This window comes from Megalobrama amblycephala, linkage group LG14 (assembly GCF_018812025.1).
Source record: "Megalobrama amblycephala isolate DHTTF-2021 linkage group LG14, ASM1881202v1, whole genome shotgun sequence".
In the NCBI taxonomy this organism is placed as follows: Eukaryota; Metazoa; Chordata; class Actinopteri; order Cypriniformes; family Xenocyprididae; genus Megalobrama; species Megalobrama amblycephala.
In genome coordinates, this window is record NC_063057.1 from 42,124,187 (window position 1) to 42,186,647 (window position 62,461).

The 62,461-nt window shown below is 39.9% G+C and overlaps 2 protein-coding genes, 1 long non-coding RNA gene and 1 pseudogene across 18 annotated transcripts; all 4 read right to left on the minus strand.

Annotated features, from left to right (window-relative positions):
• Nucleotides 1–8,292: 8,292 nt before the first annotated feature.
• LOC125245325 (gastrula zinc finger protein XlCGF57.1-like) lies at nucleotides 8,293–29,490 on the minus strand. Its single transcript, XM_048155852.1, has 2 exons — nucleotides 29,435–29,490; nucleotides 8,293–10,472 (listed from the first exon to the last, which is right to left on the minus strand). Exons 1-2 carry the CDS (start codon nucleotides 29,487–29,489, stop codon nucleotides 9,166–9,168), a joined length of 1,362 nt encoding a protein of 453 aa, XP_048011809.1. The 5' UTR covers nucleotide 29,490; the 3' UTR covers nucleotides 8,293–9,165.
• A 775-nt stretch (nucleotides 29,491–30,265) lies between these two features.
• Nucleotides 30,266–36,883, minus strand: LOC125245332. 16 transcript variants are annotated; one of them, XM_048155875.1, is made up of 14 exons: nucleotides 36,599–36,845; nucleotides 36,147–36,260; nucleotides 35,430–35,619; nucleotides 35,123–35,280; nucleotides 34,941–35,042; nucleotides 34,453–34,685; nucleotides 34,193–34,371; nucleotides 34,010–34,100; nucleotides 33,721–33,866; nucleotides 33,510–33,593; nucleotides 33,340–33,431; nucleotides 33,199–33,263; nucleotides 32,185–32,260; nucleotides 30,296–30,332 (listed from the first exon to the last, which is right to left on the minus strand). In XM_048155875.1, the coding sequence occupies exons 1-8, from the start codon at nucleotides 36,606–36,608 to the stop codon at nucleotides 34,022–34,024; spliced, it is 1,065 nt and encodes a 354-aa protein (XP_048011832.1). In that variant the 5' UTR covers nucleotides 36,609–36,845; the 3' UTR covers nucleotides 30,296–30,332; nucleotides 32,185–32,260; nucleotides 33,199–33,263; nucleotides 33,340–33,431; nucleotides 33,510–33,593; nucleotides 33,721–33,866; nucleotides 34,010–34,021. The 16 variants fall into 16 exon arrangements, with proteins under 16 accessions (XP_048011826.1, XP_048011832.1, XP_048011825.1 ...); XM_048155869.1 differs by having other exon boundaries at nucleotides 30,266–30,312; nucleotides 33,199–33,431; XM_048155868.1 differs by having other exon boundaries at nucleotides 33,199–33,431.
• A 4,745-nt stretch (nucleotides 36,884–41,628) lies between these two features.
• Nucleotides 41,629–43,111, minus strand: LOC125245352 (annotated as a pseudogene).
• An 86-nt stretch (nucleotides 43,112–43,197) lies between these two features.
• On the minus strand, nucleotides 43,198–60,590 carry LOC125245356. The gene is made up of 3 exons (XR_007179496.1): nucleotides 60,450–60,590; nucleotides 58,197–58,317; nucleotides 43,198–43,334 (listed from the first exon to the last, which is right to left on the minus strand). It is a non-coding gene; the product is annotated as an uncharacterized LOC125245356 (long non-coding RNA).
• Nucleotides 60,591–62,461: the final 1,871 nt, after the last annotated feature.

Consider the following 62,461-nt stretch of genomic DNA (forward strand, 5'->3'; position numbering starts at 1 on the left):
TTGTTGCTCAAAAGTATGTCACTTTTACGGCGTTTTTTTGCAGGTTTGCAGGTTCCAGTTGCGTTCATTCGGCGATTACAGTCGGTGTTCAAATTCCATGTGTAAGTATGTAAATCTGCTTCAGTCGCAATCGCTGTGTGTTAAGCACAGTCTTAGAATGTTTTAGCTAGTCGTTAAATGTGTGCCCGGCTTTACCGGTGTTCAGCCGCAACACCGTTTATATCACTTGCCCACCGTGACCCACACTATTCTTTGAAACTCAAATTAACAATATCACACGGACTGCATACTTCCCCTTGTGTAATATTAATCGTCTGCGTCCCTTTTTCTCAACCAATAATACAGCAGTTCTTATTCCCGCACTAGTCACTTCACATGTAGACTACTGTAATGCTCTTCTCACTGGTGTTCCCTCTAATTGGCTACATAAGCTTCAGTTGGTTCAGAATTCTACAGCTCGTGCTCTTTCTAGAACAACTTCTACTGAGCACATTTCTCCAGTTCTTCAGCAATTGCACTGGCGTCCAGTAAAGTACTGAGTTGAATTCAACATCTTGCTACTTACTTACAAGGCACTTCATAATCTTGCACCCCAATACCTTACTCAACTTCTTCATGTTTACAGTCCTTCACATGCTCTCAGTGTTACATGTTCACTGTTATGTTCCATTAGTTTAACCTAGTTTTCCCCATTCTGTTTTATTAGTCATTGCTTTCACCTGTGTCTAGTTAATTACCCTGTTAAGTTCCCTTTGTTTGTCACGTATATATACCCTGTGTTTTCCTCCACTCCTTGTCCGTTCTCGTTCATGTTGATGTGCTTCGTGTCATTCTGCCTGTTTTGTCATTAAATACTCTACTACGTATTCTCTGTCGTCCTTGTTCCTTGCTACACACACACACATACTGTAACACTCAGATCTTCATCTTCAGTTTCTCTTGTGGTACCTCAGATTCGACTGACTACCATTGGTGCCAGATCTTTTAGCTATGCTGCCCCCCGCCTATGGAACTCATTTCCCCTTGATGTTCGCAATAGCGATTGCCTGCTGACTTTTAAAACGCATCTTAAGACATATCTTTTTATACAGGCTTTTTTATAATATGTTTTATTGAGTCTTTGCAGCACTTTATATATGGAGTGTTCGTGTTGTGTTTTGTCTTGTGTAGTGATCTGTATTTTTTCTTAATCTTTGCTTGCTTGTGAGGTGACCTTGGGTGTTATGAAAGGCACCTTTAAATAAAATGTATTATTATTATTATCATCTCTCCCATGTACCTAGATGGAGAGTTATAGAGACAGCTTTACTGTAATCTATTTCATTGTGTTCAAGATGATCTGTATAAGGTGGTAAATATTGAGGGTAATGAGGATTACTTTTTAAAGTTTTAGAAAATATCTTGCTGCATAGGATAAATGTGTTTATTAACTCTGCAGATGGCCAAACATGGCACTAGGGCTGGGCGATATGGCAAAAAAAAAAATCTCGATTTTTCAGAACGATTGACCGAGCCACGATTTCGATTTTTTTCCGGTTTAACTAGTCACCTTAAAAACTTAACTACAATATGATTTAAGTAACATTCTCTTTATTAACAATCTGGTTAAATAAAAGTTCAGTTCCAAGTGCTCCACACATGAAGTGATCAACATGGTGTAAATGTAAAACAATTTGTTAAATATTTTTGCAGAAATATGCCTGAAATAAGAAGACAAATGTTGTACAAACTTATCTTAAACACATCCTACTCAGAAATAATATAAGAAAATGCTTAATATTTATTAAGTAAAAATAGCAATAAATAACACCAGTAATAGGCTATTATTAACAGCAAATGCTTTGTAAAAACAGAAAACATCAGCTTTTCAATCTGTCACCAACCATCATGCAAACACGAAATAGATATTTCGTGTTTGCATGATGAATGTTGCTTCTGAATGTGGCTAGAACATGAATGTGGCTTCTCCTTTGTATGAACTTGCAGGTGCTTCTTTTTCCCTCTTTTCTTCCCTCCATTGTGCAACCGTTGGAGGGTGTGGCTTCAGCCAGGAGGCTGTGATTACCTTATTTGCTATTAAAAGAAGGACTCTCAGCAAACATGTTTGGCTATTCTCAGCTGGCAGTACCCCTAGCACAAAGTATGATGGTTCAAGAGGTAGATCTATACAGAGACATTTTTTTTATTTCTTTTTGTACATTTTGCCAGTATTCTGATATCTTTGGGCAGTCCCAAAATATATGCTTGTGGTCTCCCACCAAGCCACAACCCCTCCAACAACAGTCTGAGGTGTTGCTCCATTTTGATGTTATGAATGGAGTCCTAAAATATCTAGTTGGGTTGTGGGTGTTGACATTTATAGGTTTAGTCAAATCCTGTGACATTGCACATAAAATGGGATTAACAAATAGAATTATCTGATGACAGGCTCAATATATTTTATTTTACTATGGAGAAAGTTATATTAATGGTATTGCCAGTTTTAATTGTTAAATGTGGGACAATAAAGAGGCAGTTTGCTGTGTGCTTTTGGGCTGGGCTCTGAAAAACAAAGAGGGAGGGGCAATCTAAGAGACTATAATTATATAGCTATGATGCATATTTGGTGAGTGTTCCCTCAGAGCATTTTTAAACACCTGGATCATTTACAAAAAAGGCAATGTAAGACAAAGACAATTATATTGCTTTCTGTACCAGCGATCCTGTGTCCATTCCAAGCCTGTACGACACGGCTTACACCTATTTGACTTGTCCGGCAGGTCAAGTTGGAGACGCAATATTTCACAATGTCATCATTCATGTCCAGAATTTCTTGGTCAACCATCTGCACTAGGACTTCTTTGAGAGGGTAGTTAACCCTGTTGTTAATTTCTGGCCACATACGTTCAACAGTATGGTTCTGTGGATGACAAAGGTTTGATATAAAGGCTTTCAAAGTTTGCACAAAAACAAGGTAGACATATGGTGTTTATATGACGACAAACTGCGGGAATGATCAGAGTATAATACTGAGGTTGATGGTGTTTGAAGATATGGTCTCCTCTCTTGATTGTGCTGGTGACCAGAGAGCATCTCTTGCATGAACAAGGTAAGGTAGAACTCCTTTCCGTGGTCCACCCTCACCTGATCCCACATGCCATTGCCCAGAACAGCTGATCTATAGAGATGTCACAGGGTCATTATTTATGCTTGATTAGGCTAAAACTAAGCTAATGCGTTTGCAATTTCTATTTAACTATAAAAGCAATAGAAACCAGTGATTGAGAACTTGGGATTTGTTACAAAAAGAAAAAATGTCTGATGTTAACACAATAAATATATTCTGCAGTTGAGGCTCTATTCTACTGTCCTGTACACTTGTTCATATATAGTCAGGTTGTTTTTTACAGGCATGGTAGCATGGCCAACAACCTTCTTGCTGAAGCCATCCACTGCCAGGACATGAGTGACTCCAAACATGACCAGTTTTTCATTTTGGTCCATGTGCAATTTGTGGCCAGTGTATTCAGCTTCATATGGGACCGGGTTAAAGTTACGCGCTCCCTAAAGATGAGAAAGTATGTGTGAAAAAGGCTGTTAATATATTGAGCACCCCCAATTTGTCATAAGGTGCATGTTCTAGTCGAGCCGAGCAGTGGTGCGCTGTTTGCATGTTCATAAACTAGTTGGCTAATGATTACCATCTACAATTAATCAGCAGTTTATAATTAGAAAAAACCATTTACTATAGAGAATGAGGAGTTGCGTTACAATCTACAATCATTCATATAGCTACTTTTCGGAAGAAATTTTGTCTGTTTGTATGTGCTTCTTTATTAGTCAATTTTTCTTTGATGTTTAAGGATGTCTTATTTGGATTTTATAACTCAGACAAAAACTTGACAAAAAACTTGGCTAGAAAAATAAATAGATTGATAAGAAAATACTTGTCTTTTAGATTTTTGTCAGTCAAACCTCTTTTTATCATTTTTTTGCAAAGACTTGAAATGTTATTTGGGTACTATCTCTTCTTCTAACAATGCCAAAGCTTTAAAGTCTGTTACATTGTGCACAAAGTATAATATTTATGCTATTTTTATAATGAAAACCAAAAGGGTCTCTTTTAAATTATATGTTACCCCTTGCTCAATTTTATTATTTATTTATATTTGTGTCTGTTTATTTTAATTGCTTTTAATTTACTTGCTATTTTTCTGGTGTTTATAATTATATAATTATTTAATTGTGACTATGTATTTGCTGTTATATTTGTTCATAAAAAAAAAAGGTATGACAAACCCGACGTCTCGCTTCACTATACGGCTGCTGGACAGTGCGAAGGACTCTACCGACGCGGCACTCTCCTGCTCTTAATCCATTCGCAGACAAATAACCAGACATCATCCTGTGGCCGTACGTTGGTCCAGTCTGTCAAATTAAAAAAAGATTAACGTTATGGGCCTTATAACTCCTAGTGAGTTTGTTTGGGGTGTCCTACGCCAGTGAATCTCAACCTTTTTTGAGTAATGAATAAAAGAATAAAGAATAAAATTGGCTCATTGGTATCATTAATGTCTTTGTGATGACCAAATGCAATTAAGTATAATTTACTACTACATTAGTTTACTTGTCCTATATTTAGTCATATAGTCAGTTATATTATACTTATATTATCTTCTTTTATGTGAATATGTCAAATGTCAAAATATACAAAAAGTCTTATTCATATATTTTATAAGGACCCCCTGGCATTCTGTCAAGGACCACTAGGGGTCAATGGACCCCTGGTTGAGAAACACTGTCCTACGCAACCAAAATTAAAAACTTACCTGGTTAATTGCTTGAGTCACAACCATCTCCAAATCACTGTTCGAACGTCTCCACCTTTTGTGAGGTTTTGCTCACAAAATCTTCTGACACTCTGACAATCTTCTGAGCATCCTCGTTGGACACCCATACGACTCATGTTTGCAGCGATATCTGCATGAGTCATTATTAAACATTAACATTATGTCATCTCTGTACTCTTCTAAAGCACCCATGACCAATTGTAATCGTAACACTCAATGCTCTTCTGATTATTGGCGCCTAAAGTTTCTATGCCCACCGCTTGCAAAATTACAAATACCACTATGGCCATTGGCCACGCCAAGACCTGCCCTACGAAGCAGCTCGATTGGTTGGGTTAGGCATTTCTGTTTACCTCGAGTGGTTAAGGCATCTCATTATAATGGATAAGGGAGCGTATCAGGCGGAGTGAGGTACTGCATTGTGACCGCAGAGCCATCACAGCATGAATTCAATTCCGTTTTTTACAAAAGCTATGACTGTCGTCACGGAGGGTTTGTTCATTTATATACAGTCCGATTAAAACTAGCTTGAATAATGTTTCGAAGGGATAGGATCATGGATAAAGACGTTTTGACGTCAGCAAACAGCATATAACTCACAAATGAAGACCTAAACATACCTTAAATACAAAAGCTACATTTATTTGCACTGAAAAAACACAGCTGTACAACCAATATTAAAGCAGAGTTATGCATGTTAGAACAGACATTAGATAAAAACATGGCAATAAAAACAAACAAGACTCTTCAAACCACATGTAGTCTTAGCTGAATTTACTACATCAAAGATTCCATCAGAACAGTGTGAACATGTTATCAGAACATAAAACATTTATGTAAGGTAGCATTAGGGAAAAAGCCATCAAATAAAATAAAATATATATAAAAATAACGAGTGCCAGGTGAACAGTAAATGCAATATGAAAGCATCCTTGGAAGCTTTGACGTGATGCACATAACGTTAGCTCTGACTAGTGGTGTGGAGGAAACTGTTATTTTAGTCAAATCTTGAAAATGAAATTTAAAAGGTAAGATAATATAAAATGATCAGTCAATTGATAATACTGAAGTCGACTAATTCGACCAATCGTGGCAGGCCTAATATAGACTATTGAAAAATGTCTATACACACTCTTCCAGCCTATAGGATGTAGTCAGTATGCTTATCTGCACATAGTATGGTTTATTAAGGTGTGTTTACAGAATTTGCAAGGGGTTCATATACTTTTTCTTGCAACTGTATATATTTTAAAGTAGCACTCTATGGAAGCCATGGAATGAAAGAATTAAAAAGGTGTGTACATTTACTATTTTGTTACCTCTATTTATAAATCATGTGCAATTAGGACACAGTTAATAATTATTAAATAGTTAATAATTACCTTTTTTTAATTCTATTACTCCATATAGTGATACTTTAAAACTGTAATTTTCTTTAAAACTGTAATATCACAACAGTAACTCTGCCTGCTCGTCACCGAGGGTGCCCGCCTGCACTGTCCTCCACCCCTGCTAAGTCTGCAAAGCAGCAGCCTGCACCCGGCAGACAGCAGGGTACCAGTCGCTGCGCCCAGCCCGCAGCTGAGCCAGGTGGACCTGAGATGGGCGACCTGAAGGAGAGGAATACAGCCCATAACCTCACAAAAAGAGCTGTTAACAGGCAAGAATGTACTGGTCCGTTTGGACAGCACTACAACTGTTGCGTAAATCAACCACCAGGGCAGTCTACGCTCCCGTCGCATGTTGCAACTTTCCCGCCATCTCCTCTTTTGGAGTCAGAATAATCTGAAGTCGCTTTGTGCCATTCACATCCCAGGTGTGCTCAACCATGCAGCCAACAAGGTCTCAGAGCAGCCTCCACTTCCAGTAGAATGGAGATTCCATCCCCAGGTGGTCCAGCTGATTTGGCAGTGGTTCGGACCGCTCAGATCTGTTTGCCTCCCTGGACACAGCCCATTGTCAGTTGTTTTACTCCCTGACCAAGGGCACTCTCGGCACGGATCCACGGGCACACAGCTGGCCCCAGGGTCTATGCAAGTTTGCGTTTCCTCCAGCGAGCCTTCAGCTTCTGTGCAAGGTCAGGGAGGACGAGGAGTCAGTTGAGTTAAAAGAGCTGTCCCTTAAGACAGTACTCCTGGTTGCACTGACCTCCATCAAGAGGGTAGGGGACCTGCATGCACTTTCGGTCGACGAATCGTGCCTGGAATTCGGGCCGGGTGACACTTACGTTGTCCTGAGACCTCGGCCTGGATATGTGCCCAAGGTTCCTACCACTCCCTTCAGGAATCAGGTAGTGAACTGTACATCGAGAACTGTACATCCTGTCGCCACAGTTCCTGTGCCTTTGCTGAAGTGTGGCTAGCATGCTTGTCTCCTCAGCAAAAAACAAAGTCGCAAAGTGACGCAAAGCTTGCATGCCAATGTTCATTGGCTCATTTAGTTACACTCAAAGGTGATAGGGCTCTCTAGCGATATCCCAGTTCGTCGGCTCACTTCTGACGTACGTCTCTGTTCCCTCCTTCAGGGAACGAAGGTTACATACGTAACCAAGACGGTCTCTGATATGGGAAACTTTTCTCACACTGAAGCCATGGAAACTTCTCTTTGGTGTTATTACATGGTTCTTGTAGTTTTCCTGTCTGTGAAACTCTTTCCCAGTGGTGTATTATTTTGTATTTGAGTAAATGTCCAGTAGTTACTGTACTCAAGTACCTTTTTGGAAATAATGATGTAAGCAATTTTAACTCTGTACTTGACTATATTTCTGAACAAGTAAATGTACTCTCAACTCCTGTACATTTTTGATGAGTAATGCATTTAACCTTTTTGCATGGCACCTAACTTTTTCTGCAGCAATTTGTTTCTGCTATAAAGAAGGCATTGAAGGTACTTTATCTTGCCTGTACTCAACCAAACTTGTACTTTACATGAATGTGAGTGCATTAGCAGTTAGTTGTGAATCGGAGGTGTTTGATTCAGGAGATGAGGTCATGACTGCACCGGTGATGAGCAGAGTTGTCAGGTTTTCACAACAAAAACCCACTGTAAAACACATTCGTACTACCATTGGTCCGTGACGATAACGTAATAGGAGGTGTGTGCTGAGGCTCTGCCTTCACTCGCGTGGAACGCTTCTATGACTCATGTGTTTGAGTTTGTTGAGGTAAGATCTCCGTGTGTGAAAACATGAACACACTGGATAGCCGTAATAGTACAAAATGAAGTTGTGCTTCTGGTGAATTGAGGCACTGACACTGTTTTTCATGTTTGACACTGTAAAGCTGCTTGATTTTAAGCAATCTATTGAATAAAGTGCTATATACAGTGGTGTGAAAAGGTGCTTGCCCCCTTCCTGATTTTTTTATTTTTTTGCATGTTTGTCACACTTTAATGTTTCAGATCATCAAACAAATTTAAATATGAATCAAAAATAACACAAATAAACACAACATGTTAATAAACATTTATAAATGAAGGTTTTTATTATGAAGAGAAAACAAAATCCAAACCCACATGGCCCTGTGTGTCTCGTTCAGCTGTGTGTATTTAAACGACTGTCTCATAGCTTCTTTGCTTGGTGTTTAGTTGTTCTGAAGCCAACTGCCTGAGTAAGTGTTCTCTATCTCTGAGACTTTTTTATTTTTCTCTTGCCTGTGGATTTTTCCTTCTGTTATTTTTTTGTAGACTTCCTCATCTTTGGATTATTTCTTGTGGGATGCCCATTTGGACAGTTTTTGTTTTTTTGAGAACTTCTTTTGCTGTTTTTGCTTCAGCTGTGGATTTTTTGTTACTTGAACTTTTATTAAAAACTTATTCTGCATCTCAACTTCTCCAAAGTGCGTCTTACTGTTGCATTCATCATTCTCTATTGGCTCAAGGATTGGGAGTCTGACTCTCACACTGGAGACCTGAGTCTTAGTCCCTGCTCTGACAGAAACCAACATATCCAGAGCAAGTTGACTGTAACTACTTAACATTATTTTATTTATCCGCTGTATTGACAAGACCTTTATGAAGGATATTGGTTTACTTGTGGCTTTTTTGGGCACTTGTGCTTAACTGAGACTTTTTGTAGACTGTTGATTTATTACAATGTTGAGGTATTCAGTTTTATTTTGATTTTAGAAAATAAACATGATTTCTCATCAATCAAATCAATTGATTATTTTTACTGGCATTTCTCTCAGGTATCGAAGACTAGTGCATCTCTGAGCCTACATTTAGCATGAGTAAAATACTAAAGTAATGTTAAAATCAGATGCTCCAAGATGTTTTTACTCAAGTTGTATTAGATTTTTTGCTGTCAGGTATTTCTGCTTTTACCCAAGTATGGTTTTCATGTATTTTTTACATCCTTGCTCTTTCCACAGCGACGATTTCGAGAACTTCTCGCCTTCTCTTGAGTGTGAACTTTCATGTGGGCTGAAAGTTGACCTTTAAATCTGAAACTCTTTCCACAATGAACACATGTAAAAGACTTCTCTCCAGTGTGAATATTCATGTGTTCCTTAAGGTTTTGTTCTTGTTTGAAGCCATTCCCACACAGACTGCAGGTGTAAGGCTTTTCTCCAGTGTGAACTCTCATGTGGACTTTAAGGTTTCCTTTATGTGTAAAACTCTGTCCACATTGATGGCAGGTGAAAGGTTTCTCTCCAGTGTGAATTCTCATGTGGTCTTTAAGGTTTCCTTTTCCACTGATACTCTTTCCACACTGTTCACAGGTGAATGGACTCTCTCCAGTGTGATTTCTCATGTGAGCTATAAGGTTTCCTTTTACAGTGAAACTCTGTCCACACTCTTGACAGGTGAAAGGTTTCTCTCCAGTGTGAATTCTCATGTGGGCTATAAGGCTTGCTTTTTGACTGAAACTCTTTCCACATTGTTTGCAGGTGTGAGGCTTTTCTCCAGTGTGAGATCTCATGTGGACTTTAAGGCTTCCTTTAAGTGTAAAACTCTGTCCACATTGCTGGCAGGTGAAAGGTTTCTCTCCAGTGTGAACTCTCATGTGGATTTCAAGGTTTCCTTTTACAGTGAAACTCTGTCCACACTCTTGACAGGTGAAAGGTTTCTCTCCAGTGTGAATTCTCATGTGGGCTATAAGGCTTGCTTTTTGACTGAAACTCTTTCCACATTGTTTGCAGGTGTAAGGCTTTTCTCCAGTGTGAATTCTCATGTGGACTTTAAGGCTTTCTTCACGTGTGAAACTCTTTCCACACTGTTCACAGGCAAATGGACTCTCTCCAGTGTGATTTCTCATGTGGGCTGTAAGGCTTGCTTTTTGACTGAAACTCTTTCCACATTGTTTGCAGGTGTAAGGCTTTTCTCCAGTGTGAGATCTCATGTGGATTGCAAGGTTTCCTTTAAGTGTGAAACTCTTTCCACACTGTTGACAGGTGTAAGGCTTTTCTCCAGTGTGAATTCTCGTGTGGACTTGAAGGTTTCTATGTTGGTCAAAACTCTTTCCACACTGTTGGCAGGTGAAATATCTTTTAGTTCCTGTCTTTTGATCTTTTTTTTGTGAGGAACACTTTTTAGCCTGTATCAATCTTTCTCCAGTCATGAAATCATGATGTTTATCATTATGTTCTTTCTCTTCTTCCCTTTCATTAAGTTCATGGCTAGCCTCTTTCAGTGCCATCAGGTCTAGGGCAAAAATAGACACAAAACAATTTAGACATTTAAAGCATCAAAACCAAAAACATGTATGCTCTATACCAGGGGTGTCCAAACTTTTTTAAAAGGGGGTCAGATTAGATAATAGGGACTTTAAGCAACAGCTGTCAATGGAACGGCAACGGCGACCTGAAGTAAACTGTCAACTGCTGTAGCTAAAGAACACAAAAATCGCTAAGCAACAAAAAAGAGGACGGCATGGATCATTTAATCATTTAACATAGTAAACAATACATTACATTAGGGCTGCACGATTTATCACACGCGATATGGCAAAGGCTATGATTATTTAATGCGTGGCTTGTCAGAGCTGTACGGCTCTGTGATCAGTAGTAAATGCTTCTCCATCTGAAAGCTAGAGGGCGTTCTTGCACAGAAAATAATGCCCTGCAGCAGAAGAAGATAACGCATCATATCGCTGTAGCTGAATAAACAGAAGATTGAAATGCTTTGATTAATTAAACATGACTGATAAACACACGACTGCCTTAAGGTGCGTTCACACCAGATGCGAATGAAGCGATAAGCGAGAGTGATTTACATGTTAAGTCTATGCAAAGACGCAAATTGACATCCTGCGGCGCGATTCGTGCGAATGACGCGGTGCGAATTGAGTGATTTGGGCGTTTGACGCGAATCGCGCAAGTTAAAAAATCTGAACTTTGGCGAATTTCCGCGCGCGTTAACCAATCAGGAGCTTGCTCTAGTAGTGACGTGACGTAGTGAGCTGAGGCAGAAATCCAAAACAACAATGGAGGACAAAATCATCCTCACTGTACATCTTAATACTTTTATAGAAACAGAAATAAAAAGGATCTTGCTTGAAAGAAAGTGAGTGAGGAGGTCGGACAATCTGACAAGTTGTAAAAAATGGTCTTTACTCAATTTGAGCTATATATAAATACATATTGAGACTACAAGCTAGCTAAAGCCGACCAAATGAGCTTATTCGCTGTAATTTACAACTATTTACCCGCTGACAAGTTGTGTTTATTCAGAGGAAGTGTGCAGAAAGAAGTAGGAGAGTCTGGGACTCATAAAAGGAGCAGGAGAGCCCCTCTCATGACGTGAATTCGCGTCTGTCACGGAGTGAATTTCACACGCGAATGAAGCGAGTAAACTCAAAATGTTCACGCGTCCAATTACTCGCGAATAGCGCGATTTATTCACGCAAGTCGCGTCTGGTGTGAACGCAGCATTATTCTGTTTAAGAAGCCACATCATCTCACAGAAGGACACTCAACTTCTTTATGAAGTGAGTTTGGAGTAAAAACATGTTATTAAATGTTGTCTTTTGTTGGACAAGATGTTAATAAATGGTTCTCGTGTTTGAAAAGAAGTTTGACGCGTGTTGCTTTTTCAAATGTACATTATAAGCGACTCAAACTCGCAGTGCTTTCAGATGGATTAGCATTTGGAGCCATACTTCATTGACAAGCTGCACAAAAAAAAAAATAATCGCAGCCTTTGCGATTTCATAATCGCACTAATAATCGCTTTTAAGCGATAACCGCGTTCAAGTTCAATGTTATTTTTCATATCGTGCGATATATCATGCAGCCCTACATTACATGTAAATAAAAGCAAGAGAATGGTTGCTTTTGGCATTAAATGACATACAGTTACAACTAAAATACCACATAACCATAGAACATAACATTTACTTATCTAGTCTGTCACGTATTATCGACTATGGCAAATCGGCTACTCTCCCACAGTAGAACGTCAAGAAGTAGCAGTTAAATTTGTGCATGCGCAACAGAACACCAAAATGCCGTTGCTGTTGTATCAGCAGCTGCTGCTTAAAGTCCCTACTGTGGACACATCTGGGGTTCCTTATATATATATATATATATATATATTGCATCTTTTGTTTCTTAAAAAACATTACAGATTTGACAAAAGATTGAGCTGACAGCAGAGTGGTTTTAGGTAGGACAGAGATTTAAGTTTATTACACAAAGAATATCTGTAAAACTTTTATCAACCTCATTAAAAGTACTCTAATTAGATCACCGCAGGTATAACCACACATGGCACCTCACTACATGGTAAAAGGTTAAAATATTGTTATAGTTTGGCATAATAACTATGTTTTATTTCCTCTTTCCATATTGTGAATAATAAATGTGTAACACGTTAATTTGCTTGTTACACAATGGAGCCTCACTTATTGTAATAATTATTTGACGTAGCCTACTTTAACACTCAGAATTATTCCTTAGCATCCTCACGTAGCCTACTAAACTGCATTTTCAAATTGTTTGCATGCTGGAGGTAGCCTACACTATTATGTCGTGTGCAGAGTGATATTAAGCTAGCTGGTGAGAGAAAATGGCACTATCAAAGAGTCTAAAGTGGAAAGTTGTCAGGGAAAATAGGGCATACAAAGAAGAATGGAAAGACAACTATGCATTCATCCTGCCTAGCTTTGTGAATGCAAAGCCGGTGTGCCTTATCTGCAACGAAGTTGTCGCTGTTTTCTAAGAATATAACACCAACACGCATCTTCCTCTTTTTGATGCGCCAAATGTTTTCTATGGGTGAAAGATCTGGACTGCAGGCTGGCCATTTCAGTACCCGGATCCTTCTTCTACGAAGCCATGATGTTGTAATTGATGCAGTATGTGGTCTGGCATTGTCATGTTGGAAAATGCAAGGTCTTCTCTGAAAGAGACGATGTCTGGATGGGAGCATATGTTGTTCTAGAACTTGGATATTCCTTTCAGCATTGATGGTGCCTTTCCAGATGTGTAAGCTGCCCATGCCACACGCACTCATGCAACCACATACCATCAGAGATGCAGGCTTCTGAACTGAGCGCTGATAACAACTTAGGTTGTCCTTGTCCTCTTTAGTCCAGATGACATGGCGTCCCAGCCATGCAGTGACGTAGACTTGTGCCGATATTCGGTAATGCGATATATCATGATAATGAATATGCATTGTATAGTTATCGTGGGCATTACAAAATAACGTAAATAATAATTTATTACCAATTATTAAAATTTTTATAATGCATAAAAGAATACTTTCCCCATCAACCGTATAAAATGCACAACACTCACTCTCTGACAGCAGAGGGCGCTGATGGAACAGCAGAGTGCAACGGTTACCTCGGAAACCCCATAAACAAAGCAACTGCTGGTGAAGTTTTTAAAATGCCTCAAACATATATTTTAATCTGGACTACAACAAGCCCTAATGATTAAAAATGTTCTGATTATTTGTTATTGTTCAGTAAAATTGAAAGTTAATGTTAGTTAATGTTAATTTCTTAGTTACTGTTTAATAACATTACTAAAATCAAAATAACTTATTTAATGGACCTGGGGCCCGTTTCAGAAAGGAGGTTAAGTGGAAACTCTTGAGTATGTTAACCCTGAAATGAGGGAAACTCTGGGTTTTCTGTTTCAGAATGGGAGGTATGTCAAACCCAAGAAAGCAGGGTAAGTCAAGCCCGTTTCTGAAAGAGAGGTAACGTATACTCAGAGTAATTTACCATGTGTAACGGTGGCGACACCCAGATGTACACTTTAAACCTCAAAAAGTTGTTTTTTTGTTTTCTTTTTTTTTCGGGCGCCAGACAGTAAAGACTCAAATTTAACCCTCTGGAGTCTGAGGCTGATTTGGGGCCTAGAGAAGTTTTGACATGCCCTGACATTTGTGCTTTTTTCAGTTGTTCATAAACATATTAATGACACAAGTGTCATTACACTGTATTCAGCACAAACTAGGCTACCATAATATGTGAGGAACATGTGTGTACATGTTTGTGTTTTTGAAGGAATAATGTTTATGCGTGGTTACTGAAAAAACAAAAAACTTAAGTCACTGATATAAGGCCAATAAAAGTATATTAAATCTGTGTTCACAAGACTTTTGGGTATTGAAGGTTGTAGACTAGAGTTTTTGCTTCAAAATTATGTAAAAATTATGCTGACTACTCTTTCATTTATAACAATATACTGATTTAGTTTTTGTAAGACACTTTTTGCCAAGAAACACGGTATGCGAGGAGGCGTGAATCTCCATGAATAATGGCTCATTCTCACCTGTGAAGACAAAAGAATTGAATAGTAATGACCTGAAAAGACTTGCACATTAATGAGGCATTTCAGTCAGGTAGGCTGTGAAAAAAAACTTCTGTGATGTCTCAAGCTCATCATGGTATATGAAACATACAGAAAAATTTTATTACAATATAAAATAATGGTTTTATATTATACTTTAAAATATAATGTATTTCTGTGATGCAAAGAGTCTGAATATAGGCTTTTAGTTTAAAAGCATGCACATTTGGAGAAATATAGGATTCTCATATGTTTATGTCAATTTTCTATACAGAGGAGTTATTTTTTATTTAATATTCATTGTTATCTCTATGAGCGCTGGTGTTTGCAATTCATACTGCAGCCGGAGGGCGCTCTGTGCATTTTAGTCCACAAATTCACCTAAGAAGAAGACGATATTCCATGAATGGTGTTTACCAATTCATACTACAGCCGGAGGGCGCTAAAGAAACAAAAACTCACTTAAAACTTATCAATAGAAGAAAACAAACAGGAATTTACTGAATGTCTTCCAGAGATCGCTAACCATGGCTTTTTCATCCAGATAAACAATTTTCAAGGCAATAAATACACGATTGAGATGATGAATGCATGTGTTGTCTCTGAATTTGCCTGTGAATAGCGCTGGCTCCGTGGGTGTGGCCGCATTAGTGGGTAATGAGCTGAATCACGGACTTCTGACATGGCTCTCTTTTCATACAGATTACATAAACACAGAATGTTTGTTTTCTTGTTGACTTGCACGATTTAAAACCTGACATTTCAACGTTTTGTTAGACATAAGTATGAATTTTTTGTGATTAGTATTCACTAAGTTACACTTCATTTTCTGAGAACTATCAGATTGGACTTCGTTCAGAGGGAGATGAGAGATCACGCATCATGTTAGTTTTCTTTATTTTACAAAAAGCACAACATTTTGTTTTTACTCTGAGTATATACAAATAAAAGGAGATATTCTATAGTTTCAATTGATGTATTACTTATGTTTCTATGACAAAAAATGACGGAGTATTTTAAGTCTGTTTTGCTGCAATGTGAAAAAAAACCTGCAAAACGCGCCGGCGCGTTTTTAGACCTCAGAGTGTTAAATATTTCCCGGATAGCTCTAAAGCCACCAGTTACAATAACAAACTCAAATTTTTCAGGTAATTTCGTTTAATTATAAACAAACAAAAAAAATAAAATAAAAAATAATGATAGTAATAATAATCACAACAACACATTAACACAGTGACATGTTCACAAGGAGCAACAATGTTCGCATCTCTCCGGTAGAGAGAAACAGCTTGAATGCAACGTCAATTCAGCTTTGAACAGTTGGTGACTGTCCGGGTAAATGACCCAAGCAAACAGAGTTTTTTTCTCTTTCAGTCACTCACAAATCGTACATTATGACAGTACAATGGTACAATGAAAGTTCCACAACACGTCACCAAATAGATGCGGTTCCGTCCACATCCGCGTGCTCAAAACTGCATTTTTTCCACATGTAAAGAAAAAAAAATTACATCATTAACCAAAACGTAATGAGCATTTACAAAAAACAAATATAACTGCAAAATAAACTGATGCAAAAAGAGGGGAAAAGGGGAAAAAAAACAAAAAAACACATTGAATGTAAAAAGGGATGCATAGTAATGGGCGCGCATCTGCTTGCACGCGTTTGTTTGAAAGTGTGTGTGTAGTGTGTGTGTGTGTGGTGTATGTGTGTGTGGTGTAGAGAGCAAGCGGGGTGTCACTGACCAGGTTTGAGCAGATTTCAGGTTCACATGATGAGTGCAAAGAGAACAACGAGGCGTCTAGTCGGAAATCCATCCATATTAGCTGCACCAACACGCATAAACTGGAGCGGAATTGCATGACACTTGTACGTACAAGCGATCATTTTCTTCTCTCAAACTCACTAGGGCATGTCCAAAAACAGCAGGCCGGAACCATCACATACGTCACTCGTCGCCTCCCACATCATCGCAGTCACCTTCCATGCCGGATATCAGGCCAGGAACAACGCCGCCTAGGTGCGCTCATTTCCCCTTTTTATCTGCTGAGCTCCTCATTATGACGCTTGTTAAATGAAAACACCCGCTGCTCTGCTACACTTTCTCCCCCCCTGGAAAAAACAACCCCATGGTTGTTTAAATGGAGGTGCTAAAAACCTTGGAACTCTTCCTCTTCATCTGTGGACTCTTGGAAGATTTCAAGGAGTCTCTGTTTTCCCTGAGTGTCTAACTCTTCAGCAGTAGGGAAACATGGTTTTAGGTTGCATACATGAACGGTCCGGACATCCTTTCCTGTAGCTTCCAGCGATACACGGTAATTCAGGGGGCCAAACTGCATAATCACACGGTAGGGTCCCTTCCATTTTGGAGCTAGTTTGGCACTGAAACTGTGAACTGTGGGAAATTCCTCACCCATACACGGTCTTTTTCTTTGAAGGTAAGATCACGTCTATTTTTGTTTTAACTCCTGAGTTGTCGTAACTGAGCTTTCTTACAGCACTCTTTCGCTCTTGATTGTAGTTGATTCAGGTGTTTCACCAGATCGTATGACGGTTCGGTGGGACAGAGGTTTGAGCCTTGCAGCAGCTTATCCATTGGTCCATACAATTTTCTACCTAGGTGGAGTTCGGCGGGAGACATTCCAATAGATTCTTGGACAGCTGAGTTAATGGCAAACCTCAATTCCGGTAAGTGTTGGTCCCATTTTTTATGGTTGTCATCAACGTATGCGGAGACCATTTGCTTGAGGGTTCGATTCACACGTTCTGTCATGTTTGTTTGAGGATGATAAGCCGTAGTCATCTTTTGAGTCACACTCCATTTCGCACACATTTCTTTGAAGACAGCTGACACAAACTGAGATCCACGATCTGACAAGAGGAAATCAGGAACCCCCCATCGGGTTAGAACTTCTTTTCGGAGGAGATCTGCAATGGTTTGTGCTGTAGCATTCCGCATAGGAAACATCTCAACCCACCGTGAGTAGTAATCTACAAAGACAAGAAGATATTCGTGCTGGTGAGTACTACGAGGTAAGGGTCCCATAATGTCGACACCGATCATGTGATTTGGTTGTGTGGTGGTAACTTGCTGAATTTTCCCTGCAGGTTTCCTGTTATCACTTTTTAGGGTCTGACATTTTACACATTTCTTGATGTACTGTTTTACGTCTGTCCACATTCCAGGCCAATAAGCAACATTGTGTAACCTCTTGTATGTTTTGTAGATTCCCATGTGACCACTTAACGGATGCGAGTGATAGTACTGAAGAGCAAGAGGAACCAAGCTACGAGGAATGTAATATAATTTGTCCTCTACCACTTCATATTTATCCTTCAAAGCAGAGTCAGTTTCTGCCATTGACTGGAAAATGTTTGTGATCTCAGGGTCCTGGTGCTGTTCTTCCCAAAGGACATCGAGAGAGACAGGCAGTTCCAGATCATCTTTGCAGGTAGAAAACAGGCAGCATTCTGGCTTGACATGCATCCGAGACAGAGCATCTGGTGCAACGTTTAGTTTGCCTTTTCGATACTCTACCACGAAGTCAAATTTTTGTAGGCGAAGAGCCCAGCGAATCAGACGGCTAGTTGTCTTGGTGGAATTCATCACCCACTGCAGTGCGGAATGATCAGTCACAATGGTGAACAGTTTTGGTTCTAGATAATGTTGCCACCTCTCTAAAGCCCAGACCATTGCGAGACATTCTTTTTCAGTGGTGAAGTAGTGAGTTTCGGCTTTGGTTAAGGCCCGACTAGCATAAGCAATTACCTCTTCCTGACTTGGTTCTTTCCGCTGGGTTAGCACCGCTCCTAGTCCAGTGTCACTGGCGTCTGTGTATACCACGAACGGGCATTTGAGATCAGGATGACCTAGGATAGGTGGCGAAGTCAGACAGGCTTTTAACTGTTCGAAGACTTGCTGGCACGGGAGTGTCCACTCAAATTTACGCCCTTTTTTCTTTAAGGCATTGATAGGGTCAGCAATCTGGGAAAAATGGGGTACGAAGCGGTGATACCACCCGGCTAGCCCAAGAAACCGTTGAACTTCTTTTAGATTCTTAGGCACAGGGTAAGTTCTAATAGCTTCAACTTTGCTGGGATCTGACGAGATACCTTTGATACTAACCACATGTCCAAGAAAGGTTAATTCTTGGAGACAAAAACTGCTTTTTTTCAGATTAATTGTCAAACCTGCAGACTGTAGTCGGGACAGGACCGTTTGGAGGTCATGGAAATGCTGCGTCAGGGAGGGTGAGTATATAATGATGTCGTCAATGTAAACGAAACATATCTTCCCTCTTAACTCGCATAGGACAGTCTCCATTAACCTTTGGAACGTTGCTGGAGCGTTTTTTAATCCAAAAGGCATAACATTAAACTCGAATAGCCGAGAGTAAGTGATGAAGGCAGTTGTCGACTTGCTTGCTGGGTCCATCATTACCTGCCAGTAGCCGCTATTTAAATCTATGGTAGAAAAGATGGCTGCACCTGAGAGGGACTCCAGGATTTCAGTGATGTTTGGTAACGGATATGCATCTCTCTCTGTAATGGCATTCACTTTTCGATAGTCTACACAAAATCTCATACTTCCATCCTTTTTGGGGACCAGTACAACAGGTGAGACCCAGGCAGAGTGTGAAGGTTCGACAATGCCCTTTTCTATCATCTCCTCTAACTGTTCTCTCACAATGGCCTGTTTTTCAGGTGATACCCGATATGCCCGTTGTTTAATAGGTACAGGGTGAGTAGTATACAGACGATGCTGAAGAACAGTAGTTCTTCCAAGCTGGTGGGTACAAACATCTGAATTTGAGGATAGAAGATGCAATAGTTGCTTTTTCCCTTCTAATGGTAAGTGCGCCTTTGCTACCGCAGCATTTATCAGAGTTTGATCATCCATGGTATCGGGTGGTACAGAGATGAATTGGGTTGGAGGAATAGAGCTAAGTAAGGCAAATGTCTAATTTGAACTTTTGTAACGCTGTCTTCTTTTCAGGTGCTGGGTTTTCCCAACAGGAACACTGGCTTGTCCAGGTTGGAAAGGATATGCTTCATCGGGGGCCGACTTAAAGAAGTATTTCTGATCAGCTACATCAATTTGTAGTCCGCTGGAGAAGATGAAATCCAGGCCCAAGACTATAGAATAGGCCAAGGCTTTAGAGATGAGAATGACGACACGCATAGGGAAAACTTTGTTGTGAAGGGTAAGCTGTACATTTATCCAGCCTACAGGGACTTCTGCTTCACCATTGGCCAGATACAGGGGACCAAGGGTCCATGGATAGAGGCTGTCATATGGTTTAAGCTCCTTCCATAAGCTCTCATGGAGAAGAGTGTAACTTGCTCCCGTATCTATGATGGCCTTTCCTGTCCAGGATTCAATGTTAATGGGTACGACTAACTGTTGTGGCAGGAAGACACACGGATTAGAAGCAGTGGGAGTGAACGTTTCAAACTTGGTGGGTGTCTGTGAAGGGACAGTAATAGAGATGGCATTATTAGAAGGTGGACCCCCTGACTTTTGAGGTTGAGTAAAACGCTTGTTTCCAGTGGGTGCATGTTGACTGAAAGGGTGCGTAGACTGAAGGTTGGAGTAGAGCGGACAGTTTCCAGGCAGGTGTAGTCCCTTGCATCTCCAACACTGGACTGGAGGTTTTTCAGCAGGTCGATTAGAGGTAGGTTTTTGTGAGGTAGGTTTTTGTGAGGTAGAGGGGGTTAAACGTCCTTCATAATATAACTGTTGCGCATGATCTTTTTCCAGCTGAAGGTCCAATTTCACCAACTCATACACGGTGCTTACTCGACTACGGAGTTGACTTGCGAGGTAAGGTTTGATATTCTTAAGAATCATTTTCACCAACTCACTCTCTGCCAGAGTGGATTTCCAACGTTTACATAAGGCTCTATAAGTGAAAGCAAAATCTCTGATTGATTCCTTTTCTCCCTGTGTTTTGGTTCGAACTCGCTCTGCTAGCTCATCTTCATAGTCTTCGGAAAGGAAAGCTGAAAGAAAAGCAGCTTCGAATTCACTCCAGGAGGTAATAGAAGTTCGAGCAACCTCCCACCAATCACGAGCAGTGCCATAAAGAACAGTACGGAAGGTGGCCAAAATATCAATGTCATCTAAGGGGTGCAACGCCAAGAAATCCTGACAGCGTGTTAAATATAACAGTGGATTAGAATCATCAGATGATCTTCCAAAGGTTGGAAAAGTTAGCCTTAAATGATCACTCTTCACAGCAGGTAGCTGATGCACTAAAGATGGAGTCGCTGAGGGTGAAAAGGAAGATGGAGCGGTAGGTGGAGGTAATGGCACACCAGTTAGCTGATCGACCCCTTCTTTTTTGAATGATTTGAAATAATTACCCATTTCCAATTGCAGATCTTTGAAGTGGTTGCTCAAAGCAGTTAGTTGAGTGCTACAATCTTTAATCCCTTTGGACAGCTCTTGACAGTCTTTTTGTGTGCTGTCCTGTACCGCTTTAATGTCCTTCTGCAACTCAAATTGAGCTTGTTCAATCATGAAACGAACTTCTGAAATTAAAGTACTCTCACTTTTCTGGAGTTCTCCCGTCACCATTGTCTTCATGGCTTTAATCAGTTGATCTGTGCTTTCTTCTTCATCACATTTGTGTGATGTTATCCTGTTCAGCAAATACTGATGATTAGACTCCATTTTTGCAGACAGGGTTACCAACTGAGCATCATGCAAGGAAGTAGTTTTTGTAACTTCTTGGGTGAGTTCTTTCACAGCTTTATCCTGCCGTTTCAAACAACCAAACAAATAATCCCAGTTCCCTTGTACATGAGAAGTAAGCTGATAAATTTCCCTTCCAGGTGTGGGAAGATATCCAGGGAGTCCACGCTGTGACACTAAGGAAGGCGATGTGACTTCAGAAGATGTACAAAGTTGCATTGGATCCGGGCGGAGCTGAGCAGTGACACCTGGAGACATGGTAGCAAAGTGCACCTGAGACCTTGGTTGGGGACTACTGAACTGTGTGGGTGTAGATTGGAAGTTGGGAACATGAGTTGGAAGTCTGGGTTGTGGAGGCGGCCAGACCGGAGTTGCTATGTCTGGGGGGTCAATGACCACAGAAGCTGATGGGGAAAATGGGGTAGTGGCCATTTTAAAGTGTGTAAAATCAGTAATGTATGCAAAAATAAAAAAAAATAAAAAATCAATGAATAATGTCTAATATGTACGGGCCAATTCCTTGACAACAGGGGCACCAAAACAACAAAAAGTAAATTACAATATTTTTTTAAAGATGGCAGAAGGTATACAACAGCAGTTACATTCAGCACAAAGACTGACCCAATAAATGCTTATTTTATCACCAGTTTTCTTTTTTTTTCACAACCACTTCAGCAAAAAAAAAAAAAAAAAAACCAATAGCATGAAAGACAATACCCAATTCCAAATAGAAATGCAAGTAGAAACAAAAAGAAAAAAAAAGAAAATCAGAAATGTTGGATTTCTCTGAGTTTGATCAAGTAAAGTCTCTTTGAATTATTATTTTTTATTTTTTATTTTTTTTAGATTGGAGGTCCCTGTTCGGGCGCCACCTCTGTAACGGTGGCGACACCCAGATGTACACTTTAAACCTCAAAAAGTTGTTTTTTTTTTTCTTTTTTTTTTCGGGCGCCAGACAGTAAAGACTGTCAAATTTAAATATTTCCCGGATAGCTCTAAAGCCACCAGTTACAATAACAAACTCAAATTTTCCAGGTAATTTCGTTTAATTATAAACAAACAAACAAAAAAAAAAAAATAATAATAATGATAGTAATAATAATCACAACAACACATTAACACGGTGACATGTTCACAAGGAGCAACAATGTTCGCATCTCTCCGGTAGAGAGAAACAGCTTGAATGCAACGTCAATTCAGCTTTGAACAGTTGGTGACTGTCCGGGTAAATGACCCAAGCAAACAGAGTTTTTTTCTCTTTCAGTCACTCACAAATCGTACATTATGACAGTACAATGGTACAATGAAAGTTCCACAACACGTCACCAAATAGATGCGGTTCCGTCCACATCCGTGTGCTCAAAACTGCATTTTTTCCACATGTAAAGAAAAAAAAAATTACATCATTAACCAAAACGTAATGAGCATTTACAAAAAACAAATATAACTTCAAAATAAACTGATGCAAAAAGAGGGGAAAAGGGGAAAAAAACAAAAAACACATTGAATGTAAAAAGGGATGCATAGTTAATGGGCGCGCATCTGCTTGCACGCCTTTGTTTGAAAGTGTGTGTGTAGTGTGTGTGTGTGTGGTGTATGTGTGTGTGGTGTAGAGAGCAAGCGGGGTGTCACTGACCAGGTTTGAGCAGATTTCAGGTTCACATGATGAGTGCAAAGAGAACGACGAGGCGTCTAGTCGGAAATCCATCCATATCAGCTGCACCAACACGCATAAACTGGAGCGGAATTGCATGACACTTGTACGTACAAGCGATCATTTTCTTCTCTCAAACTCACTAGAGCATGTCCAAAAACAGCAGGCCGGAACCATCACATACGTCACTCGTCGCCTCCCACATCATCGCAGTCACCTTCCATGCCGGATATCAGGCCAGGAACAACGCCGCCTAGGTGCGCTCATTTCCCCTTTTTATCTGCCGAGCTCCTTATTAACACGCCCTCATTATGACGCTTGTTAAATGAAAACACCCGCTGCTCTGCTACACATGGTAACTTACTCTGTGAACCTAACCTGGTCAGGAGGAGGAAACCCAGAGTTTCGTTCGGTCTCCTCCCCCTTTTTAAAGTGCAAGTGATATTTAAATAGTTAACTCATTCATTCACATTGCAAAAATGCTTTTCGTACTGAGTACAAATACCTAAAAATATCTAAAAATTCTTAAATCAAGATGGATTTTTTTTTTTTATAAGAAAATAATATAAGATATTTAGTCTTGTTTCCTGGGGGATCTAAATTAAGTGCATTTTACTTAAGTAAAATTATCAATATCTGCCAGTGTGGTAATAAAAATAAACTTACTGCAAACGGAAAGTGTCGGCGTGTCTACCCAGGTGAAAAAAGTGCAGTAAAATACACTTTATTTTAGTACTCTTCCATAATGTACTTAAAGTGCTCTATTTCCATGCACTTATTTTTTAATATACTAAAAGCTCATCTTTAGTACTTCTTAAGATCTTCTTAAGAACATCTAAGTGTACTCAACTGTGCTATTCTGAGACACCATGAATTTGAACTAAAATGTGCTTTTAATATACTATCTCTGTATTTAAAAAAAATCTATTTAGTTACCACTTGTAGTACACTTGAACCCATCTTTCATACACCTTTAAATGTACTCATCAGACATAGGAAATACACTTATGAAGTACATAAAATATAAGAATAATATATGATAAATATATACAAAACGTATTCATAATGTTGTAGGCAATAAATTATAAATACATTTTGTATATATTCGTTATATATTAGTCTTATATTTGAAATACATCATAAGTCTATTTTAGAAGTTTTTGAAAGATGGGTTCAAGTGTACTACAAGTGGTAACTAAATACATTTTAGCTCAATTTCATTGTGTCTCAGAATAGCACAGTTGAGTACACTTAGATGTTCTTAAGATGATCTTAAGAAGTACTAAAGAAGAGCTTTTAGTATATTAAAAAATAAGTGCATGGAAATAGAGCACTTTAAGTATAGAAATGTACTGTGTACTAAAATAAAGTGTATTCTCCTGCACTTTTTTCACTTGGGGGAAAATGTACTTATAACTAGTATATTAGTAATATATTTGTAAGAAAATCAATGTCATTTAAATTTAGGATTCCTATATAAAAGTCTACTAAGATTGAACTAATTTTAAAGCAATGAAAGCATATTTTTAACAAATACACTAATAAAACACAAAAACTGCAGTGAAGTATTTAGTATACTTTTCCAAGTGCAGTGAATTACTACTGAAGTACAAATATACATTGAATTAGTGTATTTAGTGTATAACTTTGACACTTTTATTTAGCACCAATATAAATAATGTACTACAAATGTACTTGCTTGTATTGAAATATTTTTTTAATGCACTCAAGTATACTTTTTTTTCACCTGGGTATTACTAAGTGCAAATTTACAGTAGCTCCTCCCACCAGTGTCACACCAGGTTAAAGTTAACACATGTTGTAGTGGCTGCAGTGGTGTAGGCAATAGTGTGTTGTGTGCAGAGAATTAACTTGTAATGTGATCGACTAGGTTCGAATCCGCCTTTTGCCGAGCTCGCTATTCTTCCTTTTCCCATCACATCAGAAAGGCATTTATTTTTAATAAAAATGAAGAAAATTTTCTAAAAGTGGAAGTAAAATGCCTAACGAGTGTTTAATAATGATACAATCATTTACACTCTTATTATTGCATCCTGTATTTTTTTTTTCTTCTTCTTCTTCTTTTTGCATGTGGGATACCATGAACATTAATATTATTTCAATAACTTACAGTTCTTCCAGTTTTCACCTTTGATATTATAACAGTGATAAGAATTAAACTTGCATTGACTCAGAAGTATGCGGATGTCATGTGCTGTTGCCATGGTGAATCGTAATATCGTAGCTCCATTGATGATGGCTTTTCATAGTCGTGGTGCACGCGCTTAACTCAGAGTCAAACTACTCAGAGTCAATTGAACTATCTCAATTCAGCTGTTCTGAAACAGAAAACTCAGAGTTTCCCATCTCAGAGTAAGTCAACTCAGAGTTCAAGTTTAAACTCAGAGTTGGTTGAACCTCCTTATTGAAACAGGCCTCTGAGATAAAACTAACAATGATCAGTTGTGTTTCTTAACTAACATTAAAGGTGCCCTCGAATGAATTTATCTTGGCATTGTTAAATAACAAGAGTTCAGTACATGGAAATGACATACAGTGAGTCTCAAACTCCATTGCTTCCTCCTTTTTATATAAATCTCATTTGTTTAAAAGACCTCCGAAGAACAGGCGACTCTTGGTTGAACCTCCTTAACATAATAAAACACAATGATCGTTGTGTTTCTTACTAACATTAAAGTTAATGAATTTATCGTAACAGTCGGGGTGTACGCCCCCAATCTTTGCATATGCCAGCCCACGTTTCCAACATTATAAAAGGCATTAGACAAGTGCAGCCAGTATTAACGTCTGGATGTGCACAACCAAATCATCAGACTAGGTAAGCAAGCAAGAACAACAGTGAAAAATGGCAGATGGAGCGATAATATCTGACATGATCCATGATAACATGATATTTTTAGTGATATTTGTAAACTGTCTTTCTAAATGTTTCGTTAGCATGTTGCTAATGTACTGTTAAATGTGGTTAAAGTTACCATCGTTTATTACTGTATTCACGGAGACAAGAGCCGTCGTTATTTTCATTATTAAACACTTGCAGTCTGTATAATTCATAAACACAACTTCATTCTTTATAAATCTCTCCAACAGAGTAGTATTAGCTGTTAGCCACGGAGCACTATCAAACTCATTCAGAATCAGAAGTAAACAATATACAGGTCCTTCTCAAAAAGTTAGCATATTGTGATAAAGTTCATTATTTTCCATAATGTAATGATAAAAATTAAACTTTCATATATTTTAGATTCATTGCACACCAACTGAAATATTTCAGGTCTTTTATTGTTTTAATACTGATGATTTTGGCATACAGCTCATGAAAACCCAAAATTCCTATCTCAAAAAATTAGCATATCATGAAAAGGTTCTCTAAACGAGCTATTAACCTAATCATCTGAATCAACTAATTAACTCTAAACACCTGCAAAAGATTCCTGAGGCTTTTAAAAACTCCCAGCCTGGTTCATTACTCAAAACCGCAATCATGGGTAAGACTGCCGACCAGAAGGCCATCATTGACACCCTCAAGCGAGAGGGTAAGACACAGAAAGAAATTTCTGAACGAATAGGCTGTTCCCAGAGTGCTGTGTCAAGGCACCTCAGTGGGAAGTCTGTGGGAAGGAAAAAGTGTGGCAAAAAACGCTGCACAACGAGAAGAGGTGACCGGACCCTGAGGAAGATTGTGGAGAAGGACCGATTCCAGACCTTGGGGGACCTGCGGAAGCAGTGAACTGAGTCAGACAGGTGGACAGGTGCCGCATTCCCCAGGTCAAGCCACTTTTGAACCAGAAACAGCGGCAGAAGCGCCTGACCTGGGCTACAGAGAAGCAGCACTGGACTGTTGCTCAGTGGTCCAAAGTACTTTTTTCGGATGAAAGCAAATTTTGCATGTCATTCGGAAATCAAGGTGCCAGAGTCTGGAGGAAGAATGGGGAGAAGGAAATGCCAAAATGCCTGAAGTCCAGTGTCAAGTACCCACAGTCAGTGATGGTCTGGGGTGCCATGTCAGCTGCTGGTGTTGGTCCACTGTGTTTTATCAAGGGCAGGGTCAATGCAGCTAGCTATCAGGAGATTTTGGAGCACTTCATGCTTCCATCTGCTGAAAAGCTTTATGGAGATGAAGATTTCGTTTTTTCAGCACGACCTGGCACCTGCTCACAGTGCCAAAACCACTGGTAAATGGTTTACTGACCATGGTATTACTGTGCTCAATTGGCCTGCCAACTCTCCTGACCTGAACCCCATACAGAATCTGTGGGATATTGTGAAGAGAAAGTTGAGAGATGCAAGACCCAACACTCTGGATGAGCTTAAGGCCGCTATCGAAGCATCCTGGGCCTCCATAACACCTCAGCAGTGCCACAGGCTGATTGCCTCCATGCCACGCCGCATTGAAGCGGTCATTTCTGCAAAAGGATTCCCGACCAAGTATTGAGTGCATAACTGAACATAATTATTTGAAGGTTGACTTTTTTTGTATTAAAAACACTTTTCTTTTATTGGTCGGATGAAATATGCTAATTTTTTGAGATAGGAATTTTGGTTTTCATGAGCTGTATGCCAAAATCATCAGTATTAAAACAATAAAAGACCTGAAATATTTCAGTTGGTGTGCAATGAATCTAAAATATATGAAAGTTTAATTTTTATCATTACATTATGGAAAATAATGAACTTTATCACAATATGCTAATTTTTTGAGAAGGACCTGTAACAGTATACAATACTCACATAATCCGACGCATGCATGCCGCATGCATGACGAACACTTTGTAAAGATCCATTTTGAGGGTTATATTAGCTGTGTAAACTTTGTTAGGGCACTGTTTAAGGCAAGCGCGATCTCCGTGGGCGGAGAGCACGGGATTTAAAGGGGCCGCAGCATAAAATCGGCGCGTTTATAATGATGCCCCAAAATAGGCAGTTAAAAAAAATCAAAAAAAAAAAAAATCTATGGGGTATTTTGATCTGAAACTTCACAAACACATTCAGGGGACACCTTAGACTTATATTACATATTTTAAAAACATAATATAGGGCACCTTTAACAAAAAATAATACTTTCTGTAACAAATGTAGCTATTGCTCAATCTTAGTTAATGCATTAAATAATGAGACCTTATTGTAAAGTGTTTCCTGTTGTTCTTTATAGCCTAATTCTTTTGTACTTTAATCTGTTTGAAAATTTGACTTTATATTTTTTGCATGTATTGTATTATTGTATTTAAACATTCAGTTATTTTTGTTATTACAAAAAGAGTTCTTAAACCTGTTATACTATTACAACACTTTTTTTGCAACTTATTTCAATATCGTGATAATACCATATACCATGATAAAAGCTTCAGCAATTAATCACAACATGAAAATTTGATACCGTCTCATGCCTACAGTGCCGTCTAAGGGCCCGAAGATCACGGGCATCCAGTATGGTTTTCCGGCCTTGACCCTTACGCACAGAGATTGTTCCAGATTCTCTGAATCTTTGGATAATATTATGCACTGTAGATGATGATAACTTCAAACTCTTTGCAATTTTTCTCTGAGAAACTCCTTTCTGATATTGCTCCACTATTTTTCGCCGCAGCATTGGGGGAATTGGTGATCCTCTGCTCATCTTGACTTCTGAGAGACACTGCCACTCTGAGAGGCTCTTTTTATACCCAATCATGTTGCCAATTGACCTAATAAGTTGCAAATTGGTCCTCCAGCTGTTCCTTGTATGTACATTTAACTTTTCTGGCCTCTTAGTGCTACCTGTCCCAACTTTTTTGGAATGTGTAGCTCTCATGAAATCCGAAATGAGCCAATATTTGGCATGACATTTCAAAATGTCTCACTTTCAACATTTGATATGTTATATTCTATTGTGAATAAAATATAAGTTTATGAGATTTGTAAATTATTGCATTCCTTTTTTATTCACAATTTGTACAGTGTCCCAACTTTTTTGGAATTGGGTTTGTAGTCCAAGTGCTTTGCAATGGTCAGTTTGTTCAGTGTAGACAGCTTTTAGCTGTTGCGGCGTGTCTGGTGTAAGTTAGTAGACATGGGGATAATACGGCACCACGAGTCGAGGATCTATTTCAGAACCGGCCGCTATTCAAATTATCTGGCTGCGGGCGTGGGCCAGATATTATTGCTGGCGGGCCAGTTTTGGCCCACAGGCCGCCTATTGCAACCACTCCTTTATGGTCTATAAACACATTTAATATAAATACGAATGCACAAAAATCTGCAAGTTTGACAAAAATAATAAAGACCAAATTACAGACTTTTTTTTTTTTGAGCATGAACAGAAAAAAATATTTTCCATTGTTCTCTATTCAGAAGATGATATTGTGTTTATTGTTTCAGAAAATAATTGTTTTGGCAACTTCTGTAATATTCTGTTAGATTATACTTCTGTATATTCTCCATTTCTGTAGAGCTGGACATTTTAATAATGATCAAATGACTGAGTTCAGCTGTGAGAATAAAACCAACCTGTTTGTTCCTCAGTATCTTCATGTTTCACACTGAATGTTTCTTCAATCTTCATGTCTTCAGTCTCATCTTTAATAATTATCTTCATATCTTCACTCTCCTCTTTAATAATTATCTTTATATCTTCAGTCTCTTCTTTAATAAACTCAATCTTCTTGTCTTCAGTCTCCTCTATAATAAACGCCATCTTTAAGAAGAGAATAATTAACAGAGTTAATGGTCTTCAATGACCAGTTGGACAACAACAACAACACTAATGCTTAAAATTAATAAACTTCATATTTAGACATTTATGATCTACATTTGGTATTCAAAAATTATAGATTATATTTAAATGATTACTCTTTGATGAAAACATGATTAGTTAGTTTGTTAGTGTTTGTTGTTCTCGTTCATGTTCGCTGTTTGAGCAGCACGTGTCGTGATTCACTGAATCATTTCTCAAAGTGTTTGATTCAATTGACTCCGAGTTGAAAAGTTCAGTTTCTCCATCATGACTCTCCAGAGACTGAACTCGTGTTCATGATAAACTGATTTATATATAGAGAGAGAGAAATGAGACGCAGGTTTACTGTTTCTCATCAGTGGATATGAGTTTTACCAAAGTTCATTTAAGACTGTATAATTCTATAGTCTTTGGTTTTACTCAAACAAATATCCTTCATTACAGTTAGATAAAGAATCACAATGTTACATTAAATAGTGAATAAACTCATTTAACATCGCTTGTAAAACTATTAAAAAAAACAATTAAAACTGTTTCTGTCGATTAAAACCGATTAAATTCTTAAAACAAACCTTTCTTCAGCAGAATAACAGCAGATGCAGGAGCGCGGCGCAGTCTTATGACGTCATGTCGTCACTCCAAAATAAAGGTCCTGTTCACACACAGCATTGTCTACAATCACAGAAGTGCATAAAAATCCAACAATTTTTCTTTGTAGTAAAATTAAAACAGTGACAAATATGATACAAACAAACGTGTTAAAAAGGTTGTTTGAGTTCATAAAGCAGAGTTCATTCATGTGTCCGAATTGAAACACATTTAAACTCAGTGTGTTTTACCAATATATAAAATGTGAACAAATTTTAGTTTAAACATGGGTATAAAATGTGTAAAAAGTCTTTCAAGGATAAGTTTAAGTAAAAGAAGTAATCAGTATTAAATGTAATTCATTCAATGCCAAAAATTATTGGTAAAAGGTTCAGTCAAAAAAAAATGTAATCTTTCATATATTTGTAATTAAATCAATAGCAAATAAAGTTTTCAGTGTCAAGGGTGATTAGTGTGAGTTGCTGTCTATGTAATGATTCAAATTCTGTGATGCTCTTAAAAGAGACTGTCGGTTCTGTTTTGTGCTTTTATGTGGTTGTCAGGTTTGTTGTTTAGACAAAATCAAAAAGGAAGAAAAAGAAATTATCTTTTTTTAAGAAATTATATTAGAAAAAGCAAATATCTATATTTTCATAGGTGTGTACTACAGATGCGTGGATCACGGTATCCGTGGGGCGGTAATTAAAAATAACAGTCAATTAAATGCAGGTGGGTCACTGGCGGATGAGACAAAAATCATGAATGTTTTGATGTTTGGATAGTTCACCCAAAAATGAAAATGTGATATTTATCTGCTTACCCCCAGCGCATCCAAGATGTAGGTGACTTTGTTTCTTCAGTAGAATACAAATGATGATTTTGCTGTCTATCAGTCTTATAATGTGTGTCAATGGGAACTTCGGCTATAAGAGTAAATAAAACTTACATAGACAAATCCAAATTAAACCCTGCAGCTCGTGACGACACATTGATGTCCTAAGACATGAAACGATTGGTTTGTGCGAGAAACCTTAATGAGCTTAATGAGTGTGAGACATCACTGCCGTTGTCAGAGCGCGATCAGACCTCAGTAAAGGAGTGCTGTATTAAGAGGTAAAAATTTATATAAATACTGTTCGGTTTCTCTTACAAACTGAGCTTTATTTACTCTTATAGATGATGTTCCCATCCACTACCATTATTTGAATGACAGACGCCAACGTCGGAGTTAAAAATCATCATTTGTGTTCTACTGAAGAAACAAAGTCACCTACATCTTGGATGCGCTGGGGGTAAGCAGATAAACATCACATTTTCTTTTTTTGGGTGAACTATCCCTTTAATAAAGACAGTAACTCTCATTTCATGGTAAAATGCAATGAATGTGCATCACGCTTACTTTCCTTTTCAAAAACAGCATCTCTCTTCAGGGAAAACCAATAAAGGAAAACATTTGTCGAGCGCAACTCCTAGTGGACATTATAGAATGCATCTATAGAAAATCTACATGAGATATTGCTCAATTCTTCGTCAGGTACTAATTTGCAGACACAATTGCGGGATAACTTGTTAAGCAGCAATGAAGGCAAAACAAATCTGAGAGAAAATTTTAAAAAATGTGAATTTAGAGGTTTAGTGTGAAAATGGTAAATGTGAAATTTGATCATTTAGAGGCTAATGATGCATAATTAATAAATCAATAAAAAACATGATCGAATTATATGTAAATAATAAAATGAATTATAAAAACGTGTATGGCTAAATCTCTGTTGTTTTCTGCTGGTATTTGAGCACATGGCATGGACTACTGACTCTCAGCTAACTGTCCTCAGGTCGAGGTGTAGATGAAGATGATCACACTGTGTTTGGTGGTACTGTGTGTGACAGAAGCAGAGAGACTGTCTGAATGTTGTGTGTTTTGTATGATGACACACACCGTCCCAAACTGGTCAGAGGTGGGCGAAGGGAACTCTCCAGCACAGGTCCTCTTTATAAAGAGGGTCTCCATTTATCTATTGATGAAATGAAAATAAAATCCCATATTAGACTCAGACGGTCTGTGTGGCAAGAATAACTGGAGCTGATGCTCAGAGACTCACAGGCAGGAACGCTTCAGCTGTAACACACACGAAAGCATGATTATCAGGTCTAAGCCCAAAAGATCCAGTACTACACACCAGTGGAAGGGAAATCGATGCACCTTCTCACCGTGACAGATAAAGACACATTGAAAGAAATGCCAGTATGAGAAGAATAAAATGAATTTAAAGGTGCTCCAGATTGTAAAATTGAATTTACCTTGGCATAGTTGAGCAGATCCATTACATACATCATTAAAAATAAGATGGTGTACTCTCATTCCTAAATGTACACCATTCTTTCCACACAGCAGGTTCTTTCAGGAGAGCTGTTAATGTGTCTTTTATGGGAATATACTGGGCATGTCACTCCTTTCTGTTTTCATCAATCCCCAGAAAAATGCATTTTGGATGCACATAGGGAAAATCTTCCTCAAAGTACTGTTTTCTCTGTTATCCATGCCATCTAGGGTTTTCAAAACATCTTCAATTTCTGTCTCAGAGAGTTTAGTTTTTGTTTGAAGAGATACTTGTAGTTGATTGTTTGTGTACTGCTGGCACACTCCACTGAGCTTATTAATCTCTTTTACAATTAACTGTACTGTGGAGGAAGGGATCAGGTGCTTCGCCTGCAACTTCATGTAAAACGTGGACAGATTTCTCATATGTAAGCTCTTCAGTTGTGCAGGGTCTAGTATATCCTCCTCACCCCATCATCATCTGCCCTTCATCTGAGTGGCTTTCAGCAACAGAGAACTGAGACACACTGTGATGCAGAAGATGACTGCCGATGATGATGGTAAACATGACATTTAAATGCATTGTAATTTCTGAAGCGTGCATAGAGGTAATGTGCCTTATTACCTTATTACCTTATTGCCAAGCTTTCTTTAAGTTCCGCTAGACTTGCAGTCTCCTCCTGAAGCCTCTGGCAAGTCTAATGCGACAGTTAAACAATACAGTTACACAAAGCTACACAATAACCACAAATTGAAACCATTTACAGAGAACACCTTCACATATCTTGCAGACAATGCCCGATGTAGTGTTGTGATTTTTTTGTAGTTCCAGGCCATAGCATGGATTGTAAGCATATCCACACGTGCTGTTGAGAGTAAATGTTGAGTGAATGTCATGCAATAAGCAATAAAAAATTACATTAGAAGAGAAATACTACAATCACCTCCTTTTGACATGTATTTAGTCGTTAAGGCACAGCGGGAGAGGTAGCTGTTCACCTGTTCAACTTCCTCCCCCGCAGTTGACCCTGTAAAAAGACATGTAAGGGATAATGTAATGTCCGCCAGTCAATATCGGATAAGTAAAGACAAGGCGAACAGGACCCTGACGCGCAGCAGAGGGACTTATCAGCAAACAATTTATTATAATCTCACCACTAAACATATTAAGCGCTTTAAGGAGGAAACTATGCCGACACACCGCAACCTCCATGCCCTCTTCGTCCAACTTGAAGGTCCTCCTAGAAGTCTCCTTTCGCTGCTGTCCATGAGGAGCTCCCATATCTGCCTTGTCCAGGTAGCTGTGATGTAAATGAAACACACTATAAACATACTGTATATATACACCTTGTATTTTGAAGTTGAGGGCAGTTTTTCACCAATGCAAAGAAAATCTGGCCTGTAAAAGCATAGTAATTTATTTAACAAATAATTTGAAACCTGCCTGTTTCACAGCTTAATGCAAGACATCAACAAATGCAGACACAGATGTGTCTTCTGCGATAAATGCCCCTTCAAAAAACAAAGAGTCGGAGCTGAGGAAGAAACGAAACAGAACATTTATCCATGCTGAATACTGAATACAAAAAAATCCAGATCAATCTATACTGGAAGAAAAAAATATCACCTTCCGTTTAGGAGAAACCGGTATAGCTTCCTGTTGCCATCCACAGAGATTGCCAACATGTCTGGGGTGCAAGCGGGGCAGGTGAAAGGTGCACCACAGGACAAGTTATCTTCCTCAAAAGCACAATAGGAAAACTCCAGGAAGCTGCGCTGCAGCGTGTCCCCGCACACTGGTCCTGACTGAAAGATGCATTATATTAAATGTTACTTTTGGAGATGTCTACATATGGTAAACAATTCTATAATATGGTGAACACTTACCTGCCCACCACACTTTGTACGATGCTCCAGCAGTTTTGCAAAGGCTTGTCTGGACAGTGCCGGTGCGATGATTTTCAGTTCTCTTACAATGCTGAAAAGATTGAGGGAATTCAAAGTAGAAGAGCTGGTGGAAGCTGGCCAGTATCCACTGTTTACGAGGTCCATGAACTCTGGAGCCCACTGCTGCTGGCATGTTTGGCATGCAAACAATGGCTGGTGCATGTCATAACGCCCTTGGGTTATAAGAAAACAAACCCATGGATACCTGAGCTTTTAGAAACAATCAGCTGGCACACTTTAAGACACTTGGGCTACATCTTGAGTAGAATCACACCAGCATAGTTCAAATAAGTATATTTTTGTTGGTTTATCATAATGACAAGATATATTCTGTAATTTTTGAGTACTGTTATTTTCATTGCAAAGCAAAGCCAAAAAAGGGGGGAAAAGCTGAATATTGAAAAAAGATTAGAGTTTAGAAATATTACCATTGATGGAAATTAAAATGACCGCTTTGCCAGGTGACACAGTTATGCTGGGGACTTCACAGGGACATTTTTGAGTCACTCTCACCGTTGGCAAAATACAAGCTAGCAAAGGAAAGATAGACACAAAATTAGCCTACTAGATTTATTAGACAAGAGTACAAAAGAGTTTTGCAATTACCTACCTTGGTCGTGTGAGCTGTATCCTCCCTCCCCTCTTACAAAATATGTGGATGGGAAAAAAGCCCTCAAGGACTGACTCCCTATCGTGGAGTGGCCATCTCCTGTGATTCTTGGTATCGCAGGTTTCACAGAACCACTGATCTGGTAGACACTTCTGCATCTAGGAACGAAATCAATGAACCAATTTAGTCATTGAATCAACTCTTTGAAACAGCCCTGATTCCACCCCTGATCCGAAACATGAAGACATCAATTAGTGATGCACTCTAAAAACCTACAAAGTATGAAAGAACATTAATGAGATCTCACCTAACAACCGCAGGCTTGCTACAAAATGGTTGGCCAACATCCTGAGTTTGGATGAGGCATTTAAGGTGGAATGGCCTTGCCTCCTTCCATCTTTGTGAGGCTTGCTGCTGCCTGAAAGTCCATGATGATGATGCCCTCTGGATTTCAGGGGAGTCAGACATCATAGCAGAGAGGCTCTCCATGTTTTTTTCTGCAAAGACAAATATTAATTTAATTGACAAAGGACCATTTCTATGCAGATCTATGATTTCATAATAATGGGTAAATATCTTGCCAATGCTTTCAGTAACATAAATTTCAAAACTTTTCCAAATCAACTTTCCCACAGTCTAGGGCCAAATTCAGCATTCTTTGAGACATGGATCAGGGTAAATTGTATCAACGTGAAAATTGAGACAGAATTCCATTGGGACAAAATTGAAACTACTACAAAAAAGTGGTTCAATAATAGGACTCATTGTGGACACAATTTGTGGCTTTGCTGATTTATAAGCAGTTGATGTGGGTACAATTGACCCTTCGCTAAGCCACGCCCGAAAACCGCCACAGGCCAATCGTGGCTTAGCAGCCCGTAACTAGGCACGGGAGGTATGGCGAGCTTTCGAGTTTTTACATGTTTTTGCCAGGATTTTACATGAATGGCAATCTAGTCTCCAATGATACAGGTGTTCCAGGATTTGTGTGAACCCTGCTTTCAGATCTCCTTCAGAAAATTACCTAATAATAATTTAAATGTATTTGACCATATTTTATCAAATTCCACTTGAGGATCAAGACTGCCTGCAGGAAGCTCTTCAGTGAGCAGGTAGTTCCCGATCTGGTTGTGTTTAACTACAACAGCACACAGAGGAATAAAACCAAGTTATACCACCAATGCATACTTTTTTGGTTGAATCTACATTTCTATACATTTCAAATACGGTGGAAATTACATTTAAAAAATAATAACAACAGAACTTGGAAATAATAAATGGAAATAATAGTACAATTAACCTGTGGATACAATACAATACAGTTATCAAATCAAATACTGCATAAACATATTTCACATGGTTCAACCTCATTATAATGAGCTCATTATCTGGATACAAGTATATGTTACTTAAGTCTACCAGCAACACAACTTGCCACCTTTTCTTTGTTGGCTTTTAAAGTTTTGCCCTACACACCTGCTCCCATACTTTGAAGGCAGGTATAGGAGCACCGTGCTTCATATGCCTCCGTGTGCTCTCCTGCTGTTTGGTGACGTTGCCATGAACAGTTTCTTTAATTTTATCAAGGCGTTTTATGTTCTCAGACACAGTTTCCTCCTCAACAACCTCAACACTGCGGGCTACCTGTGAAAATGTTTTTACATTCTTTCATTCTAAGTTTTCAACGCTGTATCAATAGACCTACAGTTATTTTTAGACATGACTTTACCATCCATGAAGTGTTCTGGCACCTCTGTTGGGGTACAGAGCCTCTCGGCCAAACATCAAAAAGAATGGGGAGAACTTAGTGGTGATTTGTTTTTTCTTCCTCAACCCAAACATTACTGCCTCCAAGTACTCATCCCAATTTTCCAGTTTTTGTGCCACCAGCTTGCTGAGAGCTCTACACAAAAAAAAGAAAGAAAAAGAAAGAAAGAAAAAATAATAATTTTAACTGACAGTAGAATTCTCCCAAACAGATTAATTTTTAATTTAATTTTAATTTATCCCACTTGCATTTGCTGCTGTAGATTGAAGACAATATAGTACATATGACAATAATGTACATTAAGTATAGATAAATATGTGTTAAATGAACAATTTCCCTTACCTTTGAATTGTACCATTCATCCTCTCTACCAGTCCATTCGTTTGAGGATGGTACGGTGAACAAAGGCTCCTTTTAATTCCAAGCATGACACATACATTCTTGTTTATCTGTTAATATAAAGAGCATAATATAACTTATATTATCCCAATATTGAAATATGATTTTAAAAGAAATTCTTTAAAAATTCATTTTTGTCACAGATCAAAACACTAACATGTTTCAGAAACATTTTTTTTTTCAAGTATTACCAAAAGTACCGCATTCACAAACACTGTGCCTGGATCAGTCAGTATCCTTTTCAGAACCTCAAACTGATGGAAGAATTTGATGATGCATTGAGCCACCTCAGCTGCTGTCTTTACCTGATGAAATGGACACAGCATGCTGTTGTTTAAACAAAATAGTTTGGCTTTAGTCAGTTAAAACTGTAACGAAGGGAACTGGACAACAGAGTTGGAGATCCATGTGCAGGCTTTATTAATATGAGCGCAGTCATACAGGCAGAGGTCAAACACCAGCAAACAGATACAAGAGGGCAAGGCAAAAGAGTAATCCAAACACAGGCAATGGTCAAGACAGGCAGCAAACGATCATCAAACAAGGAAAACAGTCCAGGGTCAAAAACAAAGGCAAGGCAACGACAAGGAAACACGGAGACAAGGTCAGATAAAGGGCTAAACAATACTCAGCAAAGTAAGTGACTGCGTCCGAAACCGCCTACTTCTCTACTATTTAGTAGGGGAAAAGCAGTAGGCGAGCGAATAAGTATTTCTAAAGCAAAAAGAGTAGGCGAAAATTACCTGGGTGACGTACTAATTCTCGTGAGATCCGGCCGTGCGTCTACTTTAAGTGCGTCCGAAACCGCCTACTCACCTACTATATAATAGGGGAAAAGCAGTAGGTGAGCGATTAAGTATGTCAGAAACCTCAGTAATCATTAATGAGTAGTCGAGAAATTCCCGGATGGCCTACTGCTTCCACCCAGATTCTGAAGTGTTCCTCGCTGGATACTTTTCTATCCCAGGAGGCCACGGGAGAGGATACGTCATGATCAAACACGGAGGAGAAAAGCGACGCAGATGCTGTCAAATGTGAGTATTGAAAACCAAAAACACGGTTCCTTGTGTTAAAGTCACATTTGTTGCACTACTGTAGAGTAAAGTGCTGAATGTGTAAAGATGCTAGACACTATAGTTGTGATTTTACTGTAAAAACACGTTTTATTATGTATAGATAACAGGGGAGCTCTAGTAAACACACATGACTTAATACTCCGAAGTGGATTTACATATTCTAAACCATATATATCTTAAAGGTGCTTATTAAATGTTTATTTAACATCTGACAGGAACATCATCTTTAAGTATTATGACTTATGAGTGATGGATTATGATCTATGAGTAGAATTCACCGTCAACACTGTTTAAAATTGTCAACACAGCCTCTCTCCACTGGAAGGCTGATGAAGGAATGATGCCATCAAAGGCTTTGAGTGAGTATACTACAGAAATGAATACTAAGGCCCAATCCCAATTCTATTTTATACCCCTTCCCCTTCCCCCTACGCCTACCCCTTCCCCTTGCCCCTTGAAACAGAGTATCAAGGGGTAGGGCTGAAAATATTCCCCTAAGAAATGGGACACCACTACTAGACCGTTACACGTCATCATAAGTCGTCGCTAGCTCCTACGTCTTAGATGCGCCGATGTTTATCACACACTTCTAAGATGCCATCGATAGCTGTAGTGCTCGTTTTCTGCACGAAAACGTATGAGCCTGCGTGTTTCCTCAGGAGTCCCTGGTTGATACAGAACATACAATACTGATGAATAAGCACGCAAACTGAATGCACTTTTTGTTTATATCATGTAACGTACACGTATTTATGGACGTAACCACAACAAAACAATACATTAATCAGGCATGCGGCAAAAAGACAAGTTAGCCGCCACCAGATTTGAATTTATGTTGTCAAATCAACGCGAAAAATATAAAAAAATATGTTGTGGAACTATCATAAAGTAAAAAACATTAGCGAACTTTTTTCATAGCGATTTTAACAAATCTTTTTTCGGAGAACATAACATGAACACAAGATTAAAGGCAACATAAAACAAGTGATTATTTATTACTAAAATACTGTTTACCGTAAAAAAATACTTACATTTATGGGTCTCTCTGCTCGCTCGGTCGGCCATGTTGGAAATTTATCATACCCCTTCGTCTGAAGTGTGGTCCCGAAAAATCTTCGTTTGAAGGGCTACCTGGCCCTTCCCCCTACCCCTTCCCCTCCAACCAAATGAGAATTGGAACACCCCTACCCCTTCACGTGAACGTGCGAAACAAAGGGGAAGGGGGAAAGGGAAAGGGGAAGGGGAAAGGGTAAGGGGTAGAACTGGGATTGGGCCTAAGTCTATTTAAATCTAAAGTCCAGTTTATTTTAATTATTGTAACTTAAAAAGAGTTATTACAGCACTTTTCTGATTCTTGATGTCTGTGCATTTGCTGCAGAGCTTTTGTGGTGGAGCAGGACCTGCAAGGAAAGGTGACTGTGGCATTTGTTAGAAAAAAAAGGGAAAACCTGAAACAAAAATATGAAGTAAGATCATTTTGTTACTTCTAATACAGAAATTAAATGGCACTGTGCTGTTAAAAAATGACTGCTTTTGTATTGTATTTGTGCATTATTGTAGGATGTGAAATGACCTCAGATTGGTGTGAGCACTGAGGATGGAGAGACACAGCAGATCCTGGAAATGGTTCAGTGTCATGGACGAAACCCTCCATCACGCCTCCTTCCAAGTGTCTTGCTCAAGGACACACTGGAGGTGATGCTGCAGAGATAAAACCAGCAACCTTCTGCTGACCAGCTCAGTGGTTTAGACCACAACACCACAAAAGTAATGAAGCTAGAACAGAAATTAACCTGTAATTGTAAAAATATGAAATGAATGACATGAATGAATTGTGAATAGTTTTAATCTGTTTATTTTAATCATGCTGATGGAGAGCACATGAATGTTTGCAGCAGACACAGCAGCAGCAGATTGTCCCACACATCTTCTCCCACTCTTGCTTCAAGGTTGAGGGGTTCAGGGGTCCATCCTCATCATCTTCCTCATGCTCTGGATCAACGATGTCTCCATTGAGAAGAGCAGCAGTGAGGGACATGATGGATGAAGGTGTTCATGGTGGTCAGCTGCTTGATCAAAATAAAGCTGCAGAATTGGCACAGCTGTGTTGAGATGGCAGCGAGACTGTAAATATGTGATTGTTAGATCAATAAGTTTGAATAAACTTTTGTTTCATGTGTTGTTGACTTGTATATGCATTTATTTATTGTCATTATTACTTTTAATAATTCTTTTACTTTTTTATTAATTATGGTATTATTATCAGTAAATTTATATTTTATTAAGCAATGAATTAATGCACGAATTGACTGTAAACGGAGATGTATTTGTATCAGCTGTATTTGTCTCGTGTGTGTTCATGCACAGCTATCTATGCAGCTATGCACAGTCATCTTAATTTTAAGTACTTTTTACTACTTTGAGTATAAAATCAGTCTTCTTCAAAGACGAGATCTTCGAGCAGCTGTCCAACGTCTCCTCTGTGCAGACATTGGTAACACTGAGGAAAACTGCACTAGGTAGGGTTGTGGAGTTACTGGTGCTGTGAGGTGTTAGTGCACCTGTTGCTCATATCTTTATTTTTATTGCAGGACCAATAATTACATACAAGATCAGGGAAAATATCATGGCTGTATCTTTAACAAGGAACAATAATAATGACAAAGTACAGTTAAAATCAGATACTCCAAGACTTTAACTCAAATTGTCTTAGAATTGGTCACTTATAACTTGTAACAGAGTCATTTTTGTTGTAAAGTATGTGTACTTTTATTCAAGAATTGTTTTCAGGTACTCTTTACACCTCTGCTCTTTCCACAGGTATGACTTCTAAAACAGTTCTCTTTCGAGTGAATCCTCATGTGGACCTTAAGGTCACCTTTAAATATGAAACTCTTTCCACACTAATCACATGTAAATGACTTCTCTTCAGTGTGAATATTCATGTATTCCCTAAGGCTTTGTTCCTTGTGTGAAGTCATTACCAACACCAACAAACTAGTGGTGCCGAAAGCTGACTGTGGGTTTGGCTCACGTCGGCAGTGTCTGTGTACAAAGTTGCCCTGACACACCAAACCGACGCTAGACAGCCGACGGACAAGTAGCACGTCCCTTCTGCGCCTGCGTAAGATGAAATGCCTTTCCGGACCAGCAGGTGGCAGTAGCTGAACAGCCAATCAGAATGATCAGATGGACCGAGGAGCTCCAATGCCAATTCAACATGTCGAATCGTCCTGAAAAAAAAAGCAGACGCTGTAGGAGGACCAACTTCAGCTGACGGTGTGGAACACACTGAGAAAACTTAGGGCCCGTCCACATGGAGACACATTTTTGTGAATATGCACAAATTTTGTATTGGATAGGCGTTTTGTCCACACGGATCCAGCAGTTTCATCTTCCGAAAATGCCAATTTTTTTTAAACTGGCCCCCAGAGTGGATAAATCTGAAAACGCCGTCTTTGCGTTTTTGTGTACAGCCTATCAGTATATTTTTTCGAATTATCCGTATTATTTTGACCCTAGTCAGATGCCGCTAACAGCAACAACAACAACAATAGCAGACTCTTGATGCTTGTATTCGTGCTGCAGAAGCTACTGAGCCAAAATAAAGTGTTATTTCTAAGCTTTACTATAGTTTGTATACAGTGCACAAGGTTTATGCTCATGCTCCAAGTCTTTTTGTATCCCTGTGGCAGAATTACAGCGCCACATACTGGTCTGGCTTGTATACTACATCGTTTTGATTAGTTTCAGAGGTTTCGTGTGGACACAGATATTTCTTGAGATGAGAAAAAAAAAAGATTGGATAGGGTAAGCTCCGGCTTCGTGTGGACATAGCCTTAGTCGGCCGAACAAAAACTACCCGACAACTGACTTGGTGTGTTCCTGCCTTAAGGCTTTTCTCCAGTGTGAGTTCTCATGTGGTCTTTAAGGCTTCTTTTATAACTGAAACTCTGTTGACATTGTCGGCAGATATATGGCTTGTCTCCAGTGTGAACTCTCATGTGGACTTTAAGGTTTTCATTTCTAATGAAACCCTTTCCACACTCTTGGCAAGTGAAAGGTTTCTCTCCAGTGTGAATTCTCATGTGGCCTATAAGGCTTAATTTTTGACTGAAACTCTGTCCACATTGTTGGCAGGTGAAAGGCTTCTCTCCGGTGTGAATTCTCATGTGGACTTTAAGGCTTCCTTCACGTGTGAAACTCTGTCCACATTGTTTGCAGGTGTAAGGCTTCTCTCCAGTGTGAATTCTCATGTGGACTTTAAGGCTTCGTTTTTGACTGAAAATCTGTCCACATTGTTGGCAGGTGTAAGGCTTCTCTCTGGTGTGATTTCTCATGTGGACTTTAAGGCTTCCTTTATATGTGAAACTCTGTCCACATTTGTGGCAGGTGAAAAGGTTTCTCTCCAGTGTGAGTTATCATGTGGCCTATAAGGCTTATTTTTTGACTGAAACTCTGTCCACATTGTTGGCAGGTGTAAGGCTTCTCTCCAGTGTGAATTCTCATGTGGACTTTAAGGCTTCCTTCACGTGTGAAACTCTGTCCACATTGTTGGCAGGTGTAAGGCTTCTCTCCAGTGTGAATTCTCATGTGGACTTTAAGGCTTATTTTTTGACTGAAACTCTGTCCACATTGTTGGCAGGTGTAAGGCTTCTCTCCAGTGTGAGTTCTCATGTGGACTTTAAGGCTTCCTTTATATGTGAAACTCTGTCCACATTGTTGGCAGGTGAAAGGCTTTTCTCCAGGTGTGAATTCTCATGTGGACTTTAAGGCTCTTTTTATGTCTGAAACTCTTTCCACACTGTTGGCAGGTGAAAAAACGTTTTAGGTCCAGTCTTTTGAGCTCTTTTTTGTGATGAAGCTTGTGTTGATCTTTCCCCAGTCATGAAATTATGTTTATAATAATGTTCTTCCTCTTCTTGCCTTTCATCAAGTTCATGACTCGCTTCTTTCAGTGCCATCAGGTCTAGGGCAAAAATAGACATAAAACAATTTAGACATTTAAAGCAAAACCAACAACATGTTTGTACCCTATGGATCAGGGATGGGCAACTTTGGTACTGGAGGGCCACTGTTTTGCAGAGTTAAGTTTCATACCTAATCAAATACACCTGCCTGTAATTTTCAAGCATTCCTGAAGACTTGAAGGCTGATTTATACTTCTGCGTCACATGTTCCTCGTAGGTACGGTGTAGGCTGCGAGTATGACATGTAGCCTATGACGTAGCCTGATGCGCACCTCTTAAAAAAATGTAACAACACGTCAATTCTACCCAGACTGCAAGCGCTTTATGTTGATTAAGTTTTGAGAGTGCAGAGAGCACAACTTTTATTTGTTTGTACCATATAAGAACTGAATAAACCAGTTCAAGTCACACTGACCCCGTCATCTTCCTTCCACACTTTTGAACCTCGTAACAGAGTGTTTTCAACTTCCATAGGAAGGGGACACATGCAATCAAACTGCAACAAAAGTCGTTAGTCCTATTTGCTGCTTCTCTGACAACGTACATGACAAGCTGCTTGTTCTTTGGCTTTTGCCTTGATACTCAAGACTGTGGACACTACGTGGACTCTGCATGCATGTGACACAGACAACGACACAAAGTATAAATTAAAAACCGACGCATAGACTAGGGATGGGCATTTTTCCAAAATTTTGTATTCGAATATATGGGCTCGTAAAAAAACAAATATTGGTTTATTTAAATGATGTTAAACGAAAAAATACGTTATTTTTTTATATTCATCAAGATTTTTGAACAAACTTATAATTAGGCAATATACACAACAAGCTTACATTATATCCTAAGATTTTATTATATCCTATAAGATTTTCTTTTAGTTCAAAGCATTAAAGGTGCCCTAGAACCAGTTTTTACAAGATGGTAATTATAAGTCTAAGGTGTCCCCTGAATGTGTCTGTGAAGTTTCAGGTCAAAATACCCCATAGATTTTTTTTTAATTAATTTTTTTTACTGCCTATTTTGGGGCATCATTAACTATGCACCAATTCAGGCTGCGCGGCCCCTTTAAATCGCGTGCTCCCTGGGGGGCGTACATATTAATGATCCTGACTGTTGCGTAACAGTCGGTGTTATGTTGAGATTCGCCTGTTCTTCAGAGGTCTTTTAAACAAATTAGATTTACACAAGGAGGAAACAATGGTGTTTGAGACTCACTGTATGTCATTTCCATGTACTGAACTCTTGTTATTCAACTATGCCAAGGTAAATTCAATTTTTGATACTAGGGCACTTTTAAACAATATGTGCAAACAAAACATATTGTTACATGTGCCCTGGGTCCATGTTCTATTATCATCATATGGACTCCATTTCCCACAATCCCCCACCTAGGAACCAATCATGCACTCACACCTGTTCCCATCAGTGACACTTTATAAGCTGCACTCACACACACACTCTTTGCTAAATTATAGCTGTGTCTCATTTCATTTCAATTTCATTTCGAAGGCTGCATCCTCAAGAGGACGAATTCTGTGAAGGATGCGATATATGGAGTATCCTTAGCCAGAATTAAATGAGACGTCTTTTGTAGGACACACAGGCAGGAAAGGAAACAGGAAGTATATCGTTGCTATGCCAACACATTCACGGCAGCCTCGTTGCGCTCTCAGCCAATGAATGAAAATTATGAATAAATTTGTGTGTAATTTGAAAAGAAAATGTATTTACTTGTTTTATTTTGGGTAATGCTTGAGGAGCTGGCTTATGTACAACAGATATCTGTTACAGAGACAAAGGACGAGGATATTGGGAAGAACAAAGTTTAAAACAAAAACAAGCTTGAAACTACTTACATTTAAACACATCTTCGCTTGTATGTACATTTGCTGACGCCACCATTTATTTTTTTATTTTTTTCAAAAAAATGACGGTTGTTAACAGAGACGCAAAGAATTTTGGGTTATCTGCAGCAGCGAAGGATACACCTCATGCATCCTCCAAATTCCTGTGAAAGAAGGACGCATTCAAAGGTCGCCTTCGGAGAGTCCTACTTACTTTTCTGAAATGATACAGCCTCAATGACGTATGCAACCTTTGAATGCGACCTCTGGAGGATGCAGCCTTCAAAATGAGACACAGCTATTGTTTAGCCTTGTATCCGACCTTGTCTCCGTGTTCCTTGATCCTTGCCTGTGTTTTTGACCCTGGACTGTTTCCTTGTTGATGATCGTTTGCTGCCTGCCTAGACCTTTGCCTGTGATCGGATTAATCTTTTGCCTTGAATTATTGTATCTGTTTGCTGGTGTTTGACCCTCTGCCTGTATGACTATGCTCATCCTATTAATAAAACCTGCATGTAGTCTCCAAATCTGTTGCCCGTCCCATAAGTTACACATATAAAGAACAAAAGCATTTAAGCTCAAGCAGCGCAAACGGGAAAAACACTAATAAAGCAGACAGAGCCAGTTATCGTACAAAACGTAATGTACATAATACACTCGAGTCAGTATATGATTATCGTGTTTATGTTGTTTCACATGTTCATGTTGAGAAAAAACTATAATATCCACATGCTTGGGTGAGAAAATGAGCTGCGCTGACACAAAGATAATGACAATACATAACGGTGTGCTAAGCTAAGGAAGAAGCTCGCCTTGAAGAAGCTCTCGCCGGCGTTGAAGAGGCTCCCGCAGAGAACTGCTGAGCTCGTCGGACGGAGACAGCGCCGCCTCGAGCGCCGTTTCGAGCCACCCGCTTCCGGCCGCCTGCCAGCCCGTCTCCTGCCACCATCCGGCGCGCCTATCAGAGTGTTTTCCCGCGGTTTATCACCGCTCTAAAAGAGCTTTTCCTAGCGGTTCTCGCCGCTCTAAAAGAGCCCCTCAAACGCCATTTCACAGCGGCGGCGTTGCTGCAAATGCCGCGACACTCTTGTGGCACATGCAGAGCCCCTCTGCATGATGACGACGGGCACGGTGAGTGCGTCTGCTGCCTTGGCAAGCCCCACGCAGAGGCTGCGCTCACCGGGACCTCATGTTCTCACTGCGAGAACATGAGTCTTACCTCTCTGCGCTCGCGCCCTTCTTCAGTGAAGGCGGTCCCGCCGCTCGCGCCTAGGAAGAGACAGCAGGGTAGAGTGGATCAGCGCCCTGAGTTGTGCAAGCTCACCCCGGCTCAGCCCTCGCGTGCCTCACCCTCTCCCACTAGAAAGCAGTCCTCCGTCCTGTTCTCCCGCCCTGAGCTGCATCCCTCTGCAGAAGCGAGCGACCTCGTCTCATTCGGCGGATCAGAGAAAGAGCCGCTCGATGACTCCATGTCTCTCGCGGCCTCTGAAACGAAAGGATGGGCCAGTGACACGGAGGACCCCGCCCACCTTCCCACATTGGAGCCCATTGACTGCAAGCCAGGTAAGGATGCCGAGCTCTTCCACATCCTCTCGAAGGCAGTGGAGGAATTACACCTCGAGTTGGCCCCACCAGAAGAGCCATCGCGGAGCAGGCTTAATGAGTGGTTCCTGCCGGGCCGTCACCAGGCCCCTCACCAACGCTCCGCCCCGTTTCTCCCAGAGGTGCACAACGAGCTGATGAAGTCGTGGAGCGCTCCGTATTCTGCTCGCCTACGTACTACACATCATTCAGCTCTCACCACTGTGGACAGCTCTGAAGAGAAGGGCTACGAGCACCCACTGCCCCTGGACGAAGCAGTGGCGGCTCACCTTTGTCCCCAGCGGCTGTGGGCTGGAAGATGAAGAAGGCCCTTCCATCCAAGCCCTGCAGGACCACCTCTGCCCTGGCCGGCAGAGCCTACACGTCCGCGGGCCAAGCTGCCTCAGCGCTGCACACCATGGCAATCCTCCAGGTGTTTCATGGCCAGCCTGGTCGTGCTCGAGCACCATTTATGGCTCAACCTGACCGAGATAAAGGAACTAGACAAGATGGTCTTCTTGGACGCCCTGGTCTCTCCCTCCGGTCTCTTTGGGCCAGCGGTAGAGGGCTTTACGGAATGCTTCACTGCAGAACACAGAAATTGTCCCAAGCCATGCAACACTTCCTGCCCAAGCGCTCCAGTTCTGCATCTGCTTCCAGCCGCCCCAGGTCTGCGCCGGCTCAGCAGAACAAGCCTGCCCCCTCTACCTCTCAGGCAGCACCTCCTAAGGATCAGCGCCAGCGCTCATGCCCCGCAAAGCGCTCCTTCCCGCTCAGGGTCCCAGACCGAAGATCCCTGGACCCGGCGCCTCCAAAGCTTCCTGATCGTCAGGAAGGAAGAGGATGGGGCAAAGTCTCGCCAAGGCCGGACCACCCCAAAAGCTCCTTCGTTCAATCTCCCCTCCGCCCCGTTTAACTCCGGGCGTGGAAGATATGTTCAGCGTTGTGCTAACTGGGCCCAAAAATGTTGCGTCCATGCAAAACGCCGTTCTTATGACGAACACAATAAATATTTTACCTTCTCAAAGAAAGAGCAGTTCTCCTCTTCCACTCTCTCCGGTGTATGGGCCCCCAATCTGCGGTCTGTCATCCGATGCCATTCAACCCCTTGTCACACGGGCCAAGGCCTGGCAGGCCATCCCCGGAGTGTCAAGTTGGGTTCTGGGGACCATAAATCGGGGCTACTCGCTGCAGTTCGCCCGACGACCCCCGCATTTCAGCGGGGTGCTTCTGACTTCAGTAAACACGGACGACTCACACGTCCTCCGAGCTGAAGTCACGACTGAGGAAGGGAGCTATAGAAATAGTCTCCCCCTCAGAGAGCGAGTTGGGGTTCTACAGCCATTATTTCCTGGTCCCCAAGAAAGATGGCGGTCTCAGACCCATCTTAGATCTCAGACTCTTGAACCTCTCCCTCATGAGACGGAAGTTCAAGATGTTAACGCTGAAGCAGACCCACGTGCAGGTTTGCCCCGTGGACTGGTTCTGCTTGCTGGACCTGAAAGATGCATACTTTCATATCCAGATAGCCCCCCCGTCACAGGCGATTCTTGAGATTTGCGTTCGAGGGTGTGGCTCACCAATATACAGTCCTTCCCTTCGGGCTGTCCCTGGCTCCTCACACTTTTTCCAAGTGCATGAACGCGGCGCTTTCCCCACTGAGACAGATGGGAATCTGGGTTCTCAATTATCTCGACAACTGGCTCATTCTAGCCCAGTCGCGAGCAGAGTTGGAGCATCACAGATCCGTGCTACTCAGCCACATGGAGTGCCTGGGACTCAGGGTCAATTTTGCCAAGAGCTCACTCTCCCCAGCCAGTGTATAACGTTCCTGGGTGCAGTTCTCGACTCACAGAGCGGCTGTATCTCCCAGAGCGTCTCTGGCCATTCGGCAGCTCAAGGCATCAGTCAGGAACAGAGCCTATCTCCCTCTGAAGCTCTTCCAGAGGATTTAGGGCTGATGGCTTCCACCTTCCCGGTTCTGCAGCTCGGCCTTCTTCGGATGCGGCCTCTGCAATACTGGTTGAAGTTTCGGGTCCCTCCTCACGCCTGGCGGCACGGCTGCCTGCGTCTCAGGGTCAATCGTGCCTGTTTGACAGCTCTGAAACCCTGGACGAACCCTGCATGGTTCAGTCAAGGAGTACCCCTACAGGCAGTGTTCAGAAGGACGGTGCTCTCAACAGATGCATCCAACACAGGTTGGGGTGCTCTTTGCGAGGGCAGACCTGCCTTCAGGCTCGTGGTCCCACGAGGAAAGCCATCTGCACATCAACTGCCTCGAAATGCTGGCAGTGATTCGAGCCCTTCACGCGTTTCAGGCACACCTGATGGGACGCCACGTCCTTGTCCAGTCGGACAGCATGACAGTGGTGTCATATATAAATCACCAGGGTGGTCTTTCGTCCAGCCGCTTATGCGCTTTGGCGAAGCGTCTTCTGGAATGGGCATTACCGAGGCTACAGTCACTCAAAGCGACTCACATACCTGGGAGAACGAATTTGGGAGCAGATATGCTATCTCAGAGCAACGTCCCCTCAGACAAGTGGATGCTCCACCCCCAGAGGGTTCTCACAATCTGGGAGATCTTCCGGGAGGGCAGAGGTAGACCTCTTCGCCTCAGAAGACAACTCTCACTGGCCCAATTTATTTTTCGCACCCTCCCTTTACACATTTCCCCCGATCGCTCTGATCCCTCAGGTCATCAGACGAATCAGGGAAGACAAGCACAGAGTCCTCCTAGTGGCCCCGCTCTGGAGGAGCCAAGTTTGGTCCTCAGAGCTGCTCAGGCTTTCCACGGAAGCCCCATGGCCGATCCCCCTGAGACGGGACCCCCCCTTTAGGCGAACAGGACAATCTGGCATCCTCAGCCAGAACTCTGGGCTCTGCACCTCTGGTCCCTCGATGGGAGCCTGCAAGCCTCCCAGGGGACGTGCTAAATACCATCTCTCAGGCAAGAACCCCATCCACGAGACGCCTCTACGCCCAGAAATGGTTGGTCTTTGTTGGCTGGTGCTCTGCACACAACATAGACCCAGTGGAGTGTGACGTATCACCGATACTGTCTTTCCTCCAAGAGCGTTTAGATATGGGTCGCTCCCCTTCAACGCTCAAAGTTTACGTAGCAGCCATTGCAGCGTTTCACGCTCCTATCGCTGGTCCAGTCAGTGTAACGAAACAGCCTTGTGGCACGTTTCTTGAGAGGTTCTAGGCGACTGATTCCTCTTCCTTTCACCATTCCCACATGGGACCTCTCTTTGGTCCTCAGAGCTCTTAAAGGGCCACCCTTTGAGCCACTGCATTCAGCTGACCTCAGGCCCCTGACGCTCAAAACCGCTCTGCTACTTGCTCTAGCATCGGTCAAGCGTGTTGGCGACTTGCAGGCCCTCTCTGTGAGCCCTGCGTGCCTTGAATTTGGGCCCAACGACTCATTTTGAAACCTTGGAATGGTTACGTTGGTTACATTCAGGGCATTGAGGACCTATGTTGACTGGTCACAGCCTTTCCGGCAATCCGATCAACTCTTTATCTGCTTTGGCGGCCGCACCAAAGGGTCTTCGGTCTCTAGGCAACGTCTCTCGCGTTGGATAGTCGACGCTATCGCTCTTTGTTACTCCTCTATGGGCCAGAACTGCCCCTAGGAGTTAGAGCCCACTCCACTAGAGGAATGGCTTCCTCTTGGGCCTGGTCCAGTGGAGTGAAGCAGCCGGCTGGTCCTCGCCGTCCACTTTTGTCAGATTTTATCAATTTGGATATCCCGACCTTACAAGCTCGGGTCCTCTCGGTATGATACAGCGGCCTCTTTTGAGCTCCACTTCATACTTCTCCAGGAGTTAACTACCTTCTGTAGTGTAACACTGGGTTCAACGGCTCCGGCCTTCTCACTTGTCCCCTGGTTCCCTCACGGTGTCCAAGACAAGTCCAGTCATTCCCTGCCGTGGCACGGTGTGGCTGAATTCGTTCCCCATACGCAGTACGAGTGAAGTATCGAAAGGGAACGTACTCGGTTACTGACGTAACCTCGGTTCCCTGAGATACGGAACGAGTACTGCGTTTACATGCCGTGCCACGAGGCTGCGACTTCAGTGTCGTCGCTTCAGTCGTATGACCTGAAATCCTATGGCGAAACACCTGCTTATATAGCACTAATCCCCGCCCCTTTCAGCGGGAATTTTCGCACGCTTTGTCGCCATAGGCCGCGCAGCTATGCCGCGCCGTCATTGGTTCAACAACTTGTCTATGAGTGATGAAGTTACACTGCGTTATTGAAAAAGGCTTCAGTAATGGGGAAAAAGGAGACCTTTCCCCATACGCAGTACTCGGTTCCGTATCTCAGGGAACCGAGGTTACGTTAGTAACCAAGTACATTATCTTCTCTGCTCACTTGGGTTACAGCTGCACTTACCTGTTGTGAATGCAGTGATGGACAGCTGTCTTTCCTCATTTAACGGGTGTTTTGATTTCATGTGCTTTCTCATTATGGTGGTGAAATTATGATAACTCAGTTTCATTAATTCATTTGATCAAAAGTAATTCCATTTTGTAAGATCATTTTCATCTAAGTTATTCCAAACATCGCAAGGCAAGCGACAACATTTTGTGATGATCCAATAAAATAAACCTTTTAAACATGCTCCACAGCACCACCCGGTGCATTTAGTTATAACTGCAAATTTTAGTTCTTAGGATTTATCATGGATTCACTGCATTACGGCCAGGAAAGCAACAGAGTAAAATTCAAATACTGGACTATTTGTGCACAGCCTTAGTATAGACTACTGCGCAGAGTCTTGGGTGTAGGTGCGACACAGAAATAAATATCAGCCTTTACCATTACATTTTGGGGTTGGGTTAATTTTTACAGGTTTGTTTGATCAATGATGGAGCCAAACAGAATAGTGTCTCTCCAGGACCAGAGTTGCCCATCTACAGATCTTATACAGCAGTGGTTTTCAAACCAGGTCCAAAGGGACCCACCACTGTACATTTTGTGTGTATCCTTTATTTTTCACATCTGGTTAATATCATCAGCTTGTTAGAAGATTGCTGACATTGATGGAGGAATTTACAAACTACAATTTCTGTTCATCACTAAGGTGAGAACCAGACACAATATAAACCTAAATATACTCAAATTATTTAAATTGGAAAGTGTTTTACTATTCAGTAAGTAAAAGAAGATATTTGTTGTTGTAATGTCAGACATAGCACACGCATTAGACGGAAAGATTGAGTGCTTATGAGATGCGTTTTCCTCAGCACAAAACTGGTTATACTATAACTATGGTTATACTCTTACCTGTAAATGTTACAAATTCATGCAAGTGTGCATTTTCTGACAACAGGCTCCATTAAACTTCAGTGAACAAATAGACCCTTTTCACATGACGTCACACAGCTTCCGTTAAGACTCGATTAGGGATGCACCGATCCGCCTTTTTCCCTTCCGATACCCCGATACCTGGGATTAAGTATCGGCCGATCCGATCCGATCAAGTAATAAGAAAGGTGCTAATTACCTAATAAACTGTATGCCTCACTTAGGGCTGTGACGGTCGGCATGACAACCGCGCCACCGCGGTCGTGGAGTGTCACCGCGGTAGTGTGGCGTGTATATTATATTAATCTCAAAGGTAGGTTTAACCGAGAATTTTTCGTCATTGATGGAATTTTTTTTAGCAGTGACGAAAAAAATCTGCAGCCTGTCCGTCATTTTGATTTACTGAGGCTGATGTAACTTGTAACTGTATTCCCACCCCTGTCCAGTAGGTGGCGAGTGCGCTCCAGTGTGAGCGCGAGTTCAGTCTCCAGAACAAAATGAAAACGTGCGTTTGATTACACGCACCCAGTTTGTCCATTTATTACATATTATATTATAATACTTATGCTTTCATAATTAAAGTTTCTAATCCGTTTTGTTTTAATAGTTTGTTTTATTTTTCTTGCTGCTGACTATAAGTTTATGGTCACTGAATGGCTCCTACGTGACATTGTTTACAACACTGATTGAACTGACGTGATACAGATTTCGGTAAGCAGCAACTTTCAACATATTTTTTGATTTTCATTCATGTTTATTTCCTTCTGTAAAGTAGTAAAGAAGAAGAGATGATCGCGTTCACGATCCTCAAAAGGTGTTGAGATGAGATGAAAGATGAAAACTGAAAGTGACGCAGACTTTGTTTAACTTTTTTTTCATAATACTTTATTTCATAATATAAATAAATGCATAGCCTAGGCCTATTGTTTATCCTATAAGTTTGTGAATAAATATGAAAATGTGGACGAAATCAGAAGCTATTAAATGTCTTATAATTAAAATATAAAAATTAAAAGGATGCAGCAACATATGATAGATAGGGCAGAACAAAAAAAAAAATCCTATTAAACAATCTTTCATTCTGCAAAAGTATTATAATATGAACGGCTCCCATAAAGAGCGGCACAAAGCGCTTATGCGCATCTCGTGTGCAGAATGATGCGCTTGAAGCACCATGGAATCAGAGAGCGCAGCGGCAACGCTCCGCAGTGAAAAGTTCAAAGCACAAAGTGAAGATATATTGATGCGTATTGTATTACCGGTATCTTGATGAAGTATAATAATAGAAGTGATTCATCTTGGAGAGAGTTTCATGTGTTGACTGTCGTAACCGAACGCGACACGCAGTGAATGCTGAATGGAGAATGACTGACAGCCGCAGCAGAGGGAGGCATTTACGTGAACTTTAATTTAACGACTTAAATATTTATCTGTACCTCAAATTAAACTATGGAATGGCTTCAGAACACTTGGAATATAGTGCACAGAAACGTTATGGTGCTTTTTAATGTGTTTGTGCCTTTTGTGGAGCTTAACAATAACACAGAATAGTACACGCACAGTATCGGATTTGGATCGGTCCCGTCCGGCCGATACCCGATCCGGCAAAAATGGCAGTATCGGAGCCGATACCGATCTGAATATCGGATCGGTGCATCCCTAGACTCGATGCAGTGCATCCTCACTTCCGTCAGCATAGTGGAATACTAGCGCGACTCGAATGAAGTGCACTCAATAGTTGTATATTATGCTAAATGTGGTTAGAGGATGACTGTAGTCGCCTAATTTCATGTAAATTCAAGGTGAGGTATTTGGCAGCTGCAGATCTCAAACAAACTTACTGATCGGCGTGATTTGCTGCTTGAAGTCGGAGGAGTTGAATACGTACTGACGCCATACGTACACTTTCTGCTGCCCGTATCTTGAAAACTTTGCTGTCTTTATTGCAGATGAAGCCGTTTATATATATTTGTGAAATAAACGCATTTTTCCAACTTTTACGTGCAGTAAAAAACTTCTCATTTAAATGTATGTACTACTTATTTCAGTGCTACAATGAAGATCAACATAAGCTTATTCTTTTTAAATATCAGTCTATTTTCCACTTTTATTTCGATAAATATGACATACATAATAATACAAATTGTGTTTAAAATAATACTATTTCTACATGAAGACTGTTAATGTTGTAAAAACTGACTTGTGTACATGGCATTTTCACCATAGTAAAAAAAACACATTGTCATCATCTTATCGTTTATTGCAGAACAAGATCGTCGCATACAAAAATATACAGAGGATTTACAACAATACTCATTGTTATAGCAGGATTAAATTAACGAAATCAAATTATTTCTCCAGGGAATAACATTAAATGAACACTTCCATTTTGTATTTTCATTTACACTTCTTACAAGTTATACAATCTTAATATATTGCAGCAGTTCAGTTTAAACTGGTATGATCTAAAATTATCTAAAATTTTAACACAATTAATTTTTCGGAGTATTATATGTGGATGTGCTACTTTCAGGTGTCCAATACTCGTAAATAAATCTCACAAGATCAATATCCATTATCATAGCCTACCAATTTCTAAAAATAAAGATTTGTTTTAAAGACAGTATTCTTGTTATTCCAAATAGGCTAACAGATTTGTGTCGACACACAATCATTGTGATAAAACTCTGACAGCAATTCAAGGACACAACATTGCTAAGGTTTCTGCTCGTGGAAACCCTAACCAAGGCATTTACAGAAAGGAACTAATAAATATCATTACCAGAAAAACCCGACTGTGTAAATCTTTGACATAAACAGTTCGCATTTAAAGTTATTAAAGCATTTTCCCTAGAAGTCGCCGGCGCGAAGGTAAGACGGAACAACTGATACACTGCTTTGCAGATAGGCGGAAGTTAACTGACGTCATTGTGAAAAGGGTCTATACCAGTACGAACATGTGCATCAAACAGACGGAGCACAGTTGAATAGAAATGAAACACTAGACGTCCTGTTCTTGGAGATCTACATTTCCTGCAGAGTTCAGATCCAACATTAATCAAAAACACCTGAAGCAGTGAAATAAGATCTTCAGGGGGCCCTTGATAACTAAAAGCAGGTGTGTTCGATCAGGGTTGGATCTGAACTCTGCATGTATGTCGATCTCCAGGAACAGGATTAGGCATTCTTGCTCTAGGTTCAACTCATCAGCTTATTATTAGAAACTCATGATCGGAAATTAATATTTCAAATAAATCTACAAGTGTCCTGTTGAGGTACTCCAGGGCTGCGCTCAAGTTCAGATTTTTATGCCCTTCCCTTGTTAACTTCCCTCCACCTTAAGGACTCAGAAGTACATCATTGTTTACACTGAATCAATACTGGCAGAATCTGTCTAGCTACTTTAAATGTACCTCTCTGAGCTCTTGATTGCTTGGAAATGCAATGGAGCTGATTTGTAGATGCACTTATAGTAAGTAAGTTATTGGCAGATCTGAGGGACCTAGGAGCTGAGTTCAAATAAATAAGATCAGAGATATAGGATGGTGCTTGTCCATTAAAGGGATAGTTCACCCAAAAATGAAAATTTGGTGTTTATCTGCTTACCCCCAGTGCATCCAAGATGTAGGTGTCTTTGTTTCTTCAGTAGAACACAAATGATGATTTTTAACTCCAACCGCTGCCGTCTGTCAGTGGTATAATGCAAGTCAGCGGGAACTTGGACTATAAGAGTAAATAAAACACGACAGACAAATCCAAATTAAACCCTGCGGCTCGTGACGACACATTGATGTCTTAAGACACGAAACGATCGGTTTGTGCGAGAAACCGAACAGTATTTATATCATTTTTTACCTCTAATACATAGATGTCTCGCGCATATACTTCAATGAGAGCGAGACATCACTGCCGTTGTCAGAGCGCGATCAGACCAAACGAATCGAGTGATGAATGCCGTTGGACATAGTGGTGTATTAGAGGTAAAAAATGATATAAATACTGTTCGGTTTCTCGCACAAACCGATCGTTTCTTGTCTTAGGACATCAATGTGTCGTCACGAGCTGCAGGGTTTAATTTGGACTTTGTCTATGCAAGTTTTATTTACTGTTATTGTAGAAGTTCCCATCCACTAGCATTATTTGACTGACAGACAGCAACGGTTGGAGTTAAAAATCATCAATTTGTGTTCTACTGAAGAAACAAAGACACCTACATCTTGGATGCACTGGGGGTAAGCAGATAAACATCAATTTTCATTTTTGGGTGAACTATCCTTTAAGAGCTTTAAAAACAATCAGCAACATTTTAAATTGAATTCTGAAAATGACAGGAAGCCAGTGAGGAGAAGCTAAAATTTGAGTGATATGATCTTGTTTTTTGCACTAGTTAACGGTCTATCTGCTGCATTCTGGACCATCTGCAAATGTGGCAATGAAGAACGAGGAAGGCCAAAGTACAGTGAATTACAACAGTCCAGCCGTGATGTGATAAATATATGAATAACTTTCTCCAAATCTTGAAAGAAAAAGTGTTGATTTAAGTCTGGAAATGATTCTCAGTTGATAGAAGCTGTTTTTAACAACTGAGCTAATTAGTTTTTCAAGACAAAGCTCAGAGTCAAAGATAACACCTACATTTTTTGCATGTGACGTTAATATATGGAGTAAGATTGTTTAAGTAATTGGCTATAGAGTTTTTTTATTGTTAAGCTGGAGGAAATTATTTGCCATCCAGCATTTAATATCCTCAAGACAGTCCATGAGAGGCAGCAGAGAATCTCTAGTTTTCAATGGAAGGTATAACTGAGAATCATCAGCATAGAAATGAAAATAAATTTTGTATTTTCTAATTATGTTGCCAAGCAGAAGCAACAAATTAAAGAGTAATGGCCCCAATGTTCCAATGTTTTCTTATGTTCCAGAAAATACTGTAACTATAAAAGGACCATTTTAAAGGCTTGAATATATGCCACACTTACTGCTGCCAGCTGGTGACACAATAACCATGAACAACAATTGATCAGCTCCCATGACCAAACATACAACCCCAACATGAAATGTGATGTATACAAATCCATTTCCAAAGGGGAAATTTGAACTGCGTTGCATAGTTAAGATATCTCCGGAAAGGGGATTGGTGCAGTTTGAGGTGTCTTGGCAAAAGGGGAGATTGAAACTTTGTATCAGTTTGAAGTGCCTTAACAGGTAGAGCTAGAGAGCAGTCCTGATCTGTGAAGAAGATCTGTTTAGATCCGCTCTGACAGGACAACAAAAAACTCCCTGAAACTTCCTAGCTCTTCCATCCAGATAGCGAAATTCTCTGTTTTTACTGTTATCTCTATTTCTTATGCATTTCATTTTTATTATTTTTAAGTACACAGCAACATACACAGGACAAATCCAAACATTGTCCTGAATGTGTGTGAAAACAACTGAAATGTGTCTGTGCAGAAATACAACATGCGATCAGTGCGTCGAGAGAGAGAGCTCATACATGATTTGTTTGAATATAATGGAGTAAAATAATGGACAAAATATCTTAATAGAACATGGTCTTTACTTAATATTGCATAATTTTGACTCATACAGTGTATTGTTGGCTATTGCCACAAATATACCCGTGTGACTTACGACTGGTTTTGTGGTCAGGGGTCACATTTAATGGAAACACTGAATTTTAAAGTTGTCTTACGGGTGAGGAACGGCATGAGGGTAAGTAATAAATGACAGAATTTTGATTTTTGGGTGAACTAACCCTTTAATTACAAGTAACCAGCCCTAAACCAAACTCTAACCCTTGATCTACAGTAAGTCCACTTGAATGAAACGACTGAGTGAATTCAGACACTGAGAGCGCCGGAAGAGCTGCTGATTTCACACAGTTTGTGCTGCTGTTTAATAATCATTTGAAACTGGAAATTCATTCAGCATATGCAAACCTTAATTAAACCATTTCATGATCAATTAAACAGGAATTTATACCTGAATGATATTATGCTGGAATGAATGGATTCAGTAATATTATCTGTAAGATTATACTTCTGTATATTCTCTATTTCTGTAAAGCTGGACATTTTAATAATCAAATGACTGAGTTCTGCTGTGAGAATAAAACCAACCTGTTTGTTCCTCAGTGTCTTCATGTTTCACACTGAATGTTTCTTCAATCTTTATTTCTTTAGTCTCTTCTTTAATAAAATCAATCTTCATGTCTTCAGACTCATCTTTAATACACGCCATCTGTAAGAAAAGAATAATTAAAAGTCTTCAGTGACCTGCTGGACAAAAAAAACACTAAAAACTTATGCTACAAATTAATAAACTTTATATTTCAGGCATTTATTATCTAGATTTGGTATTTAAAGAATTATAGATTGTATTTAAATGATTACACCGATGAAAATCACAACAGATGCAGGAGCGCGGCGCAGTCTTATGACGTCATGTCGTCACTCCAAAATAAAAGTCATGCATTGTCTACAATCACAGAAGTGCATAGAAATCCAACTATTTTACCAGATAATTTTTGTATATTAAAATTAAAACAGTAACAAAAATGGTACAAACAATGTTTAATATATATATATAGTCCAAAAGTTTGGAACCACTAAGATTTTTAATGTTTTTAAAAGAAGTTTCATCTGCTCACCAAGGCTACATTTATTTAATTAAAAATACAGTAAAAAACAGTAATATTGTGAAATATTATTACAATTTAAAATAACTGTTTTCTATTTGAATATATTTCACAAAGTAATTTATTCCTGTGATGGCAAAGCTGAATTTTCAGCATCGTTACTCCAGTCTTCAGTGTCACATGATCCTTCAGAAATCATTCACGCAGCCTTCAAATAATCCGCTGGTAAACTGAAGTACAGGGACTGCACATTACTCAAACCACCCACCCCTCAGTGAAACGAGACCTGGCTTACAATAAAACTTCCTCATACCTGAAAGGAGGGCAGTAATCACATCCAAAATAGCATCCGACGGAGAAAACACAAACTGATGAAAAGACAGGCTGGTGTACAACAAGCAAGATATTAGTGCAACGAGCAATAATAACAAAAGTTAGCAAAATGCTATGTGCTAACAGCACATACCTGAAACGCTGAAACAAACAGAAAAAGGGGAGGATCCAGACGTGACGCATCCCAGGCTGAAACCAACCAGCCCTGAAATAGTGCCCACTCACTGCTGATTGGTGTTTATGAGCGTCAATCACCACCCTTACCTCATTCATACGGTCACACTTATAACATTCTATCATCCCGCCAGCGGTCGTTAAAGGGTTAAACTTGTTTGCTTAAAATTTTTGTGAATAATTTGCTGATGCAGGTACAAAAAGACATTTTGTAACTACAAAAAATAATAATAAATAAATAAACTTGTAGCCATGGCCCAACTATAGCTGGAGAGGAGAGATTTGGCTGTGGCTAACTTACACAGAAGAGATTTTTTGTTCAGCACATAAAAATGAACTACTTCATTTCAGACTGCGGTGATGTGGTTTCTCCACTGCATGGATCTTCATGTGTATCTTCAGGTGATTTTAAAAGAGAAACTCTTTCCACACTGATCACACGTGTGCGGCTTCTCTTTGCTGTGGATCCTCTCATGTGTTTTCAGTGTTCCTGACCTATTGAATCTCTTGTCACAGTGTGAACACTGGTAAGGTTTTTCTCCAGTGTGAATTCTCTGGTGCAGTTTTAAACTGTTTGCTGTAGTAAAAGTCTTCTCACACTCAAAGCACATGTACTCTCTCACACAGTGTGTGTTTTCTCATGTTTTTGTAAACTACACAGCCGTGAAAAACTCTTTCCACACACAGAACATGAATGTGGCTTCTCCTTTGTATGAACTCTCAGGTGTCTCTTCAGGTTTGATCCCCAGAGAAATGTTTTGTCACATTGATCACACATGAGTGATTATTATCTGTTATTTATGTTTTTAAAAATATATCACATGTCATATCTTGACGGTTGCCGTGTCTGTAGAAAGTTCACATGCTCAAAGTCTAGACTGACTGCATCTTTAAATGTGTTATTATCAGTGTCCTACATGATTCACTCAACCCTGTTACTTCTGATATGATTTTCCTCCTTTTAAAGACAGATGATTTCTTAAAACTGTGACACCAGGAAGTGACATCATCTGGGCTCTTTCTACAGCATGATGGGAGGACAAGAAAATAATCTCAATCCGTTGTCTCAGTTTTTACACACATGAATATCTAAATATGCAGAAGTCTTTGAATCTTTCTAACATGAATGTTGTCGTTAAAAGTTCAGTATGTATTGGATTGTTTATCTAAATGTGCAAGAACATGAATGTTGTTCAGCATCATGAATGAATGAAGAATAAACACCAACCTCTTTGTTCTTCAGTATCTTCAGTGTGTTTCATTCTGCAGGGTTCTGGATCACTCATGTTCTCACTGTCCTCTTTAATAAACTCAGTCTTTACTGGTTTCAGCTCTTCCTGGTGCTCCAATGCCCTTCTGATGGGAATATTCCAGCATTTATTGATCAACTGCTGTGGGCGGATCTTCACTGACTGAACCACAGATTGGTTGGAGGAGATGATCTGCCCATATCAAAAATATTTACTGTGTTAATAAGTTACTGTGTTTGTTTTTATAGGGTTAATCAAATTTTAGTATCTCCATCAAATTTAAATAGAAACCCCATTAAATGCAAGTGTCTATTTTAATGTTTCAAATTACTTTTGTGAAAACCAAATGTTTTAATGTCCCATCATCATTAAGTGTAACAGATATATTTATGTAAAAATGAAACAACATTTATTTTGACCAGTACTTAATAAAGTATATAAAAGATTAAGAGATCATACTTAATTTAATTATATTTTAAATGATTAAAAACTTCTTGGTGACAAATAGGTGAAAGCTAGTGGTTTGAAGGAAAGTGGCAAAGAATAAAGATTTAAAATGACAATTAAAGAGTATTTTGGGCTTCACTGTGATCCTTCAATACAGTGTTTGAATGTTGTCAAATGATTCTCTTTGTAAATATGCATGACAAGTTGTTGTTTTTTTCTTTTTTTCTTTCTTTTGCTATATTAACCCCTTTTTGTATTTCACCCTTAAACTAATTGCATTAAGCATTTATATCCATCTATCATAAAGCAACATGCTTTATGATAGATGGATATAATATGATAGATGCAAATGCTAATTCAGAACATTTTGTTTCTAATTCTAACTTTATTCTGTTTCTTCATTAAAATAATGACAGTTGTCTAGAAAAGTAGTAAAGAACTATAAGATAAACAGTTGAAAGCACAAAGACTGAAATAAGCAGACATAAACACCATCAAATCCCCTGAGTCTGTTGACAGCAATGAAATGAGCTTTAAGTGTCAATTTACAGCAGATCTGAAGACATCAGCATAATAAATGAGGTGAAAACAGGAACTATTGACATGAAATAAAGAGTGTGAGATGATCTGCTGATGATCTGAATGAGTTGTTGAATGAGTGTTGATAGTCTGAGGATCATCAATACTTTATTCTGAGTGTTTGCTGTTAGAAACTGATTATTGGAGTCATGATATATGAGAAAATCCTATAAACTGCTCTATTGAAATACAATACTGTTATTTCTCACAATATGACATTAATAATACAAAAATCAACACAAACTCACCATCACCAACCACTAAAGATGAATAACTACAGAGATATGAACTCAAAGTTAGATTTTCTAATAATAAGTCCATTGATTGCAGTAGTGAAATTAGATCAGAAGAGACAATGATCACAAAACCTTTCGAAATTAAGAGCAGCACAAAGTAAGGTTATCGTCATAATACAGAAACATCTCATATTTAAGATATCAAAGCAGTGCTCAGTATTAAATCCGGTATAATCACCAGTATAGGCTACATGTAGATTAGAGAGGATGAATTAAAGTGTGAACTCAATGTAAATGAAATACACTAAAATGAGTTTTCAGAAATATAAACCAGAATGGGAGTCTGAGGAGTGAAAGATTTCCTCAGATGAACTGCATTAAGCGAAGATTATAGAGCTTTTTAGCTTAAGCTGATTTAAGTTTTATCTGCTTTGTATCGTAACCAATAAAAAAAGTGTTTTTATTGTTATGACTGCCTCCTGTGAGACTTTCCTTAAACTGAGCCTCAGAACAGAAGCTCAAGAGAGTCTTCTCCATCACTCCTGAAGATCTTCAGCTGCGGCGGGTGACAACTTTATGATTGAGGCAGATCTGACTATCCTGACCTACCTGAATAATCACAGGGTTAAAGCTGAATGATAAAAAGACCACACGACTGACAATATATATGACATTTGTGTGTGTTTTGTAATATTTATGTTGTATAATCTGTACATTAATATGAGCTT

Bases quoted from the DNA above. Each gene is read 5' to 3' on its own strand.
- LOC125245325 (XM_048155852.1), bottom strand. From the start codon at position 29,489: ATGAAGATTGAAGAAACATTCAGTGTGAAACATGAAGATACTGAGGAA. The intron at 10,473-29,434 runs GTTGGTTTTATT...TTTTTGCCCTAG, and splicing joins AGATACTGAGGAACAAACAG to ACCTGATGGCACTGAAAGAG.
- LOC125245332 (XM_048155869.1), bottom strand. The intron at 35,620-36,146 runs GTAATTTTCTGA...TTGTCTTTGCAG, and splicing joins TACATTTAAATTATTATTAG to AAAAAAACATGGAGAGCCTC. The intron at 34,101-34,192 runs GTGATATTTTTT...TTTCTTCCTCAG, and splicing joins CGGTTTCTCCTAAACGGAAG to CTCCGACTCTTTGTTTTTTG.